Below are 68,117 nucleotides of genomic sequence, written 5' to 3'. Positions count from 1 at the left end.
CCCGAGAGTTTATTCCCCATCTGGGGCTGAGGAGGTGCACTGGGTGACCAGAGCTGGAGGTCAGGAGGTAGAGGGAGGATGGGGAATGTTTGCAATCGTGGCTTGCAATTAAAGCACGAAGGCAGGAACTGCTCGGTGCAATTTGACGTGGTCCAGCTGTGGCCAGCTGAGCTCTGTGGGTCGGCGGGGCCAGGCTCTCCCCCTGCTCCCGCAGTGGATAACCATTTCAGAAGCAGTGGTTGATGGTGGGCGGCCCAGGACGGACCTTCTTGGGTGTGTGGGTAGCACAACACGTGTGCACGCCCTATCGAAACCCCTATCAATGCTTTGACGTGGCACCTCTCCAAACAGGCGTGCCCAGCAGTGCTGGATAAGTAACAACTTTTCACCTACTCCCGGGGTTTTTAGCAGTGCCGTGGATCATTAAGCCATCAGTTTGGCAGCTTCCCAGATTTAATTCATTTTCATCTAAACTCTTTACTTTCTTTCTGCGATTCTCTCGTTTGACCGGTATGACATACCCACAAGATCAGGCTCACTGCAGCTTACAGTTGTGAACTCCAAAGGGAATTTGGTTTGGGTTTTTTTTTAACATTATAAGCTTTGTGGTTGAGTAAATGAGATGAGTTTTGTTTGGAGAAGCACAACCAAGGCAGAAATCCTTTTGCAGGGCAGGATTTGGGTTCCTTTACCAACTTAAGCACTTTCTCCCATTCATCACACCCTCTGTTTTTACACGACATTTTGGAAGCTGAGATGGGGCCTATGCTTTTTAAGCATCTCCAAAAATCCTCCCCCCAGGTTTCCCAGCCTGGAACCCAAATTCTAGCTGGCCCCATTGCTCTGGGGTGCGTGGTTGGGGTTTGGTGAGGCGATAGCAGATGGCGGTCGGTGTGCGGAGGCTCAGGGATGCGGTAGTGGGTCAGGAGCTCACGTACCACCCTTGGTGTTGAGACCGAAACCTGGCTCCCTCGCTTGGCGGCGGCCCTGCTCCCCCGCAGAGGCGTGGGGGGTTTGGAAGCTGCCTGCTTTCTCCGCGAGCGGGGGGTGGATGCTGTGCTGCTGCCGCATTTCAACTGGATGTGCCACAGGCAGGGATCGCACCCAAGCAATGCTGTTCAGTCAATACAGCTAGAACAGGTCTTTCTTTAGTCTCTTTTTCCTGTAGTTGTAGAGGTTGTGTCAGAGAGAGGGGAGGTACTGACCTATCGCAAGCGTGGTGGACCCCAGAGAGGCCCTTGGCTCCTGGAGGCCTGGACAAAGCCAGGAGAAAATGCTGGGTTTGGGTTTCACAGGGTCACAGAAAGAGGTCGGATGGAAGGGTCCCGCAGAGGTCTCAAGTCCAACCTCCTGCTTAAAGCAGGACTAGCTTCAAAGGTCAGGTTGATCAGAGCCTCTGGGGCCCCGTCAAGTTTGGAAACCCTTCAAGGATGAAGGTCCCACCACTGTGGTTCTTGTCACCATGCACAGAGGAGGTTATTTTCCTTATGTGCATCAGAGTTTCCCTTGTGGCACCTGTGCCCGTGGTCTCTTGTCCTTCTGCCATGCACTGCTGTGTCTCCCTTCTCCACAACCCTTCTCCAGGCAGTGGAAAACTGAAGTTTGGTCTCCCCGAGCCCTCTCTTCTCCAGGCTGGTGGGTCTCTGCTGAGCTTTCAGCCCCAAAGGTCCCAGGTGACAGCATGGGCAGTGTCCTGGGACAGGGACCTTGCCCTGAGGGTTTGCAATCGGTGCTGCATGCCTGCTGAAGTTGCGCTGTTCCCCTGAGAGCGGCTTAGGGGGTGACAGGGACCGACATCCGCAGTGTCGGCATGGGGAGACCGGGACAGGCGTTGCTGGGGCTGCACATCCAGGCAGAGGGCATGAGGTGGGCTGCAGGAGGTGGCGGGGCAAGGCCCAGGAGAAGCCGGGTGGGATTAGGGGAGCTTTCTGGGCATCCCCTGCCCAAACTGCAGCGGGACGGCTGCAACCATCTGCTACCCTCTGCTGGTTACTGCTCCCCGTGCACGGGCACGGCCCCGCGCCCCTCCGCCGGACCTGTCTGGACACCTGCACCCAAGTGTCGTCCAACTCCCTTTAGAGGCAGCGGAGCCGCATTGCGCCCAGCAGCACCCACCCCTCCCTGCTGCCGGCACGGGGGGCTGCCAGCCCTTGGAAAAGGGGCTGTGGGACCCAAACCTGCCTCTGAAGAGAAGAACCAGAGGGTCGGCCCGTGGCAGAGCACCCTGCAGCCTGGAGGCTGGTGGTGACGGGTTGAACCACTCTAAGGGGTCGGACCGGAGCCCTCTGAGCCCCATGGCCAGTGGTGCCGGGGGATCTTGGCAGGGGATGCCACACCGCCACCGCGCCATCCCGGCCGCGAGCGCTTTGTGGGAACGTCACCCCAGCGGCTACTGAGCCAGCCTGGGGCAGGACTTCTCCCCAGCTGAGCGCCGGCAGCCCCCGTTGCCTGCCCGTAAGGGCTCTGTGTGGACGGGACATGCGTGGGGACCGCGGGCAGCAAAGCCTTTTGCTTGCTGGCAGCCTGACGCAGTGAGTCCCGCTGGGTTTGCTGGAGGGCAGGAGCTGCGGCGCCGGCCTCCCGGGCAGCCCAGCAGGACGAGCCGCCTGCCCTGCGGGTCTGGGAACGGACAGCTGGGGAGAGAGGAGTGGAGAAAGGCTTTGTCCAAGCTCCTTTACATCCATGGCTGTGGGAACATGACCTTCCCTTGGTGGCTGGAGGCTGGAGAGGCTGTGAGCAAGGGGCTCGGAGCGGGGGTGGTTGGCAGCCCTTGGCTCTCCCCAGGGTGGTGAGGAAGGAGATTGGGCTGGCTGGTGAACCAGAAGTGCCTGTGGACATCCCAGCTTGCTGGAGCAGAGCTGGGAGCGACAGTCCCGAAACTACTCACCCCCAAATTTCCAGGGCTCAGCATCCCTGGAGCTGAGCTTTACCTGTGCGTGGGAAAACAGCCTTGGATGCTCCTCTGGAGAGGGAACTCACACATCTGCTCTGCTCCTCCCGCAAGTGCTGGGGTGCTCGGGGTGACCTCTGGGGCTGCGCTGGCCCCTCCGGCTGTGCCCGGCCCCCCACTGCCTTTGGCTGCGGGAGTGGCGAGGGCTGCAGGGGAGCCGGGGCCGCCTGACGTCACGAACCCGGGTCTCCTGGGACACCCGGGATCTCTGCCAGCGTGGCGAGGTTGGCCCCGGGGAGCACGAACCAGTTCCTGGCTCCCGCAGCCGCTGCCCTGCCCTCTTAATGAGGCATAATTAGGTTCATCTCATCAACGCTGCAGACTTGCCCCCTGGCCACGCCGGCTGCAGGCAATGCCCCCGGCAGGGACCGGGGACAATGAAGGGGCTGGGTCAAGAGGGGCTCCAGTTGGGGGGCACCGGGGGGTTTGGGGTCTGCGGAAGGATTGGGGAGGTGGGCGCCGGGGCAGCGGCCATGTGCCAGGGAGCTGCGGGCCAACCTGCGGGCTGCCCGCCCCAGACGGTGACCCCAGCGCGTCGCCGGGGGGATTTTTTTCCCCTTCCAGACCTCACTTGGGCAAAGCAACCTGCACCCTCAGCATCTCTGGGGGCACAGCCAGCCGCCCGGCAGGCTGTGACCGTCACCCCCTTTGGCAGCCTCATGGCCAGCACGAAGGCCCCAGATGTCCCCGCCGGCAGCCTGGCACGGCGCGGTGAACACCTCTGTGCCAGGCGCTGGCACAGGAACAGACGAAGCTGCGGTGGCCGGGAACGAGACGAGCGGGAAAGGAGACGGGTGTTTCGCTGCAGGGGAGGGTGGACTCAGGCGGGACCGGGCTGTGCTGTGCTGCCCCGGCCCCGCGCCGGGGGTGCGTCCCCCCCTGCACAGGTCACATGCGGCTGGGAGATGCTGGTCCTCGCTGTGGGACAGGCTGGGGGCTTCAAATCCCTGTCCCAGGGGACGGGGGGACAGGAGCTCTGTGTGCTGAGGGCTGGGCCAGCACCCTTGGGTGCAGGGCTGGGTGGGTGGTGGGTGTCAAGGGCTGTCCCCATTGCAGGGCAGCCCTGCACAGCCGTCTTGGAGTGGTGACACCAGACATCTCCCGGCTGCACGTGTCCGCCCTCCTGGGCCCCCACCCAGGGGTCCCCACAGCCCCTGCCTGGCTGGTGCTGCACCCACAGCCCCCTGCCCCAGCTGGCACTGCACCCCATAACCCCCTGCACTGGGTGGCACTGAACCCTATAGCCCCCTGTCCCAGCGGGCACTGCACCCCATAACCCTCTGCCCTGGCTGCAACTGCACCCCATCGTGCCTTCCCGGCTGGCACTGCGCCCCTCAGCCCCCCACCCCAGCCAGCGCTGCACCCTATAGCCCCTCCCTGGCTGGCACTGCACCCCACAGCCCCATCTGCAAGTGAGACTGCGCCCCGTAACCCTGTGCCTGGCTGGCGCTGCACCCCGCAGCCCCCTGTCCCCACCGGTGCGGCACCCTATAGCCCTGTGCCAGCTGGCACTGCACCCCCACCAGCTGGCACTGCACCCCGTGCCCGGGCGGCCCTGCAGAAGTCTCCAAGCCTGGCCCTGGCACCGCTGCCGTGCAGACCCATGCCCACGCCCTGCCTGTTCACACGAGCACCCTGAGGGCAGCGCCTGCCCGCAGGCACCCCAAAAGCACCTCCTGGGTGAAGCGGGGCTGCGCCGGGCCTGGCCGGGCTTCGCCTGGGCGTGAAGGGTGCCTGCACGGCAGGAGGGGCCAGGCGAGGCGGGGAGGAATGCGAGTGGGAGAGCGGCCGGGCATGTAGCGACAGCTCCTGGGGCGCGCGGCGCCGGGGATCCCACACGCTGCACGGGGCAGGGAGCAGAGCCCCGGCAACAGGGCTGGCGGGCGGCATGGGGCACCCCATCGCTCACCCCCTCTGAGGCAGCGGAGGGCAGCGAATCCCCCAGGGGCAGCACGGCTGCCGCGGGGGTCCTGGCCCTGGGGAGCTCGGCTCCGACGTGGAGGGGCTGGAAATCCCCCGGCGGGTGATGCCCATCTGCACCGACGCGAGGTGCTGAGGATCCTGGGGGGCCGAGGAGCCGCTATGACCCCTGAGAAGGTGCTGAGAGAGGGGGTGCTGGAGAAGCGGAGCGGGGGGCTGCTGCAGCTCTGGAAGAAGAAGCGGTGCCTGCTGACAGAGAAGGGGCTGCAGCTCTTCAAGCCCAAGGGCTCGCAGCGCAAGGAGCTGAGCTTTGCCCGCATGAAGGCGGTGGAGTGCGTGGAGTGGAAGGAGCGGCACATCTACTTCACGGTGGTGATGGACGACAGCCACGAGATCGACTTCCGCTGCGCCCAGGAGGACCCGGGCTGGAACGCCGAGATCACCATGGGCCTCGTCCGCTTCAAGAACCAGCAAGCGATCCAGGTCGTCCGCGCCCGGCACAGCTGCCGAGCAGGTACCAGACCCCCTGCCGCACCGTGGGTCAGGGGGCAGGAGGAGATGATGCCCCTGGCCACTGGGTCCCATCTCCGAGTGGTTCGGCTTCCCCATAGGAATCACAGAGGGGGTGCCATGGATGGGGATGGGTCTGCATGGTGGCGGTCCCGTGTACCCCTCTGCCCATCGCATCCCCCGCTGGGTTTCCCTCCCTGCATCCCTGGAGAGGGACTTTCTAACACCCTCCCTCTGTCTGGGGCGGCCCCGAGGGATATGGGGCTCTTTGCCATCTGGCACATGGGATGGTGGTGAGGACCACGGCTGGCTCTGCTCCCCAGCTCCCCTCAGGGCTGGATCCTGCCCCACGTCCCAGCGCTGGCCGGGTGGGTAACAGGCACCTTCTCCCCACAGTGGTGCAGTTCGACGCAGCCCCGGTGGGCCAGCCCACGGACGCGCAGCATCCGAAGAGCAGGATGGAGATGGCCCTCAGCTCGGCGGGCGGTGGGGAGAACGGGATCCCAGCGGGCAAGTGAGGCCACTGCTGTCTGCGGCCCGGGGATGGGGACGGTGGCCCCGGGGAGGCCAGTGCGGGTGCTGGCTCCCCCCATCCTGGGGCAGAGGCACCGCGGGAGCCGGGCTGGCACAGCTGCAGTGGTCAAGCCACATCCCCTTGGCACGACGGGGCAAAGGACACAGTCAGGGCCACCACCTGGGGCTCCAGACATGGGAGGAGGTGACATCCCTGCCTGAAGGCCCACCATCCTTCAGCTGACATGGCCAGGACCTTGGTGGACTGGTGAGGACCCCCAGGCCTCTCCTGCGGGACAGGGGATGGGATGGATGAGGTTGAGCCCGAAGGAAGCAGTGCGACAGTGAGCTCTGCCCAAATGCCAGTGACTCTGGGACAGATGGATACGGCCAGGGACGTGGCTCCCCCTGAGCCCCCACGTTGAGAAGGGGCCGGAGAGCTGCTGCTGCAGCAGGGACCCCTCCGGGCACCGTACTCAGATGGCGTGGTGACGCAGCCGTGTTGCTGCACACCGTCCTGCCCTGGGCTGTCCTCGGGCTAACGGGGGATGCTGGGGAAGGCAATGGGGACCCCAACTCCCTGTACCAAAAGTGTCTCCAAACAGGACCTTCTGCTGCTTACCCTGGTGTTGCTTTGATTTGTGGGACCCCGCAGGGTATGGGAGAGCACAAATCCTGCCCAGAGCTTCACCAGTCGTTGGCATCCCCCTAAATCTGCCAGCATCCCACAGTTGGTCTGCAAAGCCCCCTGCTGCCACCCCAAGCCTCTCTGGTCACCCATCCCATCGCGCCTGTGTCCCCAAGGATTCCCACGGTGGTTTGCGGGCAGGCGACCCGGGAGCAGCTCTGCCTGCAGCAGGCAGGGATGGCAGGCAGGGGAAGGGATGGCTCTGCCCCGACAGGCAGCGCAGACGCCAGCGCCTCGAGCCACCGTGCTCCGCAAGCCGGAGCTGAGCCCCAGCCCCGCAGGCCCTGCAGATCCTCCTGGAGATTGCCTGGCTGCGTGGGAATCGGGGAGCGCGGTGCTCCGTGCCCCCGGGCTGCGGCGGCCGGCCCCAGCCTGCGCGCTGGCCACCTCCGCCAGACCCTGCCGGGACCCACGGAATCTTGTCCCCGTGCCAGGGCAGCTCCGGGGTGGCTCTGGGGAGGGACGGCGGCAGGGCCGGAGCCCGCTCACCATGCAGGGCCAGGCTTATGCTGGCTCTTTCCAAGCAGCCTGGGAATAAGCATTTTGGTGTTTTTCCAGCCAAGGAGGCTGCTTGGCCATCCCTGGTCCTCAGAGCTTTATGTGCCAAGAAATCCCCCTGCTTGTGAGTGGAGACAAGTGCGGGGGCTGAAGCTGGGGGGACGCAGATGAAGCCGGATCCAAACCCCGCACAGACAGAGCTCTGCGTTGTCCCTGCGCTGCGGCAGGGACAGAGGCACTGAAACACGGTGGGCGCCGGGGACGGTGGGACCTGGTCCCCTGCCCCCAGGGACGTGCTCTGGGCATGGACCAGCCCCCAAACCGGGTCCCCACACACATTTCGGGAGGGAATGGGGTTGTCAGCAGTCGGAGGAAGGTGCTGGCACTCACATGGCATTTCCATGGCAAGGATCTCTGTCCTGGGGTTTCTCGTAAATCCCCAGCTCCCAGAGTCAGGGGATTCGGTGAGGCTCATTCAAAGTCCCGTAAGTGTCCTGAGCCCGTGCCACAGCAGCACCCAAGGGTGGGAGCAACCAGTGCAAAGGGTTTTCCAAAGTATTGTGAATTTCGAGCCAGTTTGGGGGGGTCTGATTCCTCATTTTCAGCTTTCCTACTCTCTCACTCACTGTAAATAGATGTTTTCTGTTTTCCAAGTGCCAGCAAGGAGCTGGGGAAGAAAATGGTCAAGATGGGGGGGTGCGTCCATAGCCAGTCCTGGCTGTGGACACGTCCATTGTGTGCTGACAGATGAGGCAGCAGAGAGGCTGCAGTACCCGTCAGCTGGGGAGAAATTTAGGCGGTTAATAGAGGGAGAGGGACAGAAAGAGCAAATCACTGTGCTGGCATTTCAGATCCAGGCATGGGGAAGGTCAAGGTTTTCCATCCCCATCCCAAGCTGCTCATCACCCTGCCAGAGCCCCTGCCTGTACCACGTATCCCCCCAGGTTTGGGAGTTTCTGCTGCGCAGACACCCCGATCTGCCAGATCCGTCCTCGGCAGGTGGATTCGCAGCCCGACCCTGGGAGCAGGGGCCGGGGGGGGAGAGCTGAGCCAGCGGGGCACGGGTGGGAGGCAGGATGGCTTCACTCACCGCCTGTGAGGGCTGAATTTTTTCATGCAGAGGAAAAGGTCACCCAGAGACTGAAAAGCAAATAAACAGGCAAGAGACTTGGCCAGACAGCGGAGCAGGGACGGGGCCGGCAGCTGGTGCATCCTCCATCTGGTGCAGGTTGCTGGCCCGGATGGGGCTCAGCGTTGATGGGTGAAGTTGGGTAACGGGGGTGATTTTACCCGAGGGAAAATCTCCTGCAGGCAGGGGCTCAGAGAGCAACTGGGTTTGCAGGGGAAAGCAAGCGTGGGGGGAGAAGGGCCCTGGGAGCCTTGCAGGAGGCCAAGCACCGTGAAAGTATTTTTAACCGACTATTTGCACAGAGTTAGGGATGCAAGGGAACTCGCGGGGCTTTTCCAGCCAGCCTGAAAAGCAGGGAGAGGACACATGGGAAGCATTTCTAATGCCCCTGGAGATGGGGAAACTGAGGCACGGCAGGGGGTTGGGAGGCATGTGGCCTTGCACCCCCCCCCAGCACGCCAGCTCCTGCTGCGAGGAGGGGCTGGCTCCTGGGGACCCCTGTGCCAGGGCCTCAAGGCAGAGCTGGGGCTGAGCCCCAAAATGGAGCGAGGTGCCCCGGAGCTGCCTGAGTTCAAAGGCAGGAGCCTGAAAAGCCGGCTCCGCTGCTCCCAGCCCCGAGGTGCCCCCGCTCCGTCGACCCTCCCCATGCCGCTCGGAGGATGCCCTGGTGCTGGGGCTCCTCCATGCAGGATGGGGGCTGCCCTGCGCCTCCACCCCTGGGGCCGGGGGCTCTGCCAGCACCCATGGGTGCTGGGGCTGGCACCCTTCAAGCAGCACCACGAGGGTGAGGTCGGGTGCAGGGGAGGTGGCAGTGGGAGCCTCAGGGCCCTTTTTTCCACCCGATGAAATCCCAGTGCCCAGCCGTGGCTTTGGGGTCAGTTTGGGGCTGGCTGGACCCCCCAGCGGCTGGCGAAGGTGATGAGGGCCACGCTGCTGAGACGGGGGTTTGCAGCACGACGGTGCCAATGCTTTTTGGCAGGTGAGACCGTGTTGTACCTCCTCCACCATCGCGTGCCCTGCGGGGAGGCTGGCAGCGCCTTGCTTCTCCTGCGAACATCAGTGTAGTTTGTGGGTGGTTTTTCCTCAGATAAAAATGAAAAGAAAAAAAACCCACAGCTGTAGCAAGCAGTACTTTTTTTTAGCTTTGGGTCAAGTGTCTGGCTTCCTTCAGATGCTCCTAAAATTATTGCATTGTTGACCATCCTTAATTATAATTCCTAAATCACTGGATTTCATTTTGGAATCCAGAACCTGCCCCAAGCAGTGCCAGGCGGGAGAGCTGCCCCGTGTCCTGCCGTATCTGCACGCCCATGCTCTGGGGGAGCAAACAGCTGGGACATCCACCCCACCGCTGCGGTGGGTTTGGCCATCTCCAGTGAAGTCCTCTTGGGTTTGCGCATAGGTAGAAATGCTGTTGTCCGTAACATAGAGCTTGGGATGCTGAGGGGGGTTCAGGCATGGATTGCAAGGATTGCACGTGTGTTAATTCCCCGTCCTCAATGTCCTGATGTTGTGTCTTGGAGAGGGTGGCCCAGGGAGGTGGAGGAGGCGGTGGGTGATGAATGTGGTTGTAAGCATCACCCACCAGCGGAGCTGGGGCTGCGAGAGCCGGTGGGAGGGAAGGGGCTCACCACCCCATCTGGCACCGCACGAAGAAACAAAAATAGAGGCCAGGCATTGCTGGAGCTGCAGAGGGCAGCAACGGAGCTGAATACCCGCCAGCGCCCGTCCGTCACCCGCTGTCCCCGAGCAGGGGTCGCCGGGCTGCCCGGGCGATGGGGGTGGCTCAGCCCAGCCTTGCAGCCAAAGGGGATGCTGAGATGTGCTGAGTGTCTCAGAGGCAGATGGGAGGGCCTGGAAATACCCTGAAAAGGTCCAAAAAGTGCATCAGGGTCCCTGCCTGGGCCTGAAATTTTGGATTATTGGGAATAGTCTTTTTTTTTCCCCTGTGAAATATTTTGCCTTAGGCTGAAAACCAGGCTGGTTTTTAGGATATTTAAACGGACATCGCTGTTGAACCGTGTCAGCCCATTAACACGGACGGAACAGCTAATATCCTCCTCTTGTTTATAAGAGTCGACAAGATCAACATTGGGAAGGTTTCATGTGTCACTTAGCAAAAACACAGAAAGCTTGAAGTCTTCAGTGGGTGGCTCAGCACCATTTTAATAATGTCATTCCGCTATCCCAAAGTAGATAATTCCTCCTTATTTAATAAAGGCTTTTCTACGTGCCAAAGGCAAGAGGCAGGGAGCGTGTGCTGTTCCTAAAGAACTTTCCATTACCTTTGAGGGACCCCTCCTCAGCTTTGGCACCTTCTGCAAACATTTCATGTCTCTCCAAAGCATTCAAGCTCAGAAAACCAACTTGTCCCACAATATTTCTAGAGGTGGTATTTCTCCCATTTTGTGAAAATTCTCCTGATTTTGCATCCAGCCCCACAGCTGCTTCCACACAGATTCACTGTCTGCAGCCGTGCAAAGTGCGACGAGCGAGTCTCATGCCCATGGATGAAGAGGCTGAACATAGGCACCACGTGCAGACGGTGTCCAGCCAGGTAGAGGTTCCCAGAGCAGGAGGCCGTGGCTGGAGAAGACAGGGCTCTCCAGCTGCAGGAGCAGCTGTGCTCGCCCTGAGAGCCCAGGACATGGAGCAGCAGATCCCAAATGGATGAGAACCCTCTGCCCCGCCGGGCGGTGGGAGACGTGGGTGTCCTGGTGGGGCTGATGCAACGGGGTGAAGATCGGCAGGGCAGAGACCTGAGCTGGGAGAGGTCTCCCAGCCCCATGGGGCATGTTTGGGGTCTGGTCCGGGGCCTCGCTGGTTCCCAGGTTGGGCTGTGATGATCATCCAAATTCAGGTCCACTTTCCATCACCACAGCTGTCCCCACTGCCAGCTCTGCTTCGATGCCTCAGGGCATCACCCAAGTTTGGTAAGACTCACAGATGCAGCAGGCTGAAGAAATCCTTTGCAGGGCTACGAAAAGCATTGATTTTTGAGAGCATCCCCGGGAGGCTGTCACCCTCTGCTGTCACAAATCCACGGAGCAGTCGGGACTAGCTGGATCCCTTCTGGCGGCTCATGAGGGGTAAGAGCTGCCGGATGATCTGCAGGAGAAACACCCAGGCAGGAACCGTTTCATCAGGACAAATAACATGGGCCCTCACGACTTCGTTGCAACGTGACACTGCAGTGCTGCAACCTTGCAATTGCTTTGCTTGTAGGAGGTGACCTCAATGTCCCCGTGTCCCTGAGCTGTTCCACAGAGGGAAAACCTTCTCCCACCCCACGGCAAGTCTGTGGGGCATCCTCTGTCCCAGCCCGGTGAGAAACCTGAGGCAGCTGGTGGGCTCCTGCCATCTGCCCCGGCATTTGGGGCTGGCTCTGAGTGTGGCAGCTGGGGGGTGGGATGGACGTGTTTGCAGGGTAAGGTCCCAAAGGACAACAGAGGCTCAGCTGTTGTTTCTAAGTCTGTCCTGGATGCCCTGGGAAGCCCGTTGTCTTTGTGAATGCCATCAGGATTGACGAAACGAGGACAGTGCTTGGAAGGGGGCAAGGACAGGATGGGTGGGATGGCTCCAGGGCCTTGAGGTGGGAAAGGGATCCCTCCAGCGCTGCTGCAAGTCTGCTTCTTCAGGGAAATAAGCTTCATGTGGGGCAACCAAACTGCTCAGAGGGGTCAGATACCTTTGAATTTGGAGGCTCAACATCTTAAGGAGCCAGGGACCATTGCGGCCCCAGTGCAGCTCTCCCGAAGCCGGAGGGCAGCCGTGGTAGTCCCTGCCATGCTTGCGGGGCTGATGCCCTATGATGAAGAAGCACCAACACCCCCCAGGGACCAGGCATGTCCAGAGGGAGAGAGAAACTTCCCACATCCATCTAAACACATGCAAGGTTGTTCACTCGTAAGAGACTGAACACAGGTGACCTGTAGGACCACTGGGACATTTAGGGACGAGCAGGCTGTCCCTGGGGACTTGGTCCTGGGTGGGTCTGGCCTCCCCACACAGCTCGCTGGGAATTTTCTGTTGGCATCCATCCCCTTGGTGGCAGCCTATGGGGAACCCTTCACTTGAATCAGTAGCTCCCAGGAACGGGGGGATACTATTTTGCTTTGAATTTGGCCTCAGCCCTGGTCTGCCCCAGGGATTTCCAGCCTGACCCCTTCCTACCTGCCAGTAGCTCAGAGGGGTGCCCACAACCTCAGGGGGTACCTAATAAAACAACCCCTCATCTTGAGGCAGCTCATTGCGATTTGCAAGCCAGGGATGGAAACCTGAAATGTCCTCATCATGTCAGCTGGAGAGGAGGGACGGGGAGGTCCTGGGCTCCCAGCAGTCCTTCTGCTGCCAGCCCCCCATGGCAGCGCCAGGGCTTTGAAACCGATGCTGAAGCCCCAAATCGAGGGACCCCACTACCCCATCCCTCGCCTGCCCTTTCCTCCTCCTCGCTCCAGGTCCCAGCAGAGGACGAAACCTGAGACTGGAGCAAATGGCATCCGAAGCAGCCCCCGTCCCCCAGGCAGCAGGAGCTGGTCGGGTCCCTGGGGCACGGCTGCGGGGAATGCACCGCCTTTGTCACAGGCTAATTTTGGCTCCTCTGTGCTCCGAAAACAATCCCAAGGCAGCTGGGAGGAAAGATGCTGGAGGCATGGCCCTGCAGGGGCTTTTGCCTTATAAAGGTCTAACGGGGCTGGTATAAAGCCTCCTCCTCGGTGGCTGGGAGCAGATCCGCTGTGCTGGCGCTTGGAGCTGGGGAAGGGGAAATGTCCTTGGAGGGGGCCCCCGAGGAGGGTGGGCGCAGAGGGGTTTCTCCTGTGCTTGCTGAGACCTGACTAGCGCAGGTCAAACAAGGATGGGACTGTCACTGCCATTGCCACTGACACCGTCACCGACCTCGCACCAGCCTGGGGGCTGCTGCATCACCCCCCACCACAGCACAGCTCCCCCCTTGGTGTCCAGGCAGGGGGGAAGGAGCCAGGGAAGGCGGCCGTGCATCCCCTGCTCTGCAGGACAGGGGGGCTGTCTTTGCTCCCCACCACGGGACCTGCACCGTGCATGCAGCTGCGTGTCCCTCCGCGACCATAATAGTCTCGGGATTAAAATACCGGGCATTGTCCCTGCTGGGCTGCACGCTGGGAATTGTTTGCTCCTAAACTTGCCCCCAAAAATATCCCAGGGAACAGGTGTTGCTCGCGGTCCTCTGCCGCATGAAGCCTCCCTCCACCGGGACACTGGGCAAGGGGCTTTGCGGGGTGCAGGGGGGCAAGACAGCAGCTTTTTTGCTGCTTTTCAGGAATTTCAAGGGGAAAACATCAGGGCTTGTGAGGCGCTGAAAGTTGTTCAAGAATCCCAACCTGTGCTGGGCAAATCTGGCTGGTCCCACTCCCCAAAGAGGGGACTGCCCCGTCTTTGGTCCCAACTGATCATCTGGCCTGATGCTGTAATGCCCCCTCTGCTGTTTTAGCCCATCACCCCTTGGCAATGTGCCCTGTCCTGGCTCCGGGCAGCTTTGCCATCCTGCTCTGGTGGCTCCAGGGAGCCCCTGGGCCAGTGCTGCCACGGGGACATCGCTCTGTGCTCGCAGCATTGCACGGCATGTGGGCACCGTCCTGCGTGGGGTCAGCGCCGCATCAGCTCTCCAGGCTGCTCGCACCCCCCACCTCCCTGCAGAGACTTTCTGAAAAAAAAACAGAAAAAAAAAAAAACAGAAAAAAAAAAGGAAAAAAAGAAAAAAAAGAAGAGAAAAAGAAAAGAAAAAGAAAAGAAAAAGAAAAGAAAAAGAAAAGAAAAAGAAAGAAAACAAAATTCTGGAAACTTTCTGCAAAGAAAAAGCACTGCAGTGTTTCGGCTCATGATTTCTGCCTCCTTGCAGACGCAGGGCTTTTCCAGTGTCTCTGATGCTGGTTTACATCAGAGAGGAGCAAGGCAGATGTGCCGTGAAGAATACACCTCATCTGCCCAGGCATTGCCATTGCACCACGGTCAGCCCAACCCGGCATGTCTGCGGGCTCACACGCGACACACGTGTGCGTAAGGCATGGGGCAGCGGGGGCCGGCCAAGCTGGGGTGATTCACATGCAAACAGCACAGGAATTCACCAAATCGCGTGGGGGTCACGGGTGCAAGAAAACATGGTTGTGCTAACGCGCACGGGCGACGTGCGTGTGTCACCCTGTGTTCGAAACCGTGCCCCAGGTGTGTGCTGCACGTCACGGGGCACTGGGGCTCGCAGCAAACGTGTGCACACGAGAGGGGATTTGTGCTATTTTTACTGACCACTTGCAGGCAGGCTGCGATTTAATACTCCCCCTCCACCACCGGCCCCCGGCAGTGCGCGGCTCTCCGGAGGCCAGGCATCACCTCCCTCCTGCACAGCCCCAAGGTAAGGTGCTGCCCTGGGGGGTTCCCCCACCCGTGACCCCCCGGGCGTGCCAGAGGGGACACGGGCATGAGCGTGAGACCACCGGTCCTTGCACGCGGTGGTGTGGCAGAGAGGAGCCCCCAGCAACAAATTTGCCTGAATTTCTCCCTGTCTGAGGTTGCTTAAACATTTTTTCTGCTCTTGGAGAGAGGATTGGTGAGACCGCAACAGGGAGAAATATCACTAAAATCTTCAGTTTGGCTTTGGAGTTGTGATTTGCTCGGTTTTCCTGAAAACTGGCAAACAGGACCGTTTCGGGGAGAATTTGTTCTTGTGTCCTAGCCTGACTGCTCACGGTCACTCGTGTGACCGGGGAGGCTGGGTTCAGGGTTGTGAGCAGCGTCTGCGGGCCATCGTGTTAGCTGGGCGCGTGTCCGTGGTATGTGTCCGGTCCCCTGGGATGGAGGAGGATGTCAGGATTGACTGGAGGTTATTTCTTTTTAAGGATTTCCATGATTTAATGGTTTAATAAGCTTTTTAAGGTTTTCACAGCTGGGGGGATGCAAACAATGCAGAATTAGCTTGTCCAGATCCTCTTGTCCCCATCAGAGAGCAAAGTCTCTTGTGGATGCTCCAGATCCATCTGGAGCCCAAAAGTCCCTGCATGGGATTGCTGGGGATGTCTTACCGGCACAGCTGAGTCCTGGCTGTCCTCCAGGAAGCCAATTTAGAAATATCTGGCCCTAAAAATGTATTGACCTTGGTAGAGGTCATCAGCCTGCGGTGCGGTGTGGTCCCACCTTCTAGGGTGCTGGGCTTTGCTCCGACGGGGAAGGAGGGAGACGCTGAGAGGCTTCACCCAGCCATTGCTCACCTCCAGAGAGCCAAAGGATTTTCTGCCTGCCCCAGAATAAATCAGGGGGCAGCAGCTGGGACCCGACCTGCTCAGTGCACCGGTGTCAGGCACGAGGAGCCGCCTTCCCTGCGTGTCCTCTGGGACATTTGTCGTGTCACCAAAAACCTCCAAAAAGGCAGCTCTGGCTGCATCTGACTGATGTGGCTTTTGGGAGAAAAAAAATTCCTATTCTTGGGGTTTTTCTTTGTAAATCCAGGTATCTGGCAGGCTCCGAGGTAGATGATTCCTGCTGGGATTGTTGGCATTTCTCCTACAAACTCCATTCCTTTGGGCCACGGCTCTGGACAGGCAGCGGGGGGCATGGGGAGGGGACAGGGACAAGTGGACGGAGCTGGGAGGTGCACTGAGATTTGCTTGGCACAGGCTCCACGCACACCTGGGGGCAGCTGTTTGAGACCAGAAGTGTTCCTTTTTCTTTCCCCCATCAGGAATCTTTAGGGTTTAAAACAGTTTCCAAATTTAGGGGGATGCAAAGAGATAGAGGCAAAAAATCCCAGCGTTGCCATTTCAGTTCTAAGGAAAAAGACTAAACCCACCACTGGAAAATGCTGTTTCTTTCTTAAGTGTGGCACCAGTTTGTTACTCCTGGTTGGAAAGAGAAAAAAAATAAATTGATTGGCATTTTCCCACACATTTTTCTGTTACTCAGATTTACACGGTGCCCCAGCTTCTTGGCAAGAGAGGGAGGTGTTAGCGCAGCGCTGGGGAAGCTAGCGAGGCAGTGCATTGTGAAGCAGCTGCCGGGGCATAGGATTACCAAGCGAATGTAAAATATGAAACTGTGAGTATTTCACTGAGGACACGGATGCTAAAGGAATCTGCTCAGCTGCTTGGCTGCGACTTGTTGCCCCTTGCTCTGGCACCCCTGAGATGGATTTTGGCTCCCCTGCCCCAGCAGTTGCCCACGGGGAGCTGTGGGATGGGACTCCCCGGGCCAACGTGGTGTGGGGGACCTCAAGGCACCCCGTTTCTTCTGCGCTCTCCGGCCACGCTCGCCTCCGGCCCCTCGCCCCTTGCTGGGGTGGGCGACGCAGCCGGCGGGGGAGCGGCTCTGCGCTTGGGGAAACCCCCGAGGAGCAGGAGGCTGAGTCCTGGAGGCAGGCTGGCTGGAGGCAGGTTGGCTGGAGGCTGGAGGCAGGTTGGAGCTTGTCCAAAATAACATTTCCTCGGAGCCAGGCGGTTCATCTTGGTGTTCCACAGCGGGACGGTGAAGCTGCAGAGTCGCTTCCCTCCGCCGACAGCACGGGGCAGCACCGGACCTCAGGAGCATCCCACCGCCGCTGCCGCTTGCTGGGTTTGGGTGGATTTGGGATTTGCTCCTTTGTTTCAGCTTCTTTCCTCTTTTTTTTTTTCGCAGGTGAACAGCGCGACGCCGCGATGCCAGAGCCGTAAGTAGGACGAGTTTTTCTTGCATTTCGCCAAATCCTCGCCTGGCCACTGGACTGCTCATGCTGGCTGAGCTTGTCCGTTTTTGGGGGCGTTCAGCTGGGAGATCAGCCCATGCTCGAGACCTCTGTGCCATTCCCCTTGCAAAAACTGTCTTTAAATAAAAATTGTTAGCCATTTGAATATCCCAATTCCAACCTTGGAGATTTCCTAGATCCTGAAATAGGGATCCGAGGTGGGCAGCACCACTTGCTTTGCCATGAGGTTCTTCGTAGCACATCGTACAACTATACCATATTCCCCGGTGTGAACAGAAGGGAGAAACCTCCCTGCAAGGCTTTCATCAAGCAGCGACATGGAGATGCCTCAGCCCTGCAAACCTGAACAGGATCCAAGCATCCTGCGTGCCAGGCCCCGGCTGCGCGGGGAGTGCGTCAGTGAGGGTGTTGTGGCCCGAGCTGTAGGGACCGAGCTGGGGCTGGCACGATGGGCACTGTGACAGCTCGTGTGCTGTGTTTGAGTGGCATTTTGGCTTTCTGAGCAGTGGCTCTGAGCACCTACTGCATTTCCAGAGCACGCCAACATCTCAGACCTGGCTCACTTGTAGGTGGCAACTATTACATAGAGAAATAAGGAAACCAACTGTAATCACATGAGATGCTTTTCTTGACTGTCACGTCTTTTTGGCTCTTATTGACCCTGATCTCTTCTCTTGTTCCTTATTGCTCCTTCTTGAATGCACACCTGCCTGCAGGGAGGTAAGTGCCGTTCCCTTCGGGACCCATCGTGATGCTACTCTGCATTTGCTGCGAGTTTGTTTTCAAAGGGTATTTTATGTTTTCCTCCCCTTTCCCCTAGAGAAAATCCAAGATCACAGCCTCACGCAAACTCTTGTTGAAGGTGAGTCCTGAGGGTTGGAAACTCCCTGGGGTTTATCTCGCTGGGGAAAAGGAGCTGTGGTTGAAGTGCGTGGTCGGTAGGACAGCAATGAGGAACAGCAGAAGTATGGGCCTTGGGGAGCAGCTCCCGTTCCCACCTCTTGTCTTCTCAAAAATCCTCACTCATGTGGGTTTTGTGGTCCATACACCAAACAAACCTCCCCTCACCTCCACTTTACTAAGGTGGGGAGAGACTCTGACGCCTTCTGCTCTAAAGCCACAAACCTCGTGTTTGTGCACCAGCAGCTCTGCAGCACAAGCTTGGGAGCTCCCCGCATTGTGGCCTTGGGAAAATCACTTACTGCCACAGCAGAGCAAACTGATGCAAAGAAAGTGCCGATGTCAGCATCCATCAGGACCACCGCCACCGCAGCCCCACGGTATCTCTGGCCCTGCTGTTCCCCCTGCCTTCAGGGTCACCACACAAAAGGTGCAGGGATTTTTTGATGTGTGTTGTAGCAGCGCAGTGATTTTGGGAGGACAGCTACAGCAGGGAGGAGGTTTGGGAGGCAGACAGGACTGTCCCATCCTACAGATGTTGCGCAAGGAGGCTCAGGGGGAACAGAAGAGCCTGCCTGTTCACACTGCTGCCATTTACTTGTGCTCGTAGAGTTTGATGCTGGCAAAAGCGAAGGAGGAGTGGGAACAGGAGATCGTGGACAAGCAGTCAGAGAAGGAAAGATACCTGTCTGAGCGGATCACACCACTGCACACCAGTGGGCTTTCCTTGAGCCAGCTCCAGGTATTTCTCAGGTCTGAGGGTGGAGTGAGCTCCTTGGGAGCATGGGAAGCATTGCTCACCACTCTCCTGTTGTGCTTGGCCCCCAGGACCTGTGCAGGGAGCTGCATGAGAAGGTTGAAATTGTGGATGAAGAGAGATACGACATTGAAGCGAAATGCAACCATAATACTCGGGAGGTAGGAAGCAGGATGGGCCCTTTGCTTCGACGTTAACTCCCTCCCAGATGGTAGCTTGGGTCTTGATGGGGGTCCATCATGGACTGGGCTGAGCTTGGATGTGGGACATGCACCAGGCTTATCTAAGGGTTGGTATTTGCTCTGCAAAGCATCATTCAGCACAAGGTTCATCCCTGCCTCAGGGAGCTCAAGCTGTCCACTGAGTCCACAGGCAACCTCCTTGCTCTTCTGGTCATCTTTTGTCGGTCTGAGAGCTCCTTCTCGTGGTATGGCTGCCATCCGAGCAGGCTGGGGCAAGGCAATGACAACAGCTCTACGCTCAGGTGGACAGTCCCTTGGTGAAGGTGGTCCTCATGGCTGCAAGAGACGTGCAGACCCCTCTGGGGCTGGGTGTTGACAAAGACCCCTGCTTCACACAGGAGCTTTTTGTGCAAGGCAGCCACGCAATGACCTCCTACTCCTCCTCCTTTCCTCAACCTGCAGATTAAAGATCTGAAAATCAAAGTGCTTGATCTCCGAGGGAAGTTCAAGCGACCCCCGCTGCGGCGAGTCCGCGTCTCCGCTGATGCCATGCTGAGGGCTCTGCTGGGCTCCAAGCACAAGGTTTCCATGGATCTGAGAGCCAACCTGAAGTCTGTCAAGAAGGAGGACACGGAGAAGGTGGGTGACTCTTCTAGAGGTCAGAGAGGGAGTGACCTCCTAGGGTTGCCCCTGCCCTTCTCCAAGGTCCCCTGTGAAGCCTGCGTGGGTTGTGCTCATCCCTTGTAAGCCTCAGAAATAGCACGGGGCAGTCCTCGTGGGCACTGCCCATTGCGGGGTGTTGTCGGACCACATGGGAGCAGTTTGACTGGGCCAGGTAACTGGTGGATGAAAATAAGTGAGATTTAGGGCTACATCCATGATGCCCCTCCCTCCCAGAGCATGTGGGGGTCTTTCAGCTGGGGCCCCCTCAGCATGTCCATTGAGCTGCCCTTGCAGAGCATTTAGTCTTTGGTCTTCTAGGGAACGAGGAGAGCTCCTATTCGGTGCAATCACGCCCAGAAAACACCCAGGAAACTCCCAGACCCAGATTAGATAAGACAGAGCAAGCCCAGCAAGCATGCTTGGCCCGAGATCAATGGCCCAGTTCACACTGGCTTTGCAGAGATGCAAGAGGGGAAAGTCTTTCTCAATACAGAGACAGAGAGGGATGCCCAAACCTGCCTGGGGTGTGCAGGCACCCCAACTGCAAAAGCTGTGCTGCTTTCCTAGTGCCTCTCCCCAAAGGGGTTTTACCCCTTGGTCCCAGCTCAGCAGGTTGGATCAGAATCTCAATTTTCAATCATTTTTCCATTTTTTTCCCCTTGTTGCTAGTAGGGCACGTTTTTCAGTCCTTTGGATAAAAACTGTGTTTACAGTCGTCAACGCCAGGTGGTGAATAGCTCTGAGTTTATTTTAGATGTCGTGAGATGATTTTGGGGCATGGCTTGTAATCTATTAATGCTTGTGGGTTGGCAGAGCAGACACCTGGGCATGCTCCCAGAGCTGCCGTCATCTCCCCTTTCTGCTCTGGAAGCGGCTGCCAGGCTCTCACTGTCAGCAATCCCAGTCCCCTCCAAAAGCTCGGAGAAGGTGGAGATGGGTTTTATGTGGGCTAGGAGGTCTATGCAGAAAGTGGTTTTGCTTGCACTTACCCGGCTGTGCTGGTGTAAATCCTGAGTAAGTTCTATGTGCTGGTTTCTTCCTCCTAAAGAAATTTTCCGGGATTTTTGTGCCTTCTAGTGCATTAACACAACTTAGCCAGGCTTTGGGGGGGTATCCACATGAATCCAGACTTCCCTGTGGAGATCAGACCGCTGTTTGCCATCTTCCCGGTCAGATCCATGTGCGGGGACACACGGCAGAGCTGGCTCCAAGGGAGGGGGTGTTTGCAACAGGGCAGCTGCCTTCCCTGTGCTGCTTGGGCTCTGTGCCACGGGGTGGGACAGCGTGGGGCTGCTGGTCGCCCCATCACACGGCCATTGCAGCCCCCGTCCCCGTCCCTCCCCGCAGGAGCGCCCTGTGGAAGTGGGCGACTGGCGCAAGAACGTGGAGGCCATGTCGGGGATGGAGGGGCGAAAGAAGATGTTCGATGCTGCCAAGTCCCCCACGGGCCAGTGAGAGGTAGGGGACCGGTCCTCCTTCCCCTGCGATGCCCCATGCTCCCTGCAGCACCCCTGATCTGTGCTTGTGGCCGGGCAAATGCAGAAACTGCCCCCACTCATTGCAGAAAAAGGCATCACATGCCCCATCGCCGACTCCACACTTGGGACGGGTGCCTGTCCTGCACGTCCCCACCATGGAGGCCCTGCCAGCAGCTGTCCTCCTCTCCCAGCTTGTCCTACCCTGCTCTCCAGGATCTGCTGCCCATGCCACACTCAGCCTGCACAGCATGGGCATCGCCGGCACTGACTTCAGGCTACTGAAAGCAGCCCGAAAAACCCTCTTCTGCCCCACTGCTCTGCTCTTTTTCTTTCCCACAGGAGCATTGGGAAGAAGAGCCTCCGCACCCCTGCTGCCTGCCTCCCTTTCCCTTGCTGCCCCTCTGTGCTCTTTACACCCTTACCCTGAGTTCACCACTGAGCTGAAGCACGTGGACGACTATGTGGGAAGGAGGTCTGAGCTTCTTTCTTTCAGCACTGCCATCAGCCCTGCTCCCGCATGGCCCCAGCACAGCGGCTCCCCGGTATCACCTGCACAGGCCATGCTGTCTCCAAGGGGCCACTGGCCATCGCTCCCCTCCCACCACTGCAGAGAGGCCTCGGAGACGGCTGATGGTCCTCCCACTCCCCCATCCTCCAGCGAGTGCAGCCTGAGATGTACCCACGTGGCTGCACGTGTATTAAAGGACAGTCTCCCGGGCAGAGCGTTGCGTGGGCTCGTCACTGTGGGAGCACTGGCCAGGGGCAGCTGCTGGTCCACAGCCCCGTGGGGAAGATACCCTGGTCCTTTCCTGTCACCCTACAACGTCCCCCATGCCGGTGCTCAGGCCAGCAGCACACCCTGGGATCAGTCTTGCTTTGGGGTCATCTCTTCCAGCCCCCTCCGGCTGCTCCCTGGTGTCCCTGGTGCCCCACCAGCTCTGCTGAGATCCCTGGCACCATGCACGGGCCACCCCTCTCCCCTCCCATGCACCGCAGCCCTCGCCAGGCTCCAATGATGCACCAGCCTCCCGAGCAGCAAGGCTTGGGTCTCAGTGCAGAGACGGCTCTCTACCAGTTCCCCCCACCCTTCCTTCTCCTCTGGTTTTGGAGAAGCCTTCAGAGCTTGCTCACCCAGGCACCAACTCTCCCACCAGCTGCTCCATCACAGGCACTGGAGCTGTGGGACTTGGGGCAGCCCCATTTCAAGGCTTAATTTGAGCAACGTTTCAGAAAAGCATGAGATGAATCCATCTTTCAGGCCAAACAGCCCATGCTTCCTCACTAGTCCTATCCTTTTCTATATCACAGCCCCAAACTGCAGCTGGTTGAGTGCAAGCAGCTGGGAACGTGCCAGCTCATCCCCAGAGCAGGGCTGGAGGGGAGAATTGGTGAGAATTCGCACAAAATTGGGTCTTCTGCCGGGTTGCATTGCAGGAGATGCTGAGGCTCAGCCCCCACAGAGTGCTCTTGGTGGCTGTAGCAGTGCCTTGTCCATGTCCCCAAGGTATCCAGAGGACTCACAGCACCCATGGTTTCAAACCTGTGCCACGCCGTGGGTGTTTTGCAGCACACCCTTTTTCCTGTGTAGTGAGCTTGTAAAGTGCAGAAAATGCTATAACCTCAGAGCAAAGTGCAGGTCCCCAGAGAGGCACCAGGGCTGGAAGGAAGCAGCATCAAAAAGTGCGTGGTCTCCAACAGAGCTCAATCTTCCCAGAAAACCATTCTGTTTCCCTAGGGACAGAAAAAGGTGGCCCCACGCGCTGGGCTCTTGCAGGAGTTTCTGCAGCAGACGCGGGTAGCTCAGTGGGCGGCAGTGCCAGCGAGGGAGAGCCATCGTAGTGAGGTGGGGTTGGGTTTGGGCTCCAAACCGGCAGGACAGCTGGATTGCCCCGGGCATCACATCCCCTTCTTTGGCCAACTCAGGGGTACTGAGCTGAACTGCTTACTTTCGTCCCTGGGCAAAGAGGGTTAGGGCAGATGGTGACTTATTTCTAGCATGGTCATTAGCACTCAGGCTGCCACAACACCCAGCAGCTCCTTCACAGAGAATTTAAGACTCAATATGAAAACTCCTCCCAAAATTAGGGTTAGGTCAGAGGTGGCCGTCAGCTGGAAAGTACACATGCGCTCCCTTAGCAAGCACAGATGCTCAGTCTTTGTCTTTCCACCCGACCCTCCATCCCCATCAGCATCCCGCTAACTGGGGCTAAGACCACTCCCTGCATGACTGGAGCAGTTGCACAGCACACAGAGCCTTTTCCACCCATTTTTTCCTTTCCAAGCTTAATTAGGCAGAGCAGCCGCAGCCCAGCACGGCACCAGGACTCGCTGACCACTTGTCCTCATCCTGCACACCTCGGGGCGGGCTCCCGGCGTGCACAGCCCTGGGAAGGGGCTCTGCTCAAGGAGGTGATCAGAGATCATGCGTGGCAAGATCCCAGGATGCTGCCACAGCCCAACCTGCCCCACCACTGGAGGCAAAAGGTTTCGGCTACGATCTCGCCCCTCCGAGCTCGCTGCCTGAGCGGGACCCATGCCGAGGCAGCGTCCTGGGATCTCGCCGCGCACGCTATCCCCGGAGGGAACTCACACACTCGGCAGCGATCCTGGCAGAGGAAGAAAGGTGTGTAGGGAGAGGTAATAACTGTTACCTGACCAACTGGTATAGCTGGAAAATGCAAGAGAGGTTTCATGGAAACAAAGCCTTCTTCAGACCTGGAACAGAAGAAGAAAATGGTAAGCCAAGTCTGAGTTGAGAACAGTTGCTCTGGGCTTAGTGCAATTATGCTAATTTTGTAATTAAAAAAGAAAAAAAAAGAGGTGGCGTTTGTGGGGTGGGGAGGGATGGTAGTGAGATGAAAGGCAATATGGGTGATGGGTGCTGTGGGACCAGGCTCTGGTCGATGCTCGACAGCCAGCCTGTGCCCATGCCCAGCTCATCGTCAGATCCTGTGCACCAAGGCACCCAAAATTGCTGCAGAGCAAAACCTGAGGGCTCGCCAGCACATCTCTGCAGCCAGCCGGGGTGTACCCAGCAAGGTCCCAGAGCCCACATGCGCTCATTGTAGGCCAGAGATGACTTTGCATGGCTGCCTTGTGTTTTAGACTGAGGGGGGGAAAGAAAATCCCAACCCTAAAACTTCGCTCTGCAAGTTGCCCTACTTTTTCAAAGCGCGATGCTCCGCAGTCACCGTGTCCTGCTTTCATCCTTCTCTGGTGGAAAACCACATGAATCGGTCATGCGAAAACAAAGTTTTATGGATTTCAGTTTTATTAGAAACATGGAAAAACCCCATCGCTTTACAGGGATTGAATCTTGAGGGGAAAATGCAGCTGTCTGCTCTGAGCGCAAGGCTCTCCTGGTTGGATCGGGGGATTGGGAGCCATGTCTTCTCCTCCGCCTTTGCTCTGGAGCTGGTTCTGTGGCTCTGGGCCAGCTGGGAGCTCAGATCTCCCCTTGGTGAAAGGGGCAGGTTGGGCCTTTCATCCCAGGATGCGCCTGGCTTCCCTTGCACCAGGCCAGCTCTGCAGTCCCACTGTTGCTTCCCTCCTAGGTGACAATAATCTCAATTTCTTATTGTATTTATTTCCAGAAGAACTGCATGAGTCAGTCCTGTCTCCTTGAACCGAGCAGAGCCCTGTCCCTACTGTCCTCCAGGTTGCTCCATTGAGGCGAAGAGCCCCCAAAGCAAAACAAAGCAAAGCAAGGCAAAGCAAAGCGTTGGAAGCTTGAAATTGCAGAAATTGCAAATTAAATTGGACAGTAGAAAAAAAATATTAATCAACCCAATGATTTTCTACTGGAAAGCTTTTGCTGGCAAAAATGCAATGAGGGAGATGCAAAGGGCTTGGCCTGCTGTGGCCTTTCAAAAATATCCCTCCTAGTTGGCTGTAAAATGGTCCCTTCCTTTCCTAGGATGCTCTGCAACCTCCTTGCTAATTGGTCATGCCTGGAGACATATGAACTGTGCCCAAATATTGCCGTAGCATATTTGCAGCTCAGTGGGTGGCTGGACCTGCAAAGGGAGGAAGGGGAGGAGGATTAGTGGCAATGGGCAACCCCAGGGTGGGAAGGGTAAGGGTTTATCCCACAGCCTCTGAAGACGCCTGCAGCACCCTGCCCTGCGCGGGGGTTAGCACCAGGCTGCAGTCCCTGGTGTAAAGGTTAAACATTTCCCCCCCGTGGGTCCCCGTGGCCTCCGCAGTGCTGCAGGTGCAGGATCAAACCCCGCGGCTGCAGCTGCGCAGGAGGCGGCCTGGGGGCAACTGCGCCACATCGGCAGGGTTATAGCATAACCACCCATCACCCTGGGGGTCATCGCTGTGGGTCCTGTGTCCCCCCTGCAGTATAAAATGGGAAGAAATGGGTTTCTTCACCCCCATTTTCCCCTCCTGCAGCCCTCCAGGCTCATGTCCTGCAACCCCAGGGAGGAACAGGGTTGGGTTGGGGTACAGCACTTGGTGTGAGCGGGGTACGTCCATCTTGTCCATCTTCGTTCGCTGTGGCCTGAGCCCTCTCACTGCTCACATCAGAGGGGATTTCTCATTAATTGCAACTAATTTAATGTCCTACGAGGGATGCAGTCTGCCATACAGCTGCTGGCAATGAGTCACACTTATCCTATCCATGACCTCAAAAGCTTCCATTGACACCACTTTTGGGGAATGTCCATGGTTCTTCATCGTTAGACCTGGGGCATCACAGGAGGTGGCATCTAATGAGGAGGCCAATCTGCAGAGGAGAATGGGAACCTGAAGGACATTATAGCATCTGTGGGGCACCAGGGTGGCATTTCTGAACCAAGATTTGTCTAAACTATTTCTTTTTTTTAAAAAAGTTAAATTATAAATGATAAAAGCCCTCTGCTAGCTAGCTGCAAGGCAGTTTGGACAATGGTTATTCCTTTCCTATAGAAAACAGAAAACTCTGTGGTCAGGTTTTGTTCAGTTTCTGAGCAAATGCACACCAATCTCAGACACTTTCTGGCTTTCTTCGCACAGCAGAGGTACCTCTGTACTATCAGCTTCTAGCACATTGCACACGTCTTTCCAAAAGCTGAAGGGACTGTAGCTGGGGAAGGACAGCCCTGGAGCACCCCAGTGCCTGCAGAGCACGAGCACAGGGATGCAGGGAGACCTCCGTGTGCACAGGGGAGCGGAGCTTTTTAAAGCATTTGCTGGTGGGACCTTTGTGAGCTGTTGCACTGCTGCAGTGGTGGGATGGCAGCTGAGCAAGGGTGAAAAATCCCTTTTCCTGGCCATCGAGCCCCATGCCCCAGCCCAGTGGGGAAGCCTGGGCAGATGATGCTGCTGACTCTGCTCCACCACCGGCAGCACAGCAGGGATGAGCCTGTGGAGCCAAGGGAGGAGCCGAGCCGTGGCCGATGCTGGGGGACCGGCACGGACAAAAAGGGTGGAGGTGGAGGTGGAGGGTTCACCGCTGGGCCCTGGGGTGAGGTTGAGGAATGCCCTAATTACAGCACAGTTGTGGAAACTGGAAGCTCTCCACTGCCCTGTAGCCAAAGAAACAGGCTCTGCATCGGGATGAGACACAGGACACTGTTCCCAAGGGAAAAAAAAAAAAAACCCTCTGCTGATACTGGTCTAGCTCCTTAGTGGGTATAAATGGGTGTCTTCTGCTGATCTGCATCAGATGAAGATCTGGCCTCCCTGAGCGGCTCAGGCAGATGCAGGTCTGCTGGCAGAGCCCTCCTGCGAAGCAGCTGGAAAGCCACCCCTGGGCAAAGCGGGTACCCAGAGAGAAGGGTGGTTTTACACCAGAGCCTTACCTGCACGCAGCAGAGTCCCCTGTCACAGCTCCCTCGGCCAAGAGCACGTAGCTGTCCTCTCCTTGTTGTAGATCTGGGACAGCAGATACGGCAGCCTGGTGCATAGAGTGGATCTGGATGAAAGTCAGACTCGTTCCCCTGAGCATCCCCTCCCCACACGGACTCATGCCCGTGCCTAATTTCATCACCTTCAGCTTTGCGGACCTCCAGTTTGGTCTGGGCTTCAGTGATGAGCTCAGGGTGGCCAAAATAGCTTTTGTAAAGCGAAGTCCGGTCTCACAAAGCGACTGGCGTTTGCTGAAGGCATCAATGAGCTTGTAGATAAGGGCAACCTGCTAGATAAGAGTTTTCCTGGATTTCCAGAAGTGAAGACCTTTACGTCAGCCACGGCTAAGAGGGAAAGTCCAAATAGAGGTAAACAATCAATTAGCAGATAGGAAACTATGGTGAGATAACAAACTCTCCTGATAATTCTAGCATATTTGGCATAGCAGAGATGAAGACTGATGATGCACACGTTCAGAAGGATCATGCAGGACTTGGGGTATGGAGATAAAATGGCAGGGAATGTAAAGTATAAAGTGACACACAGAGGGAAAAATCCAGCATGACTTCATATATAAGATGACGGGCTCTGAGCTGGCCGTTACCTGCTTGGGAGTGGTAGCTTGGGATTACGGTGAACATGAAAAAACATGAGGAACATCAGGGAAAACATGAGCTAAATGCTCCGTGGCAGCAAAAAATCTCAAACCATGACAGAACAATGCTCTGTGCTGCCAAACAGCTCAGCAGGACCTCATCCGAATTAAAGGAGAGGAGGAAGCTTTTCCAGCAGTGGGGAATAGACCTGGGGATCTCCTTGCTGAAGGGTGGTTTTTATATTAACAGTTTTCCTGGGTTTGAGGGAAATTGGGCAAATCCATGGAGGAGAAAACCACGGAGGGGTCTTAAATAAAAAGGAAACCATGTTCAGCTCGAAAGGTCTCTGAGCCGAAAATAAAGACTGGGGGAGAGTGAGGGGCGAGTGTCATTGAGGCTTGTCTTCTGCTTAAGTGCCTGTCTAGAATTTCTTCATCTTAATAATAAGAGGAATCACAAACTGTGAGGTTTTATATTCCTTTGCCGTGTACATCCTAGCTGGGGCTGTTCTTTCACTATGTTCAGTCTAATCCTTTTTAAGATCCTGTTAAGTCCTGTGCTTCAGTGATATCCTTTGGCAATGAGTTTTGCAAGTAAAGTACTCACTGTGCATTAATCAGAAAGGTTTATTGCTTTATAGTATCTTGCTGATGCTGAACTGCTATATATAGTTCATCAGCAATTAGCAGGACGCTTGCAAGGTTATTTAAGTAATTTTTTTTTTCCTTATGCGACAACTCAATTTTCTGTGTGTATGAAAACACTTGAAAGGCAACTGGTTGCTGCAAGAAGAAAGAAAAACAGAGAACAAGCCCTGCTTGGAGTGGATGGCTCATTTGACAGGGCTATCTTTTAGAAATGGGATTTTAATCAGGAACCTTTGATTAAAATAGTTCCTTTGGTTGCTCAGGTCCCGGGCACACCCCTGTGGTCTGCAGGCATGCGTGGCAAGCCCAGCCTTATAACCAGTCCCTTGGGCTGGCGGAGAGATGGACCTCACCAGGGTCAGAGACCAAATTTGTACTCAAGGGGTCCTGGATGAATTTTTCTGCAGGCATCCACTGTGATAGCTGCCCAGCTGCCCCAGCAGTAGGAGCACTGGGGTCCTGGCCACACTGGGCACTGGGGCTGGCCCTAGGTAAAAACCAGGCTTGGACCCAGCTCTGCTGTGTCTGGGTGCCCCCGTCACCCCGATAAGACCGTCCCCCCTTGCCTTCGCACCTGCCCTTTGAAGGAGAGCGTCGCCCTGTGTGAGCATAGGGGTGGGCTCTCGGGACCAGCCCGGGGGGACAAGCGGTTTGATGGACTGGGTCCGGGCATGGGATGAGCCTGGGCACACAGCTCCCCTCTGGCACAGGGCTTCAGCACTGAAAAATTGGACACCCCCATGCTTCAGCCACTTCCTCTGAGACTTCGTGAGTGCTCGCTACTGCAGCAAAGCTCATAACGACGGGGAGGCCGTGACGGCTCAATCCAAGATGTCCAGAAAAGGATGAAAGGAGCAGGGCACCCTCCCATGCTCTTTGGAAAGGGCTGGACTGCACCCAGACGGAGGTGTTTTAATGACTGTTTTGGATCCCTGGGAGCCAGCCTCCTCCCACTCAGCCCAAGGTAATTCACCTCCTCCACCAGTGCTGGAGGAGTTGTTGACTGGTGGAGAGCGGCTGGTAAAACAGGTTCTCTGCAGGGAGTTGTCTCTGAAACCCTGGGAGACCTGGATGGATTGAGCCCCGAGCGTGGGTCTCTGCTCGAACCCTGGCACAGCAGGCAGCAAGGAGTGATTTGCTTTTGCGTGGCACTCCTGGGCAGGGCGTCTTTTGCACGGCGCCGCTAGTAGACAAATTACAGCCTTGCCTCTGTCAAGGTAGATAAGAAACCATGTGATGCAGCGTGGTGGTAAACGGGTTGCAGGCAGGGTAAAGGTGCACAGGGAAATAACCTTGCAGGGAGTTCCTCCCTCCTCCGGGAGCAGAGTCTCCGGGCAGTGCAGATCTCCGTGGGTCCGTCAGCACCTTGGCCTTGATGCCTGCACAAGTTTTGGGGGCTCTCTGAAACTCACGGAAAGCAGGAATGTCTTTTAGCAGAAGGAACTGGTCTGATCTCTCCAGGTAGGTGCTGTGGTTTAATGCTTAACCCTTTCCACCGGCGGGAAGGAGGGGGTGAGCCTCGGCCAAGGGGTGTTGGGGAGGATGGGAAGAGGGGACAGCGGCCGTGGGGAGTGTCACTTGCAGAGGTGGTGCCAGCCCCAGCGAGTGCTTGGCACTGCTGGAGTTTCTCATGGGTGGGCAAGATCAGAGGCAGATTTCTTTCTGCTGCCTGGGGAAGATGAGTGCTGCATAGGAAAATGGCTCTGGAAATGCATCCTTGCCCCGTGTTGGATATATTTTTGGTCTAGTTCGTCTTTCTTTGGGGTAGGGTCTGGCTGGTTGGGCTGCACCTCCAGTCTTGCTCCAGAGCCGGCTGTGGGGTTTTTTTCACTCGCCCCGTATCCGTACAACCCCTGGGTGTGTGTCCCGGCTCCGCTGTGCAGAGGTTGCAGCCTCAGCCCATCCAGCGCTGAGCAAGCCCTGATTCATCAGCAGCTGCTGAATGTTCCCCACAGCCCCGCGGCACTGGCCGCTCCGCTCGGTCTTTCCTAAAAGGTGTCCGATGGGAGCCGGGGCAGGGGAGGCTCCTGGGCATCACGGGGTGAGTCAGGGGCTCAGACAAAGCCTGGGTGATGCGGGGATCGCTCCTGACCTCCCGCAGACCTCGGGGCAAGCACCGCTGGCCTTGGCTATGCAGATGGGGTGACGGTGACTCAAATGCAGCTGTGCTCTCCCACAAAATGAAGCAGAAATCCTAGTTTGAGTGGATGTGATGGCTCCGAGACTTAACTGCAAATCCCAGAACTCTGGGTAAGACACCCACCATGGCCAGCCCAGAAATGGGAATGAGGAGAGACCCTGTTGCTCGGAGGCTGGCAGCTCACACCCTGCCTCCATGACGGCCGGGATGGATCCAGAGGGCATCCCAGCCCCATCCAGATCCACCTCCTCTGCCCCATGGACCTGCCCGAATGCAAGCCCGGTGGGGTCCTGCACCCAGGTTGTTTCACAACCCAGGAAGGCAGTTTCTTCTCTCTCATTAGATGAGACAGCATTCACTGAAACAGCATAAATGTCAGATATCTCAGCACTAATGATTAACAGGGCAGGAGACGACAAGGGGGGGGAGACTCGCCAATCTTTTCTTATTCATCTCTTTGAGGTTAAAAAAGGTAAGATGGTGAAAAACAAATCCCTCTTTGAAAAGAGGAGGGGAAGAGTGGCAAAGCAAATCCATAGCCTAATGGGTGGATTACTTAATTACAAATAACGAGAAACTGCATGTTGATAATGCTAGGTTACGCACTGCCTCTGCAGGAGCGGAGCAAATTCAAGGCAGGAAAATCTCATTTTCATTTCGAAGGAGCCTGTGCATGCAAAAACAAAGCAGCAACTGGCCCTCATGTGGCTTTAAACTGGCGTTAGCACTCCATGCTGTCACTGCTTGAGGGACAAGAGCACTTAGCAGAGGCACCTGCATGCATACGTCCCCACGTGCTAACTTTGCCGGGTGGGAATGCGTGTGTGCAGTGATTGCTGCAGCACGTCTCACCAGGAGATCACGCCGTGCTGTGCAAATAAAGCCGTGCTGCCTTCCCAGTGCAGCTAAGCTGTGTACAAATATTGACATGGTCAGGCCCACGGAGGCGAGTACAGCCGCAAGGAGCTGAATGGGGAGGTGTCCCCCGGGGGGGTGAGAGCTGGCTGGGGATGCTCATGGCTCCCTGGGGCAGGTCCCAGCCTTCTCCATCCCTGTCTCTCCCGATACCAAGCATGGCATCAGGGACCACCCTGGAGCCCCCCAGCAGTGGGTCCGATTGCTGCTGAGGTGTGAAGGCTGCTGGGGGGAGCAGGGGGCGATGGGGATGGAGGCAGCAGGAGGAAAGGGCAGCACACGTTGACCTGTCCCCCACCAGGTGCTGAGCTCTCAGCCAGGACCTGTCCCCCTTTTGCTCTCCGTTCTGCTCTGCTGCCCCTCTCGCGCTCCCCCGCCTCCCTCCACCAGGAAGAACAGAAGCTGCGAATATTTGCGGGGGGTAATGTGGTTTAATTTATGACCCAGCTTTCATTACACAGTAACTCGTAAACCACGCTGCGAGTCACCGTGTCCGCAATGATGTTAGCGATACCACAGGCCCTGACCTGCTCTGACTTTCACATTCTTAAAAGTCAAATTCAAAGTAAACCCTGAGTCTGGATGAAACTGGAGTGCCAGCTCCAGAGCTGGGACACTGAGAGGGGACGGACCCTGTGCAGGGAGGGCTCTGCCCCGTCGGGCTGTTGGGGGTGCGGGGAGCTCCACCGGGACCCCTGCGTGTGTTTGCAGCTGATTGAGGACTAGTGCTGTAGGCAGATGAACACTGTTGTGAAAAGCTCAATCCAGCCAGTAAAAATATTTTCCAACACGGTTCATGCACCGGCGTAGAGGCCGGGCAGGTTTTGCACAGAGAAGAAAGGAAAGCTGGTGTTGTCCCAATGAGTTTTTATTCAGGTTGGCGTTTTATCCAAAAAAATATTTACTTGGCTTGTGCAATATAAAGTCTTTGAAGATGACTCTTTAAAGATGATTACAAACCTTGTCTTTCTGGTACAATCTGTGATCACAAACAATTCCCAGGCCCAGCCACACGCAGGGAGTAAGAGGAGCTCCTCCTGTCCCTGTTTCCAGGCAGAGCTTGTCAGCAGTACCTTCGGCCTCTGAGGCTTTTTGCTCAATAAAAATTAAAATGCCATTGCCACAACTCGTGCTGGGGCTAAAATCTTCTGCCACTAGCGGTTACCCTTCCAGTTTATGTGGTTGAGATCTATGTGGTGACTCTAGGGTCCTGGTCTTGCTGACTTACAGGTTAAATATCCTTGCCCGGGAAGGTTTGCTTAATATAGGGATTCCTTTTAAATGAGTGCTCCCTCCAACAGAAGAAATTGGGAGTTGTAAAGCCAAGTGCTTGTGTTGGGAAACGCCTGTATCAGCTGGGTGGAGCGAGGGTGCTTTGCAACACCTGGCTCCCGTTGGTGTCCTCTGCTCCAGCCCCATGCAGCAGCTGGGGAAGGCAACCTCTGCCAGCCCCTCATCCCTTGCCCGAGGGCATTTTGGTCTCCTTTCTTGTCTGGCACCAGGGCTGCAAGCTCCCTGTGCAGGGCACAGCCTCACTATGACGTTATGTTTCATTGCAAACAGCCTGGCCAGGCAGAGGACCCTTGAGGATGAAGAAGAGCAGCAAAGAGAGCGCCGGCGAAGGCACCGGAGCCTGCTGTCCTCCACATCGACGGATGAAGAACTTCCTAGCCCTGTGAAAGACACCAGTCCCGCTTCCAGCAGGTGCGTGAGGTCCTGCTAGCATCAGTCTTACTCATGACACTGACGGCTTGCAGCTGGCTGCCTTGTTTTTCTCAACCCTGAGCCAAAACTACTGCCGTTGGTGGGAGTCTCTTCTGGATGAGAGTGGGCTGAGCTGTGGGAAGAGCAGGGGTCCAACGGGCCCTTAGGCAGGATGGGCTTCACAGGAGGAGTAGAAGAGGAGGGGTATATCTCTGGTGGGTTCAATCATGGGCCTAAACATGTCCCATGGCACAGGGAGCTGGTGCGCCAGGGTGAGGGGCAGTGCCGAGGTTGAGCTCAGGTGGGTGCTGGCCATGCCCTAGTGGCATCTTGAGCAGATAAGAACAGACAGGCACCCATCTCTGCAGGGAAGGTGCGCTGAGCATGCAGCACCTGACTGGCTGTCCTCCTGCTCCTATGAACCTTGCAGTGATGTTTTATGACCTGTGCTGAAATGGGGAGGTGACCCAAGGGCTTTCCAGTGGTGTTCCCAAAGCCCCTTGCTGCAGGGAGCTGGGATTCAGAGGTGCCCTGAAATCAGACTGCCCTTACACAACCTGACCCACTCTCTAAATTGATCCTGGAAATATCCGATATTTAGATGTCTTATGTCCGTAGTGAGACTCATGCTCTATAGGTGTTTCTCTCTGCAGACGTGATGGAGTTAGGATGCCTGGGTTGCATATGGGTTGGACATGGCTAATGTGAACAAGCTAGGTAGGACACGTCCCCCTTCCCTGGTGCTAGCACAGGCTGGTTCACGTGGTGATTGAATTCAGAAGGAGGGCAAGTATTATCCCATATCCTTCCCAAGACCTGGAGACCATGTAGATAGAGTCTGTGTGGCCCTGGACAAATGTCCTATCTGCCTCTACCCAAATCTGGTGCCTATGGCAAGGGTCTTTTCCAACCTTAACAATTCTATGATTCTATGTTTGCCTGTGGGAAGGAGGGGAAAATGACTGTTTTGCAGAAGGTGTTGGGACTGTGGTTGAGCCCTGCCATAGCAGACTGTCTTACAACCAACACTTTAAACTTAAAGATAGTGGTATTTTTTCCTGATCCACCAAAGAGCCATGGACGCACATCTCACCCAGCAGCAGACCCAGCACACTGCTCTGAGCCCACAGCTCCTTGGCGCAGGGCTTGGTGGATGCTGATGTCCTGGGATGAGGCTGCAGAAATGCTCAATCTCTGCCACAAAAAGGAAAAAAAAAACAACAAACTTTTAATCCAAACTTGTCCTCAGAGAGCCTAGCTGGGATGATGGGGATGAGTGTGGCTGCAAGTCCTGGTCTGCAGGGATGACTCCAGAGACATTGGTGGGATTTTTATGCCCCTCCCGAGCCTTTCACCTAGGTTAACCTCTCCTGCAGCATAAAAGTCAGCCCTCTGGCCCTGGGGTGCTGAGATTTGCCCCCTGTTTTGTCTCTGTCTCTAGACATCAATCTCTGGTGAAATCAGTGTCCTCGGAGGATGAGGAAGAGCGTAAGCTCTCGGAGGTGCTGAAGACGCAAGAAAAGAGACGGACAAGGTCCGCGATGGCTGTCTCTGAAAAGCTGAGGCAGGAGAAGGAGCAGCAGGAGCCAGGGATGGGAGCGAAGTGTGTGGAGGCAGGGATGCAGCCGTGTGTGGGGCAGGAGAGCATCCAGGCTGGAGAGCGGGGTCAGGATGCGGCCAAGGGTAGAGGGGACCCACCAAGAGACCAGCACCCGGAGCCAGCCTCGGAGAGGAAGACAGTGGTGAGGGGACGTCTCCAGGATAAAGAGGGACAAGGTCTGGGGACGCCTCGGGAGGAGCAGAGGAAGGAGGTGGGGGAGCCACAGCAGCGGGCATCGCCGGAGCTGGGGGGCTGCCGGATCCGTGAAGTGAAGATCCTGACCAGGCAGGGAAGCCGCAGCACGGAGGAGAAGACAGCCTTGGTGGTGACCTCATCTCTGGACCAGCAGGTGAGCAGGAATGGACAAGGCACCGATCCTTGGGGTGTGAAGTCCTGGGTGCTGGGAGGACAACAGAGAGAGGGAGAGCCCAAAAGTACCAGGAGGGAAATGGGACCCCTGGGCTTTTGGGGAAGGTTTTTCTGAGAGCTGCAAACCATGAAGTGTTAGACAGGGTCCCACCACCTCCTTTCCCTCCCTTGCGTGTACTATTCTGATCACCTTCTCTGGCAAGCCCCTACTGATTTCCATCATGGTTTCACTGAAGAGGTGTTTGGGGCTTTGCGCATCCAAGTGAGACAGCCAAGGTGTGGAGGATTTCAGTCTCAGACTCCTGCCTCCAGACTGGTTCCCACCCTGGCTGCTCTGCTCCCTGCACCTCAGCCTTCTCTGCAGACTTTGCAGGGATGCATCAGATGTCTGGTTTTTTTCTCAGCAACCATCCAGAAATCCCTCAAAGGAGGTAACACAGCTGTCTCCCACCCAAGATGAACCTGCAGAAAAGTCAGACACTTCTTCAACTCAGGTCACCTACAGCAGCTCCATCAGACGAACCAGCCCAAGAACTGTCTCCTTTCGGGTAAGAGCCAAAGCAAGTGGGAGAAAGACCCCCATTTAGGCAGCAGAAGATGGTGACAGGGAAGGGTTGTTTTGGTCCCCAGGTTATGTTGGCAGAGCCTGTTCCCAAAAGTGCAGTCAAAATCCACCCTTGATCTGGGCATTGTGATTCTGCTTCAGTCTTTCCTCTATTTTCCTTCTTCATGTCTGTCCGAAGGCCTGTGATGATGAACATACCCGTGTTCATATGCTTTGTGCTGGCATGGAAACTTGTGGGAAGTGATGAGAGAACAGGGAGCTCATTGTACTCAGATTTCCCAAAGAGTCACAGGAATGACTATGCACCCTCCGGCATTTCTAGTCTTCTCTAAGAGCACAGGACAAAAATAAAATCCGTCCTCCTTCTTGTCCCTTGTTACATCCCTGAGAATATCTTCAGTTTTAGCCCCTCAAAAAAGATCTCTGGAATAAAGCGCTTGGAGAGGCTGGGAAAACCAAGAGCTGTTGAGATCCTCCCTGCAGTGATTTCGGGCTGACTGGCTAGGCTTAATTGACTTTCATGGTGCTTTATTTGGAATAAAACTGTTAACACTACAAAATGTCTTTAGTCTGGAGAGAGATGAGACAAGCGCTGGTGTGGGTGAAAATGGAGCTTGCTTGAAAATGGGGGAGATGAGTCTGAGACAGTTTCTCCCATGTTTATCTTCGATAACCAAAGATGGCTCCAGTATGTCCTCTCCTTGTGTCTTCCAGATGATCTCAAGAAAACAGAAAGAAGAAAGCCAAAGCCCTCTCACAAGGAGGTCAGCACCTCTCTTCATGTTACTTTCGTCTTGCTGGGCAGGAATTGTCATCCTTTGTTTTCTAAGGGAGGAGGAGGAGGTGATGGGACCTGGTACCAGCTAGTGAGTGCCCTGGCACAGGTCTGCTGAACATTGGTCCCTGGGGTGTCTGGCTGACCGGGCAGCGATGCTTAGCAGAGGACAGGACAATGTCCAACGTACAGCTCGCATCTGTACAAGATCCCCCCAGCTGGCCCCTGCTGTCTCTTGGCTGATGCAGTTTCTCATCGGTGCTTGTGTCTGCACAGGAGTGGTTAAGCGTTGAGTGGTGCAGCACCACAACAGGGTCCCATCCTTAGAGATATCAAAACCCACTATACAGGTCCATGAGCAACCTGATCTGGCTTTGGTGGCCAGATCAAGTGATCCTCCACATCCCCATGGAAAGGTTTGGACAGGTGGCTTAAAACCTCTTGAGGAACCGAGGGCTCAGGTCTGAATGCAGGGAGTCGATGGGATGCCCTCTCCCACCTCTGACTGCAGGGCAGAGGAGTGGGGCTTTATGGGCACCTGGGCTCGCACCTGGGCATACTATAGGCAAGCTCATACTGATATTGGTGAAGATGCAGTTCAGACCTGGCAGTGGTGAAGACAGGGTAAAGTGAGGAGCTCAGAGCTATTTTTCAATGTTCAGTGTGGCCCTAGTAAGATGGAGAGACCGAGATCTCGGTCACCAGCAGGGAATGAGCTGCCTTGGTTCACTTGGCAGATGGATGCAGGAGAAGTGCCTGTGTCGGTTAGGATCTTCTCCTGCCAAGGGGAGTCCCCCAGGACCATGGGCTAAGTCCCAGGAGGTCCTGATGGGGCTGTGTTCAACTCTCTCCCCTCTTCACCAGCGCGAGTCTGAGGATCCCAGGTAGCAGCACCACCATTGGGGAGAAGCTGGAAAAGTACAACTCGGCCGTGCAGGTACCAAAAACCCTTGGCATAGCTGGGCTGGCATGGGAGGGATGTGTGGGAAGAGGGAGAGGGGTGGCCTGGAGCTGAACAGGGAAGGGAGAGAGGGACTGAGCTGCACCGAACACCCACCGCTAATGGGGTTGAAGAAGATTGTCCCAGGCAGAAAAAGGGACCAGCCTCAGGGTTTTAGGAGCAGGGAGGTGATATCCCTTGGAGAGAGTCATGGGGATGCTGCATGGGGATGCTGCATGGTCCCGCTGGGATGAGCAGCGGGGCAAGCCCATGAGCTGGTGATGGGCAGGGAGGGAGCAGACCCCAATGGGCTTGGGACCCGAACCAGAAGCAGGACTTCGCTTTTTACCACTTGGGCTGCAGCATGGCCCCTGCTGACGCCCCTCTCTCCTCCCAGCGCTCAGAGGTGGCAAAAACATCCCTGACTCTTCAGAGGAGCCTCTTGCTGTCCTCAGACGGGGTGGCCAGCAAGCGCAACTTCTTCGAGGCAAGCGTTCCCAGCAAGGCTGAGCCGCTCGCTGTCAGGAAGGTAAGGGCAGGAGCTGACCCGAGCGAGGACCTTCCAGCAGGGTCCTGTGCCAGGGCAGGCACCAGCTCTTTGGACAAATCTTCCCCTGTTTGGATGCCAATGCACTGCCTGGCAGGCCGCTGCCTGGATGCAGTTTGGTGGGAGTTTGGTGCTTGTTGAGTGGTGCCGGGCAGGGCTGGGCTCGGGCACCGACTGCCACCGAAACTGTGCTCTGGTGGTGTGTGGGTTCGTGCTGATGCGCTGGTATTTGAGGAGCTGGGATGGAGCCAAGGTGCAGGCTGGTCTCTGCCTGTTGCAGGTTTGCTCAGTCTCCCCGTGCCTTGGGGACTGTCCTGGGTTACGTTCGTGCAGTGGGAGAGCTGGTGTTGTAACCCTGGTGTCCCTCTTTGTGCCACAGGACAACCTGAAGGTCCCAGGATCAGTGACATCCCGCATTAATCTGTGGATCAGCCGAGCTCAGGAGCCTGCCAAGGAGGAAAAGAGCAAGGTACTGGCTTGTGCCAAAACCTTGGGCTAGAGCCCTGAGACCAGGCAGCCTGGCAGGACATGTCCCTGCATCTGGGGTGGTGGGGCTTGAAGGGTTGATGAATCCTTGGCTGATCCCATTAAAAGGTTTGAGAGGAGCTTAGCCAGGGTCAAAGGTTTGGGTGCTGCAGGGCCACCACGGCGAGATGTGGGGCTCTACTTGTTGCTGTGCCCTGATCTTGATCCCAAAGTGCTCGAGGCAGCTGCTGCCAGCCCTCGGTGGGGTGAGGAGGAAGCAGGCACCAGCTGGGTGCATGTCCCACGAGACATACAGGGGGACCCGACCCTGCCACCATGAGAGAGATCACCCCAGCATGATCCCATCTTTGCCAGTGTCTGGAGGACTACCTCTGAGCTGGCAGCCACTGGGAGATGGCCATATGCTCGGTCCTTTGGCACTGGGCTCTGCAGGGCTTGGAGACCTGTGTGTGCACTGAGAGGTCCTGCTGCGTGTGGGGTCTGGAGCGATCTGCATCCCTGTGTGTATCCCAGCCCCCCAAAGCAGGACGTCTTGTAGCTGTGGGGGCAAAGTGCCCAGCTAAGGGGACTTAGAGCTCATCGCTTTGCCACTGTGGCTGCTGCAGAGATATGGATGCAAGGGAGACGGACAGGAGAGCCTTTGCTCAGGGTAGTTTCCTGTGCTTGGAAAGGAGAGGTTCAGCAGCTCCTGGGTAGGTATCACTGTTTACAGCAATAAGGTGTTTTGCCACTACTCGTAGCAGAGTCTTCTGCAGCCGCCTGGGTACAGGACCAGGAGGGGCAGCTCCAGCCCAGCCCTGCAGCCCGGGCAGGCAAGCCCAGGCACCCCCAGCGCTGAGCTGCAGAGACTAGCACTGCCCAAACCTGTCTGTACCGGGAGGCTGTGCTGGCTCTGTATGCCAGGAAAGGGTTTGCTCCTGGGGTCACTCTTGGGTAAAGCTTGCAGCTCCTTTATCAGTTTTTCCTATAATAACGCCTGCTGCCATCCGTCTCTGTGGGCTGGAGCTGCACTTGGTTTTGAGAGTCTACCAGGCGCAGAATTGCAAAGCCGGCTGGTTTTACCTGGGTCATGTATACTTCAAGGTTTGGTTAAAGTCAGACCAAGGCAACACTGCACATGATGCATGGGGAAAACCCTGTGCCACTTACGACTCTCCTGTTTGCAGGACATCAGGAAAGTAAACAGCCTGCCAAACCGTGATGTCTGGGTAAAGCTGACTGGAGACACCCCTGGAGACACCAAGGTAGGCATGGAGCTGCTCTGAAAACTGGTGCGTCCTCTGAGCTAGGGGCAGAGGTGGGACCTGCCCGCTGGTGCATCTCCCACAGGGCAGGCATGGGACAACCACGCTACGGGGGGGAGAGGGGTCGTGTGGGACATCCAGGACCCTCTGACTTGGGGGAGTGTGCAGGAGGGGACAACTGGAGGCATCTGTACGAGTGAGAAGGGGTCTGGTCTGGGAGAGGAAGGGAAGCGGCATGTGGTGGGATTCAGGGGATGCCTGCCTGCCCCATTCCCTGTATAGGACAACTATGGTCCTGGTTAAAGTAGATGCCTTTGCGGGGTTTGCAGCCTCAGGCCGGCCTCAGTGTTTCTCACTTTCTTTTCCAGTTGTAATAATATCAGTTGTAATAATATCAGATGATCTGGGAAAAACTGTCTTGCTCTGAAGATCAAAGCCCAGCCCTACCCAACTGTCCAGCAGCCCACCGCCACGAGAGTCCCCCTGCGCCATGTGTGGACCCCAGGTCGCCGGGGTCTTCTGCCTGGAGGATGGGAAGGAAGAAGACTGGAAGATTATCCCTGCGCTCCCAGTCCTCACTCGCTGCCTGTCTGGGAGCGCCCAGGCCTGGAGGCTCCTTGCAAATGCTGAAGGCAGATTCTTGCCTCGTTTCCCCACAACATTTTGGTGTTTTGCTCCTAATTTCTGCCTGTGCCCCATAACTGCGCTTGCAAAGGGGATCAACCCATACGTCTCCCTTGCAGCTGGATGATGTCACTGGAGCAAGAAGCTGCCTGGCCAAGGGAGTTTCACTGCATGTCCATGGATCATGTCCGTCCCTGCTGCCTGGCTCGTGTGGGTGAGGTGGGGCAGGCAGATGTCAGCCCCCCTCCCAGGCTGTCACTGCTGGAGGGACCCAATCAAAGGCAAATGGTGTTTGCAATGTCACACGTGCGCCAGCGTAGCTTGGAGATGCCTCATGGAGGAAGGGTGGACCTGATGGCCCTGGTGCTTCCCTCCAGCACGCAGCTGAGCCAAAGACAGAGACTTGGCCTTCTCCACCCTGCCCTTACCGTCCCCTGCCCCCTGCAAGCAGCGACCCCTGTCACTTAGTGATACAGCAAGGTTGGGCTGGCCACGGCCCTATTTTTGGGGTTGCATGGAACTGAGTGCCCTGTGCGGGCCCTTCTGCAAACCCCATTTCCCTCTTGCCCTTCGCCCTTCGCCCTTTGCCCGTGGCTATGCAGACCCCTGGTCCTGCTCTCCCCAGGCTGCTGAGCCCGCCCAGCAGGGAAGCGGGGTGCTCTCTCGAGGCCGGCTTTAGGGTGCCATGGGCAGCCCATAAAATGATGCTCAAATCCTTGTGCTGGGGCCATTCAACGGGCTAGGGCTGTGCCTTGAGCAACTACTGCGGTGTCCAAATTCGGTGTGGGACTCTACTGCTGCCCCTGGATCTGATCTTGCTTGTTGGGCTTTGGAAAGGACTTGGTTTTCTCTGTGCCTTTTTTTTTTTCTAATAAAAGCTGCTCTTTCTAAGACGCTCCCAGTCACCTGCTCCTGGGCTGGGACTGGGAACGGTTTGTTTGCCTTCTTCTGGCAAGAGGGAAAAAGGCAAAAACCTGAGACAAATAAAAGCAGCCCGAGACTCTTCCCTTCTCATTACAGCCTCTTGGACCTGGTGCAGTGTCTGAGCGAGCCCGGGTCGGGGGCTGTGGTGGAGGGTCCAGTCCTCCGCTAATGGCAGCGTTGCCTTATCAGTGTCCCCGGCCCTAGAAAGTGACAGCTGGCTGGCTTGTGTCAGCCCCTTGGGCACTTGCGTATCTCAGTCCAGAGGGTTTAAAATAGCAAATCTCTGAGGCTACACAATAGCTTGGGCTTATATGGGCTCCTGGGGGGGAAGGGGGAGCGGTGGAGGGGGCCGGGACCGTGGCTGCCGAAATAGCAGCTCACAAGTGTTGCATTCCTCGCTGGGCGCCGGGCACATTCCTCGCGGCGCTGCCCGCCCCGGGGTGGGCGCTGGAGCCCCCTTAAAGCCTCCTGCATCCAAAGAGCATTTCCCAGACAGCCGCCGGCTTCTCCTCAGCTCCCTGGGATCTCACTGGTGCCCTGCGGCAGAGGTAAGGCTGGGGCAGTGGGGTGCCCACCCACAGTGTAGGATGCTCGGTGGAAGGGCTGTTGTTAAAGACCTAGAAGGGGTTTGGCTCAGGGTTAATGGTCCTCCCCAGCTGCTTGCACCGGGATGTATTTTTGCCATGAAGGCATTCCCATGGATAAAGCATCAGGAGCCTCTCCAGGGGGTTGTGTTTGCAACTTGCCCAGTGCCTTTTGAACCACCCCGATGTGTGCCAAGGTGCCCGAGAAGGATTTTGGCTGCCCTGGTGCCGGGCGAATCTCATAGATCCCTGTTCCCTGTGTTTCTGGAGGGGACAAGAGGGATGCGATGCCCGTGGGGGAGTCAGGCCAGCCTGGCCCTGGCTCGCTGGCAGCCTGTGGGGTGGGTTAGAGGTGGGATGCTGCCGTGCATGGTCTGACCCTGCCAAGCAGGAAGGGAGCAGCGATGTGACCCATGCTGGAGCAAATGCTGGGAAATGAGAGCTCCATGTCTGGATAGCCTGGAGGAAAGCAGAGACTGCGAATCGTGGAGGATTAACTCACCCCCAGAGGTGTGACCAGCCAGCCCTGAGCTAATGGAGAGGGGGATTTTAAGGAGCGGGAGGGATATCTGGAGTATTTAAGCCACAACAAACGATAGGAGATGTTTTTTTTCAGTCAATATGTGCAATGTTTCCTCTTTACTCTGTAATAACTCTGCTGGGTTCTCCTAATTCTTTCAAAACAAGATTTCAAAGCTTTATAAGAAAGGTTTATCTGTTTCTGTGCAGAGGATGGATAAGTATTTCCTAGAGCCACTTTCTGATGTAATGTTAGTTTTTCTTGTGTACTCCCTTAACAATCCTTTTGTTGCTGTTGCTCAGCAAATGCTCTGTGGGATCTAGTGATGTATGAGAGAGGAGGTGAAAGGAAATGTAAAAATAAGCTTTCACAACTGCGTGCTTGCACTGTCGTGGCCAGGAGGGAGTCTCTGCTCTTGTGAAAGGACAACATGAAGTCTTGGGTGCTCAGAGGCCACGTAAATGATTTGGCCAAACTCTGGGAGTAGTAGGACCATGACAAGCCTGGAGGAAAAGTAGGGCCAGGAATTGATGTTCAAGGGAGAGCAGAGATCGAGGGGGTGGTTCTGGAGGGGGGTGCTTAGGGCCAAACCCCAGATGCATCAGAGGGAAGGGAATGATGATGGCAGAAGCAGGCGGTGAACCCGAGGCTGACGGGGCTGAGTTCTGACTTCATTTGTCTCCAAAATCACCTTCTGACTCATTGCCCAGAAGTGAGATTTGACAACCCCCCGGGAACCACAGGTATGCAGAGGCACCCCTCCTGTAATGCATCTTTCCCATGCTTGCGGATTCCAGTCCTGGATTCAGCATCTTGAATAAGCGATCCTGAAGCCTGTCCTACCCATCCCGGGTAATAAATACTCAACAGATGTAGCCAGGACCAGTTGTTCCCAGACACCCGGCAGGAGGAGAAGTGAAGTGGCGCTGCTCTGGGAACAGGTGGTTTAGCACATGGAAGTTATTTCTAGAGCTGCCTTGTGTTGTCCTGCTGCATCTCAGCTTTGCTGAGGTCTGGCACGAACGTGAGCGGTGGACAGGCTGTGCAGGGGCTTGGGCTGATGCTCAGGGCTTCTCCGGGATGCCCAGGGCTGGGGCTGATCATGGGGTGGTCTGTGCAGACCTCGTGGTGGAGCATTGGGTGGAAGCTAGATGAGGTGGGGCGATGAGTAAAGTCCTCCTGACCCTGGCTGGGAGGGAGATGAGTGTGCTGGGAAGATGATCATGGCTGTTTCTGCAGAGTTATTAGTCCTATTGCTAAATCAGGCTGTGAACTATTCCTTTTAGCTAATGTCAGTCTCAGGGCCAAGACCAGGAGACAAATGCTCCTGCTGAGCCCAGATCGCCCCTTTCCAGAGCACTCTCTGCACTTGGAGGGCTGGGCTGGGAGGTCTCATTGAGATCTCGTGCTGTGGCTTGTGCAGGGCTATAAATTCGAGATAACGGGATGTCCCTGCAAGTTTCTATATCCCAGCCAAGCTAAGAATAGTCAGGAAACAAAACAATCTGAACGTTATAATTGGGTTATTTTCCTGTGTCCTGAGCGAACACAGCACCCTGAGACGGCCGCGGCCAGGGGAGCTGCGTGTCCTGGACATGGCTCCTGACAGCAGTTATCAGTGTTGCATGAGGCTGTGTCTAATCTCCTGCCTCCCATTTGGTGCGAGCTGTGATCCTGGGACAGGAGGGGAGGGGGGAGCCTTATCTCTGCTGAGATAATGCTGTCACAGCCCGGCTGGGGACAGCTCGAAGCTCCAAGTGCTTTGCAGAGACACAGCATCTCTGTGCCCATGTCTCAGGCGCTGGAGGACAGGCTGTGCTTGTCCTTATCTCAGCTTCTAACCCTTGCTTTTTCCAATCTGCCTTGAATTCTGCTAGATAACCAGGCATGTCGGACTCTGAAGAGGTCATCGAAGAATATGAGCAGTAAGTGGTGTGTTTTTAAACACCCTTTCTTTCTCCTTATTCCCACTTTCCCACAGGGCTGCAGTATTGCTTAGAGGTGCCTTTCGGGGGGAACCAGCTCTCATCATTACCCCAGCACCCAGCATTACATTCCCCCACCCCATGCCCATCTGCACCGCTGCTGTGGTAGTGCTGAGACCCCCAGAAGCGGGGAGTTTTGTGTCAGGAGCTGTATCAGCACGTATGTGGCAAAGGACAGTCCCTGCATTAAAAATGCTGCAGTCTAAATTAGTGAGATAGAGCTGGGAAAAGCTGATGTCATCAGTCTGTTGCTGCTGGGGTCCTACTGCCACATGCAGAGCATCACTCCCCAAGGCCCAAATTTGAGGGCAACTCTTGCTGGGGAGGGCTGCTGGGCCATGAGGCACACTGGAGAGAAGGGGCTCAATATCTGCGATGCACGGTTACAGGGATCAGTCCAAACACAGCTCCTACTTCTCATCCACCAGCAGAAAAAGCAGATCTGAATCCTTCTCTTACGTTAAAATGCCACGGCAGACTTGCATGTCTCAGCAATCAGTCTGACCCCTGTGCCCAATGTCCCCTGGGCACACCGAGGACTGTGCGTCTCCCCCAAGGTCAGGAAAGGACTTTGGGGCAAAGGTGGGATGTGACATGCCTGATTCTAGGATTACAGGCCATGGTCACTCGATCTTCTCAAGCTGCAAAATGGTGTTGTGCTCTGACCACTGTCGAAGTGTCAGTTGAGCACTTCAGCTCCTGCTATCCGCAGCCTGCAGGGTGATCTGGGTCCTGTTCCATCCCCACTGCCACCTTACAGCAGCCAGCCCGGCACTCATTGCCCATTGCTATGAAAAAGGGGAGCCAGCCTTGAGGAAATTTCAAATTCCCCTTTGGCCTCACTAATGGCACACACGTGCCCCGTTGCAGCAGATTGCTGTAACTGCAAATCTGTGTTGTGCTTTGCAGGGAGCAGGAAGGTAAGAGGACATGGAGCATCTGCAGCTGTCCTGAGGCTGAAGCTAAGAAATGATCAGAGCAACTTCAATAACCTGCGTCTTCTTTCTCTTCCCTCTCTCCCGTGCGCACGTGTGCTCTGTGAAGAGGAGTACGTGGAAGAAGGTAGGTGTTTCACCAGCGGTTGCAAGGACCAAGAGACCAGGGCTGTTGGTTCAGTGTTTTGCTTGGGTGGGTTGTGGTGGTAAGCTCCTTGACTGCAATGGGCAAATCATGTCCAGGAAAGGCAGATGAGACCATGTTCTAGATCTCTCCACCTGAAACATCAGTAGGATCAAAACCAATCTGAATTTTCCCAGGAACTCTTTTGTCAGTGATCCGTTGACTCAAAACAGGGGTGGAAATGCTGGACTCAGACATTGGCAGAGGTGTGAGCCCAATAACTCAATGGGAGCTGGAGCCTCAGCTGAATGTAGATTAACGCTGCTGAAGCACAAACCTCCAGCTGCCTCAGTCCGATGAAGAAGCAAACCCCATGGTGCACGCAGCCACTCTGGGACACAGCTGGGCATTGTATTTGGGGCTGGGTTTGGGAGCTGGGTTTTGCTGCTCCTTTTGCTGCTTCAGGGCACTGCCAGGCAGCCCGGGCTGCTGCACGGCAAAACCTCCTGAATGTTAAAAGCAAAGAGAGGCACAAGGGGCAAACCACTGCAGTGCTAGAGCCCTCATCTCATGCACGCCATAGCTACACTCCGCAGCTTTATGGCGCCCGACTAACCTCTGCACTTATTCCTTTCCCTCCTCCCTGGCTCAGAAGAGGAAGAATGGATAGAGGAAGAAGACGGTAGTTATTGCACCTTTCTTTATTTCATCTCTCCACTGCTGCTGTGAATATGTCGTGGGTCGGTGTGTCTTTTGTCTCTCCCTGGTTGGGAAATGGTTTTCTTTCATTCTTCCACTTCTTTCTCTTGCTTCTTGCACTCCCCCCTTCCTGCCCCGTTGTGCTGTGTGTATCTGCTCCTGTGTCTGTGGCTTCTCTCTTACATCTGTCAACCAAATGCACTCATGGTTTGCTATCTTCTTTTTTCTTTCCTTCTTGCTGTGGGACCACAAATCTTCCCGGGACCTGTGGGCCCCAGCATTGCTCTAACTCCAATGGAGGACTCTTGTGGGGATACTGCTCCCTCCAGTGGAAAAATGCTCCAACAGTGTCATAAATAAGATTGTGAAGGTGCCGAAGGCACGTTCTCTAATGCCAGCCAGTCTTGTTCTTCACTGGTTGGAGGAGAGCAATAGAAATCACTACCCCCAGCCTGGGGTATAAGAGCACGATACCACGAGAGGGAATGAGGGACAAACCAGGAGGTATAAATCCTTTAATTTTTTTCCCTGCCCAAGCACAGAGAGCAGCCCTTGGGTAAAGTTTAGAGCAAAGCCCTTTGCTTTCTGAGCCGCTGCTTCTTTCTCTTGCGGCTACATCTCCCCTGGGTCTCTCTTTCAGCTGGCTCCATGCCGCCGTTGTCCTGATACTGGGGTCCATAGGGAGCCAGCAGGAGCGGCGGCTATTGGGCTCATGCTGCTTGTTATTCCACAGGTCAGGAAGAACAGGTAGAGGAGGCAGAGGAGGAGACCGAAGAAACTAAGGCAGAAGGTGCGTGGTGGCTTCACCAGTGAGCTCCCATGGCTTGGCTGGAGCCATGCTCTGCTTCGGTGGGGTGCCGAGCAGGGTCTGGGATGTCCCAGCGTGGCCTGTGCCAGCAGGCCAGTAGCACAGAGGGGCAGATCTCCCCCGTATCTGTGGTTTCCAGTAAGGAGGTGTCAAAAGTGAGCTGCCCTTTCCTGATCTACCAAGTGCCTTGGCCCTGCAAGCATGAGTATAATGGTGTTTTCTGCTGATTGCTGATCAAAGAGTTTGTGTCCAGCACTCTGAAATAATGCCAAAAATGAGTTAAGTCTGTTCCACCAAGAGGTCCCCATAGCCTTAGAGGGGGGATTTCCAGAGCTGGGGTCATGCTCTGACATGTCTCACCACCCAAAGAGCACGGAGAGTTCATGAGACCTCTTTGGAGCAGACTTGGGTGCCTGATGTCCCCATGCTGTCACGGCTGGTAGTATCCCAGCCGTGCTCCCTGAATTAGGGTGCCAGGACCCCTCTGTGCTGGGGGGATGTGGCTGCCCTCACCCACTGATGCTCATATTCTCCCCATTGCTTTTGAAACAGAACAAGAAGATGAAACGAAAGCGCCAGGAGAAGGTAAAGCAGGAATGGAGGAGAGGCAGTTTGGGCCATTTCAGTCCTGATCCCAATCCCCCAAGACACTGACCCCACTGGGGTTTTGTGTTGAATTCATTTGCTGCTGGAGAGAGGGAACCTGCAGTAAATGGGGCAGAGCTGCCCTGGCCTCGTCCTCTGCCAGGGCTGGGGCAGCAGGAGGCTGCAGGAGGGGTGGCTTTGTGCTGCCTGGGTAAGAAATCACCCAAAATACAGAAGGAGAGGGCAATACCACTGCTTTCTCAGCCTGAGCAAAGCCTGTCTGGGTTCCTTCTGGAGAGGACCTGGGGCTCTCCTGGTCTGTCCGTGGGTGAGGAATGTCCATGACGGAACTGCTCTCTCCCCATTCATCCTGGAGGGATGGAGCTGGGTTTTGCAGTGGGGATGGATAAGCACGGGGCAGAGGGGAACAGCCTGGCTGAACCACCCTGATGTGTCTGCGGGCACGGTGCACAGAAGGGCTGGCTTCTGGGAGCCATAGCATCGTGTTTTCCACAGGTGGAGAGGGGGACAGAGAGCAGGAGCCTGGGGAAGGTGAAGTATCCATCCTCGTTCCTCTCTGGGGTGGGAGTGGTTGTCCCTTTGCCTGTATAAGGAAGTAGAAAACGCCTTTCTGCTCAGCCAGGAGCATCAACGTGTGTCTCGGGTTTTAGCATACAGATGGACACCTCACTGCATGCCTCTTTGCTGGAGGATGATGCACAGTGCAGGCTGTGCTGCTGGGGCAGAGGGGTAGCCCAGTTCAGTGTTGCGGGTTTTGGGTCAAGGTGTGAAAGCAAATGCCTCTGTGACACTAATGTTGCCTTTCTCTCCTCCTCCTGGGGACCTGCAGGTGAATCGAAGCCAAAACCCAAGTAAGTTGTCGGTGCATTTTCTCAGGTGCGAGGTCTGAACTAGGAGCTGTGCCAGGGCAGAGGCTCCGTGTGATGGGCTTAACACCATGATCCATAGAGGGCATGGGACAGTGAGGCCTCAAAAGCATGAAAGCAGGGTGTGGACAGGGACATGGAGAGAAAAAGGGAGAGAAACAGGCAGATAAACATAGAATATGAAGAGGATGCTAGGAATGAAGTCTCGAAGCATTTTGGGTGCTCCTTGGAGGAGGCCCAGCTGCCCTGTGGCCCTGCAGCTGGAAAAAGTCTGTGTGCACCCCAGCCTGGGGTACGTGGTCCATGGCACAGCCAGGGTCTTGCTTCTCCAGTATGCCCCTGGCCATGGCTGGCATGAGGCAGGCATTTGCATGAGTGCCAGCATCCCTGGGACAGGAACACCTGCCTGAAGGAGCGAGGCCGTGAACCATTGCCAGGAAACTGCAAGTCCTCATGGCCCCTGGGATGCTGCGGTCTGGGAGGCAGATCTGTCCTCAGCCGTGATCTCTTCATCCCTTTGTGTCTTTATGTGCATGTGAGCATCTCCTGCCCTCCCTCAAGCCCACAGAGGATGAGAAGATGGTTTCCAGCTCCCAGTGCCAGGTCACACTGGAGCACACAGTTCCTCTGTGCTCTTTTGGGTGAGCAGTGGGGTGGCTGCCAGCCCCAGGGTGCCTGGCAAAGGGTCATGGCCAAGTTGCCTGCAGCTAGCAGAGTTATTCCAGCCATGCCTTGGAGTGCTTCCCGGGAATGCCAGAGGTCTTCCTCTGAGGCTGTCCAGCTGGCAACCTCCAGCAAGCAGCATTACATTTCCCTGTCCTCAAAATATGCTCATTCTGCCTCCCTGGGGACTGCAAGGCTCAGAGAGGAGGGCTGGGTAGATCAGTGCGTGAATGAAAGGCACCGTCCTGTCCCAGGTATCCGCTGCAGGCTCACCATCCTCCTGCTCACCTTCGATTACAGGGTCTTCATGCCAAACCTCGTGCCTCCCAAAATCCCAGATGGCGAGAGACTGGATTTTGATGTGAGTAATGCACCCAAAGTCAACCCCCATGAGGTGCTCCCCTCGCATTGCTCCTCCACACCGTGCCCAGCAGCTCTGCAGCTCCTGAAGGGCTTCACTTGTGAGTGTAGCCATCGCTGCTGTTTCCATCCGGTGCAGGACATCCATCGCAAACGCATGGAGAAGGACCTGAATGAACTGCAGGCCCTCATCGAAGCCCACTTTGAGAGCAGGAAGAAGGAGGAAGAGGAGCTCATCTCCCTCAAGGACAGGATTGTATGTCTGCAGCCCTCCCCCTCTATGGCTATTGCGACCCTCTCCCCTGTGGGCAAACAGCCACAATCCTTTCCCCACAGTCCCGACTGCAAGACCTGAGACATCCCATGTCTCTGCAAGACAGAGCCTGAGATTTGAGCCAGATTTTGTACCCCGTTGCCTGGGAAGCCCCTAGTCTGGCTGCTGCAAGGCTGCGGTGCCTAACAGAGATGGACCTTCCCCTGTGGGCTCTGGTCCATGTGCTCTCCTGGGAAACATGGGAGCAGCAGATGTGCCCCTGGGGCTCTCAGGGCTTTTGAGGGATTTTTGAGGGGCAGGGAGGATGCAGATGCCCTGGGGCATCCAAGCCAATGTCCTTTCCTCCTGCAGGAACAGCGGCGAGCGGAGAGGGCAGAGCAGCAGCGGATTCGCAGCGAGAGGGAGAAGGAGCGCCAAGCCCGCATGGCTGTGAGTCTCCCTCCAGGGCTGGGGGGCTTGGGCTGGTCTTGGGTAGCACAAACCCAGCCATGGAGCCCATGGGAGCATGAGCTGCGTGTTGCATGCAAGTCAGTCCTTGAAGTCTCCGTCCATCTGCTCCTGACCCACTTCTGACCCTGGCAGGAAGAAAGAGCTCGCAAAGAGGAAGAGGAGGCCCGGAAGAAGGCTGAAGAGGAAGCACGGAAGAAGAAAGCTTTCTCCAACATGCTGCATTTTGGAGGCTACATGCAGAAGGTGTGATCCTACCCCAGGCAGTTACAATGAAGCCGCTGGTGCTCCTGGGAAGGGCTTGACCATGGGCTGGCCCCACAGCACCATGCACATTCTCAGTGCTGGTAGACTGGTTTCTACAAGCAGAAGAAGACAGGCCACCACAGTTGGGTCACAGCAGTGGTCAGAGGGCCAAAGTGAGCTGAGTGCTCTGCTTTGCACATGCTGGCCGGGGGGGTCCAGCCTTGCCTCAGGGACAGGGATGGGGGAGCGGGGGGTGTCTTGTCCACTGTTGCCAGAAGTTCCTTGAGGACCTCATGTTCTTCTGGAGTCCCAAAAGCAGAGGGTGTTGGGGGCAGAGCTGGGGATAGATGGAGAGCAAAAGCTGGGCAGATTTCCTTTCCTCTGACGGACTGATGGTTTCCTCAGTCAGAGAAAAAAGGTGGGAAGAAGCAAACAGAGCGGGAAAAGAAGAAGAAGATCCTCAGCGAACGGCGGAAGCCCCTGAACATCGACCACCTCAATGAAGACAAGCTGAGGTGAGCATGGGCTGCAGGAGGGATGTCCAGGACAGGGGCTCTGCTTTGGGTCCCACCTCCTGGGGCAGGATCCTGGGCCAAGGTGGGCTGCCTGGGGCTTGCAGCCCAGACAAGAGGGTGATGGCACAGCTGGGAGATGGGCTGTGACATCCCACCGGGAACATGGGCCCCGTGGCTCTGCCGGGCCACCACTGCCAGGCTGCTGCTGACAGCGCTGGCCATCAGAGGGAGCCACGCTCACACGCGTGGGACATCCGTGTCCCCCTGTCTCCCAGCATCCCACCCATGCGTTCGGTCCCTGCGTGGGACTGGCCAGCGCATCCCCGGCTGGCACGGAGCCTGCAGACCCATCCTGGGGGAGCAGGCGAGATGGTGGCACCACTGCCCTGTCCCCTGCAGTGAGCTCCCTGTGAGCCACATCCCTTTTCTGCACTGACACCAGCCGGCTCTTCCCACAGGGACAAGGCCAAGGAGCTATGGCAAACCATCCGCGATCTGGAGGCTGAGAAATTTGACCTGCAGGAAAAGTTCAAGCGGCAGAAATACGAGGTGAGCCACGAGGTCCCCCGTGAGCTTGCTGACCCTCTGTGTGCCTGGCTGCTCCTTCTGCTCCCCGTCTGGGAGATGAGTTGGGTTGTCTGGCTGACGGTGCTGAAGCAGAGATGAGCCAGGATCAGACCAACCCTCCCAGCAGTTGTTGGCCACCCTGGCAAGGCTGAGCACAAAGCTATGAAATGTTGAAGGATGTGGCAGCTGGTGAAAGGGGCTGTGTGGTGGCCCTGTGACCTCCTAGCTCCTGGGGATGTGTGCTTTGCACCGCAACAGGCTTCCCGCTGTGCTGCACATCAAACCCTGTGCTAAACCCCACGCAAGAACCCCTGGAGAGAGCAGTGATGCACCTTCGCCCCAACCCTTGTCCCCAGCCAGGCATGGGGCATCCTGCTGGGCCTCACCATCCACCTGTGTTTCTCTTGCAGATCAACGTCCTCCGAAATCGTGTTAGTGACCACCAGAAAGTGTAAGTTGCTGAGCATCCTTCCTTGACGCCTCCTGCCCTCCAGCTCCCTGCTCCCCTGGCCCCAGTTCCCTCCCTGTGTATCTCCTGGCTCTCTTGCACCCTCGCAGAGCCACCTCCTGTCCTTCCCACTCCTGCGCCTGGTCCCACTGGTACCCGGTGTTCATGGATGTGCAGGTCTGGCCCAGGGACCTCGGTCCATGCTGATCTGCTCCCGTTGACAGACCCCCATTGCCTCCCACCTCCACCAGCTTCCCCCTGCCCCAGAGACCCCGGCTGGGGATGGACCCCGGGGAGACCCCACCTCTGCACATGGAGCCTTGTGTCCTGTGGGGTCCTGCCAGCCTCCAGCCACCCCCATCCCTGCAGTGGCTCTGCCCAGCATCTCAGAGAAGGTGCTGGAGATCCCAGCTTGTGTAGGAGGGGAAATTCCACAGGCTTTGGGAGCTGTGCAGCCCCACAAGGACAGGGGAGCCTGTCGCTGTGCCCATGTCCCCTGCACAGGACTGGGGGACCCTTTGTAGGAGGGTGGAGGTGGGTGTTTAACCCCCACCCTCAGGAGCACCATGCTGCTCTCGCATCCCCATCCCACCCTGCTGTCTCACGAGAGGTGCTCAGCCTGTCCTGTGTGACAGTCAGCAGCATCCCCCCCGCTTACACCAAATCTCTCTTCTCTTCTGCCCCAACACGGCCCGTTACTGCAGCAAAGGGTGAGTACGGGTGTTTCCCCGAGTGCTGTGTGTCTCCCACTGCACGTGTGCTGCATGGACACCGGGGCTGACATCAGGCTAGCAGCAGGGCTGAGGACTGGTAGCCAGGGCTGGGCTGGTGACTCTTGGGACAATGTGCCAGAAATGCCCTTCACTGCCCACCCGAGCCTCCTCCTCCTCCTCTCTGCTGGGCCATGCCCAGAGCAGTGCCTGTTCCCCTGATGTTGGTTAAGGAGAGCAATGTGCTGGGTCCTGGCTAACAGCTTCACAGCTTCTGGTTCCTTGGAGAAGGATCCTGCAGCTGTCCTTATTCCTCCAGCCAAGATCCAACTCCTCCATTTCATCTCTGAAGGATCCTTGGGAGGGAGGAACGTGGGAAGGGAATTGGGGCTCCTTAGACGCACTTGGCAAAATGCATGAGCTTGTTCCCATAGAGTCCCAAAACACACAGACTGAGTGAGATCCCAAGCTTTTACCTGGGGCCACTGAAGACCTTCTTCCCCACAGGGCAGTGAGCATCAGCTGCAGATGGCTTGGTCCTCTTTGCAGGGCCTCCGATGGCACCCACCTTCTCCCTTCTTTCACGGTCACTAACACCTTTTTGCACGTGCTTTCCTGCTTCCCTTCCAGGTCAAAGGCTGCCCGTGGGAAGACCATGGTGGGCGGACGGTGGAAATAGATGACTCAGAAGGCAAAGGAGGCTCAGCCACAGAGGGGTGTATTGCCTTTTGGTCGACCAGCTGGCTTCCCCACGTCATGGAGCCTGCACCACGCGCCCACCGCCCTCCCACTGCATGGAGCAAAGACCTTGCTTTAGGCACAGCGCTGTCTGGGTGGGCAGATGCTTCGCAAGGCGCCGCTTCTCATCGCCACACCCCCAGCTGATGTTGTGTCTGTAAATAAAGAGAACGGTGAGGGGGTGCGGGTGTTGTCTCCATCCTGAAGTTCTGAGTCCAGAGGAAACAGGCACAGGACAGTCCCAGCATAGCTTGGCTGAGCCAGCGCAGTTGCACACCCACTCCCTGGGGTGCAAGAGGATGCAGCAGCCATCCAGGACCTCCTGAATAACGTGTCCCCTTGCTTCACAGCATCTCACATCTGCAGTTCTTGGGAGGTTTTGTAACAGACCTCAGTGGTCTGACCTGCTTTTCCTGCTGCAGTTTGGGGCAATCCTAGTTATGGCCACCTTAGTTCCTGCTTGTCCTGTACCATAGCCCCCCTCACTCCTCTCTGTGCCAGGGTTGGCCCTGTGGGACAGCATGGATAGAAGCACTGCTTCCAAGCCCCTTGGTCCAAGGATTAGTCACGAACCCTGCTTCCAGGCCATTTTCATTCCTATTTCCACCTCTTCCTAAAGGGCTCAGACCAGCTGTGTTTGCCTCCTCTGTGTGTTTCTGACAGCATGCAATGAAGACTTGAGATGAGTCAGTGTAGAGAGACCATTTATCTGAGTGTAGAGAGACCATTTATCTGTCCTTTCAGGGGTGAAGATCTCTTTCACCTAGCTGTAGGCATCTCCGTAGCACGCTCCCACATGCAATGCCTATGAGGACACATCAGCTGCATAATCCTGAGCGTTCCTGGTCCATGGATCTGGACTGTCAGCCAGGAGAAGACACTGGGCTTGCATGACCGTTTCCTGGGGCAAGCTGTCCCATGCTATTGTTAAACTGCATCCGTGAGGCATTTCCCAGAGCAGTGGGGAGGGATTGGTGCACAGGATCTTCAAAGCCTTCTTGTTCCTTAGCAAGACATTTTGTCTCCCCTCTTGATGGGGCTGCCTGTCCTCCCCCTCCCAGACTCAGTGATATGGGAGCATCCTGCAGGTTTCTCCCTTGTGCTGTCTGTTGGATGACAACTTATTTTGCCTACTTCAATATGTGCCATCAGGTTTTGGGGAGCAAGGCTCTGGGAAGCCTCAGCTTCAGTGAGGCAGTAAATGGAGGGCAACCAGCCCCCTATCACCCACCTCCTCAAAAATGAGGTGTGGAGGGATGAGCCTGATCCCTTATTGGGACAAAAGGGGAGAGCTGGGGAGGGTGGCAGCGCTGGGACATGAAATCCCTGGCGGTTGGCTGAGTGAAGGTCCAGCAAGTTACATTTCCAGCCTGACCGATGTACGGCCCCAGGGGCATGGCTTGGGGCAGAAAAGTATATCTGGCTTAGAAAAAAATATCCCCTTCACCCAGGCTCTGAAGGTCCATCCTCAAAACCTTTCTGGCAGGCAAAGGCAGGGCCCTGCCAGCGCTGGTGCCCGGTGCAGTGCAGAGGCGCTGCAGCCGTTCTGCCCGTCCCCTGGGGCTGGCAGCGCCCAGGGTGGGGGTACAGAGGCACTCCCTGCTTCCCACAGCGCTGCCTGTCTCGGCAGCGCGCTGGCCCCCCGCCAGCCTGGCTCCGTGTGCGCCGGGGCCGAAACCTGCGCGCTCCCTCCCCGCCCAGCACCTCCCTCCCTGCACCCAGTGCTCGGTGGCACAGCTGTGCCAGAACAGCTGAATCAGCGCCCAGCCCTGCCACCAGCCCTCCCCTGCTCCATCTCCCACCAGTGTCTGTGGCTTTCCACTGTGAGCGGGCTGCTGCCGTGCTTGGGCATGGCAGAGCGTGGTGCAGGACGCAGGAATCCTGTGGGACGTGGCAGAGTGCTCTGGGGTCTTCTTTGGGGTCTTACAGGGTGCTGGCATCATCCCAAGTGTTGCATGGGCTGCGTGATGATTGCAGTGGTGCAGTCTGTTGTGCCAAGGTTTGCTGGAGCGCAGTGCAGGGCACTGTACGCTGGTGAGCAGCTCTGATGTGCAGGTGTGCTGTCCCCATCCTGCCATGCATAGCACATGTTTTGCAAGCGGATGAGCCTTAGGTTAGCGCAGCGGGCCAGGGACTGGCCATGCTGCTCTGCACTGCAGAGCTTTTGGAGTGTCGTGCAGGGTGCTAACAGCCTCACGGTGCCATGTCGTTGTGGAGATCTGCAGTGTACTGGTGTCCTGCAGCACTGCTGTGTGGTCTCAATGTCCCCATGGGCAGCAGGAACTCTGGATGCCAGATCAATGTACCAGCATCCTCTGGAGCATGGTATGAGGGGTAGAGAGCTCTGCCCTTCCCTAGCAGGTCATCCCTTCTTTTCCCAGGAGCTATGAGGTGTAGCATCCTTCAGCATGTTGCAGAGGAACAGCATCTTCTGGAGCAAACATCCTCAATGCTGTGGTCCTTTGAGGAGCAGTCCCTTGTGCAGCACCGCTCTGGAGCACAGCACGTGAAAAGAGTGTCCGCTCAAATGCAGTACTGGTGTCTCAGCCACAGCACTGGACAGGGATTGGGTTGTGTCCCACACAGCCCGTGCAGTGGGGGATGTCAGAGTCCTTTTGGCTGCTCTATGGAGACGTTGGCAGGTGCTGCGGTGAGGTGTGCGTGCTGGTGGGTGCAATGCAGGGCTCATGTGCTACAGCATGGTGCGGCACAGAAGGCCTCCGCCCTCCCCAAAGTGGTGCCAATGTCCGGGCCAGAGTTCAAAGCTCCAGAAGCTGCTGCCAGCCCGGGGTGCAAAGCCGCCTCCTCTGGCATTCAGCACGAGTGTCCCAACACTACTGCATGAGCCCAGACTGCAGCAGACCTGTACCCAGGTCTCACAAGCATGTCCACCTCATGGTCTGTTGATGCGAACCCATGCCAGGGTGCTCCCCAGGGTACCAGTGTCCCCGCATGCTAGAATGGATGCAAAAGAGGATGCATTTGTTACCCAGAAGGTGCTGGTAAAATGTTGAGCTGATGTTTTGGGCTGTGATTGTGCTAAACCAGAGCTGTGCGTCAGGCACACTCAAAACCCCAGACTGCTCCCAGAGTCAAAGCCAGGCTGAAGTACAGATATTGTAGAGCCTGGTCTTGCCACTACGACTGCAGACAGAAACAGCCTGCTCATGTCTTTGATCAGATCACATTAGACAGGCATGCTCCGGACAGCACAGGAGATTCTGTGATTGCTGTCCTGGGGCCACCTGGCCCATGCACGTCCCAAGGAGCCAGGGTCATGCATGTGCCCAGGCTACCAGCATTATGGTCCATGATGTAGCTGCAGTGGTCCACGAGGACCTGTGGGACATTGGAGCAGCAGCTCTTGAAGCTGAAATGCTGCCAGGGCCCAGTGTGTCCCACCAGATGGGGATGTGGAGCCTCTCATTGGCTCCATCAGCTGGGGCACGTGGTGAAGGATCCCCTCAGCCCCACGTTGGAGACGTTGGAGCGTTGCTTCCCTCCATCAGGCACAACACTAAGTTTGAGGTGCCCCATGGGCTATGGAGTGTGAGCAACAGCAGCGGGCGGAGGGGAGACCGGCAGGGCCAGGGAAGGGGGTGTTGGGGTGTGTGTCAGGAGGACACAGCACGCCCAAGGCGCCAGACAAGCACAGTCGGTGTGGGCTGGTCTGCACCTCCTGCTTTGCTCCCTGGGTGAGGCAGTGCCCATGCTCCCCAGTGCAGGACGGGGCACTTGAGTCCTCTGGGGCTGGGGAGAGGGTGCCAGCACCAGCAGGATAACACACACACCAACTCCCGTGCCGACAGCGGATCCTGGCTGGCACACAGGGTCCCCACTGCCCAGGCACAGCCCAGCATGGGGTATATTTTTTCCAGTGATGTCCCGGGTGTTCAAATGTGGCCCAGCTCTGTGGAACATGGAGCAGATGGTATTGGATGCCATTGCTGTGGTGAGTGGGCATTGCTCATTCTTCAGTGTGGTGTGGGGTTCACTGCTTTCACCATCCGTGAACCTTAGACTCTGGGGTACGAGGTGGCCACATCGCACTGATCCACGGCGCCGCTGTCCCCAGAAGTACAGGGGTGCCCAGCCTTGAGTTCAAGCCAAGCCCAAATGCCAACAAAAAACTGCAGAAAATGAAGCAGTGCAACCTCTGATTTTTGCAGGTCAGGTCTAAAAACAGACTATATTTTTAAGAAAATTTTGAAACACCTTTGAGCTCTCATCTCCAGAGTCCCAATCCATGTGTTGCTGTGAGATGGCCCTCCTCAGCACACTCCCCTGCAGGGCAGGTCCATTTGTTCATGCAAGCATCTGACGTTTGCAAGTTTTTTATGATTATTTTTAAATGCCTTATAAAACTTTGTTTCATTTATTATCTTAGCCCTGTAAATCACTGCTTGTAGTAGCTAACTCACAGGTATCAATTAATCGCCTTTAATTGGTTAAAGTCACCCATGGTTTATGCTGATTCCACAGATGTGTTAAATCATCAATAAAGTCTTTAATGCACCGCACGCACAGTTTAGCATCTACGCAATGACCCACGTCCATAAGACAAGTCCCGCTGACAAAGCAGGCAACAATGCTCTGGGATGGAAAGAAAGAGGCTTTAGCTGTTGTCTGGAAGCAGCATTTTATTGGCACTTAGTGGAAGGAAAATAAGCTTCCTGGTGATGTCTGAATCATTGCTTTTGCATGTGCTCTCATGCCCAGGTTTCAGCTGAAGTCCTAGGTGAAAACTATGCTCTTTGGTGCAGGGCAGCAACCACTGGCAGGAGCGCTGAGATGCTGAGACCTAACAGGAGCTGGGATCAGCCCTTTGCCCAGCGTTGGATCCCTCAGGTACATGACTGGTAAAGGGGGTGCTGCACCATATACCCTGACCTGGAGTGGTGCTGAGCATCAAAGCTGCTGTGACGGTTTGCAGGAGCATCTCTGGCAGTCACCGGCAGTGCCCAGGTCAGGGGATGGCACAGATCTCAGGGACGTTTGGAGCACTGGAGGGAATCGGTCCTGCTCTTGCACCCCACCACCAGCCTCAGCTGCACAGATCCTGACCCATCTCCCCTCCCAGAGGGCACATGGAGACCAAACTCAACTGTGCTTAGCTGGTGCACGAAGCTCTGCAGCAGACAGCGAGCTGTGAGACAAAAGCTGAAGCTTTTAGCAGTGTCTCCCATGGTATCATCCCTGGGTCAACACCTAGGAGGCAGGTCTCAGAGCCCCACATTTGCATCTGTGAGGCCAGTTATCTTCAGAACATTCCTGTCTCTGCTACTCTGCTGCTGACACCGTCCCGCTCCCCGCAGAGGAAGGGGGCTGTGTGCTCCCTTGCATGCAAATGCACACACATACGCACACGCAGAGTCCCAGACACACGTGCACATGCACACATACGCAGACACAGTCACAGGTACTCGTATGCACACGCACGCTCAGAGCCTGCTGTGCTGGATCCTGCAACGCACCTCCAGAGGAAGGCGAAACAGCAGCAGGGGTGCAGGGGAGCTGTGCCCATGGTGGCCCCGAGGCAGTCCTGGTGGATGGGCTGTCCCAGGACACAGGCGCCCAATGGCAGGGGATGCATTTTAGGGGATCGGGGATCATTCATTTATGGTCTCCTGAGTTTGTGCTCTGAACAGGAGGGCTGTGGTGGCAGCGGGGAGCTGGAGCAGAGGAGCCTGAGTGCACTGGATGAGCCTCATCGGAGAAGCAGGTAGGGTGGTGTGAAGGGGATGTGGATGCAATGCTGAGTTTTAATTTTATCGTCTCAGACGGCAGAGCTTAGGTCCTAAGTCTGTTGATGGTCAAAGACCCAGTCATGAGCATGTTCAAAGAGAGATGTGATTTTGTTCACAAAGCACCATCACCTTGGCCAAGAGCAAGCTCCTGCACCCTGTGTTCTCCGCATGAACCCAGCACACTGTATGTGTCCTGTTCCAGACAAGCCCCAGTTTGGGCCTGTTGGAAATTGAAAGAGATGGAAATGCCTGCTGAAGTGTGAACTCTCAGGCTTTGCCTTCAGACCTGGCATGACCCACGCCTGGGAAAATCCTCATTACACAGCAATTCTCTTTTGATGTCTTCCTGCGTGAAATAAATATGCAAGAAGCTGGTCTGCTGCAGATTATTTAAGTGCACTGCCAGACCCAGGATTGCCTGAGGGTGCCTGACCCCTACCCTGAGATGCCACCATACCTGCCTAATCCCTGCCTGCCGTTTGCCACCAGCCCACGTGCTGCGGCTGCTGGGGTTCATGCTGATGAAGCCTGATGCTTCTGAGCAGCTCAGCACCTGCACAAAGATGATGGGTTTTTTTGCCCAGATTGCCTCCACGACTGAAATTTAAACAGAAGGCAATACACCCCTTATCTAACAGCTCAGAGGTTACAGCCCTTGCTGGTGAGGTGGAAGATTTAAGCTCCTATCTCCTCGGCTTGATATGAGTATGGCTTTGAGCTCTGGTTTTTAACCCCAGCTGAGCTGCAGCATTCAGTACTCTCCTTATATGACGTTGGTTTATAATTCCAGTGCTACACACTACAACTGATGTGTTAGATTGTGGCACAGTGCAATATTGAAATTACTGTATTGACAGTGCTCTCCTGGTTTCGGAAGCGTTGTGAGCCGCTCGCACCTTTTATCTGCACCTGTAAACAAACACAGTTGTGCCTTCTCAGAGCAATAAATCTAACTTTGATATCATGACAAAGATGGAACACTTTGATCCAGGGAAAGGCTTTGATCTTTTGCTGTGAACCAGATGCTGTTGATTACCTGTAAAAATAGAGCAATTATTGTAACTTTTCAGGTGGTGTTGCAGTGCTATACTATGACCTGTCAGGGTATTAGCTGTGTGCCACGCCACACCTTAAAATAAAATGGACCGAATATGAAATTCAGCTAAGTTATGCAATTCTCAAATTCTGCTGGTTTTTTGACCAACATATTTTGGAAAGGGAACATTTGGCTTTCAGAGGTTTTACACCTCAGTGTTTTTGTCCAGACCGGTGTTTCAAACACTTTGAAATAATTACAAGCAGAATCATACTGGCAAAGACTAAGCAGTATTTCTGGGTGCTGGAAGAGGTGCCCAAGGGCCCCGTCAGGAGGACAGGTCTCCTCCCTTGGGCTGAGCATCTCGTTGATCTCCCCATCACCCTCCTCACTGCCCAAAGCACATCTTCCATGGCTGCCAAGTTGGGTTGGCTGTACCAAGGGCTCCATGGTGGAGCAGCCACAGTGTGGAGGAGATCGCTGGGCTCCAGATCCCTCCATAGGATCCCCGGACACCATCAGTTCCAGCCAGGGCTCAGCTTGCTGCTCCTCCAGCCGCACGGAGTAAATCAGGCACCATAGGTCCAGATTCATCCCAGCTCACAGCAATGCTTAGCAGACATACTCACGGCCTGATTTCAGTTCCAGGTGTCTCCCAGCAGTGGGCAGAGATAAATATCTCCAGTGGGTGATTCAGTGTTGTGCGACCTGGCAGGGCAAAGCCAGGAGGATGGGGTCCTGGCTGGAAGGAGCACACTGTGGCAGGATGGGAACGAGCTCCTGGTTATTTGCTTGATGGGGCAATTAGTCCCATAAGCTCCTGAGCCCTGTGATTAACTGCAGCTGTCCAAACATCGTCATTGCGAGGGACGAGTAGCTAAAGGATTCTGGAAATTGTTGGCATTTCTTGGCGGCTGTAGAAAAATCCCAATTGCAGCTTGCAGGCCCCTTAGGCTAAGGGCAGGACAACCTGCCGGCACGCAAACCGATAAACAACTCATAAGGAAGCACGTCTTTTTCGGGAAGAAGGAAAAATGACGCAGAAGTCCCCAAAGCTTCTGCCTGCGAACCAGGTGAGGAATCGAGGGGGAGCAATCACTGCCTGCTGCAAGTCCCAGCCATGGGAGGCTCCATGTGGACGGGGTACAGCATAAATAGCAGTTGTGAATGTTTCACAAAGACGTGGACTCTCATGGGCACAAAACTCCTCCATGGATTTTTTTTCCAGACCCCAGTGTGCTGAAACGGAGATTTTGGAAATCTGTCCTTGTGCTCTGTGGAAAAGCATTTGGCCCGTAACACCTTCCTCACAGATGTGAGGGTTACAGCTACAGAAAGACGTTGCTTTAAGGCATCTGAATCCTTTGGTGGAAGTTGCAGTTTTGAATCAGGCTTTCTAATGCATTAGATGAAACAGAGGAGCAGCAAGTGCTTCATCCCGGGGTCCTCAGCAGCCTGCACGCTGGGTGGGATGGATGCCTATGCTACAGCAGGGAGGTTGTACATTGATATACTAGCATCCCTGGGACTGAGGTGTTGTGAGATGGGGGCTGGCATCCCTGAAGTGTGTCCTGGGATTTGGTGTCTCCCTTGGGAAACCACCTACCCTTTAGCAAGCCCCACATTGCACTTCCTCCCCAGCAGCCCCCCACGACCTTTGGGCTGAAATTTGGTGACGATCTGGGGAAACCCAGTTTATATCGGTCCATCATTTAGAGGTTCTGCCTCAGAGGCACACCAGGGGTGTTTCCTAGTGGAAATATACACAGCTAGGTAGGATTTTCCAAGGCAAAATTCTTGGCCTGAAATATCTAAATTCTTTCATAGGGCTGGGTCTTGGAGTTCATTTACCCATAGAAAAAAATGACGTTCTCACCTCTGCTTTGCTTAAGTAAATGTGACCCACATTCCCCAAAAGCCAAGGACCTGCAAGAGAAGTCACATTCTTGCGGCAGCGTAATAATTCGCCCAAAGCGAGGAATAAGAGAGCTGGGACTTCAACACAGCTCCTCAAGCTGGAGACACAACTCCAAGGCCAGGTTGATAGCACCCAAGGTTACATTCAGGAAAGCTATTTCTCCACTAACAGACCCTGGCACAGTGTGTTCTGTCTGAATTAATGGTCTTGGAAAAAGGCTGTTTGCAAATAAAGTCTTCCCAAGCAGAGTAGGAAACCTCATTTTGCGGAGGTTTGCAGAGGGACTGTTAGCTCAGCAGTTTCAATTCACGCCGAGTGTGTGTGCAAATTAAAAGGAGGAAGCCACTCAGTTGGTTTTGGGGCATTCCTGTCGAGGTGTTGCTCTTTTGAAGTCGGTGGGGCTTCTCCTGGGCTGGGTCCATCCGTGCCGCTCACACCCCTGGAATGAGGCCGGGGATTGGTGTGACCAGTCGGGCCAGTAAACAGACCTTCCTCCAAAATGAGTTTTTACTGAAATCTGCAAAGAGCTGTTGCAAGCGGGTTGACTCACATGGTTTCTCAGCTCTTAGTCATGAGCTTCTTCTCTGGACAGTTAATTAGTTTGTTCTTGTGGAGTGCTTTGAAGATGCAAAGCAGACTGGGAAAGTGAAGTGTTATTAGCTCATTATCTGCAATCTTTTTTTTTGTGACAGAGCAATGAAGTCCAGGCTCAGCCTAAGAAGCTTAACAGCACTAAAAAATGAATTGTCCACACGCCCAGTTCTGTCCTTATTTCAGTACAGCTCTTTGCCAAAGCTCAGTGCTTCTTTAGACTAAAGCTCTTTAACACCAGCCAGGCAGAACAGGATGGCTTAGCATCACTACACAGGTGACACTGCACTAATTGGCAGTGACTCTAAGATTTAGCCTTACCCCGACAGAATACCTGAAAATTTGGAATTTAGACCATTAATTTAAATCTTCTTCCTACTCATTTCCACTTGGATGTGAAAGAGGAGAAAGAGGCCGATGGATTTTTTATGATTTATACCCTGAGAAGAGTGTATTAGGGGTCAAGTTCAGCATCTGAGAACCTGAAATCTTTATAGAGAGGAGTAAAATTAAATAGCCCGGAAGGTTATGAATGAGATGAATTAGCATCTGTCTGCACAAAGCAGCTCATGTGTGTCTGGTTACGTTCAAAGAGAAGAAGTAATATTAAAAGTATTATTTTTACGTCTGTGAAGGACATGCTGGCCAGACAGCTGCCATGCCCTGTGGAGTATAGTGGATATAACAGCTCTGTCTACATAGCTGGTCACTAGTTGTGTATCTGGCAATTTGGGGATCTTGACAGAGGCATTTCAAAAGCTGGTGTGTGCAGTGATGTGGTCTGCTGCAAGGAAATGTGTCTTCATAATTGGGTGCTTGACCTCTTTTGGCCCCGTGGCCCCATTGCGATCGCCTCACATGCAAAACTGAGCCTCTTCTTATTAAATTCAAGACCATCCCTGAGCATAAATATCCATCTGTTTCTTAGGGAAAGATTGCATATGGACTGCCCTGATCGCCCTGCAGACCTCCAGCCTGAGTCTCCACCGTGACCTGAACATCCAGAGATATCGCAAGCTCCAAGTCTGTGGGAAAAGGCCAGGCTGAGCAACAGCTTCATCCCTCAGGCACGTGTGTGCACCTGCACACACACACACCTGAGAAAAGATCTTCCATGACACAAATGTAAACTAAATACCTAACTGCTTTCACTGGGCTCTCACTTCCAAACTTCAGGTTTCACCTGATAGCATCTCCCCTTGCTGAGCAACCAGACTTCCAGCACTCACCTTTGCAAAAGTCCGTGATGTGTCTTGTTTCTTTGTGTTGCTGGACACAAATGATGAATTTGTGATATCCCTGTTTGGGGAATAAGATGTCTCATTTTCATTGCCTTTGCAGGCTGCTGGCACCAGTCATACAATTTCCAACCCTCATTTCACTGTTGGGTAAGAGCATCACCAGAAACGGTAAGGCTGGACAACCAGATGAAGCTTTCTTTGCTACCCATCCTTTCTTTGCATTGCTTTGTGTCCAATCAGATACAGTGAAAGCAACCACAAATTGCAAAGAAAATCCAGTTAGAAGGGTTTCCATCCAAGGATGAGAAAAATGAACCAAGTTATGGACATGAGTCATAGAGCCAACTATTTCCAGTGAAGTCTTCTTAATCCTAACCATAAAGATCGTTACCCTCCAGCACATGGGCGGTGCTGAGCATATCAAGCTTTTCTCTGCAGACTTTTGCTTGGAAATAAAGGAAAATGAACATCCAAGATAGCTCAGTGACTCCAGGAGTTGGGTTTTTCAGGGGAACAGAAATGGTGCGAGTAGTGATGGCAAGACACGAACTAGGAACACCCCCACAGTGGGTGCCCCGCAGGTGCCAGCACAAGGTTGCAGGAGCATTGCAAAGCTTCTGCCTGGTTTTACCCTCTTTGTTGGTCTGGCACTAGTTTCACTCTCATGCCAGAAAGACACAAGAAACGTGTTGCTTACCATCCCGCCCTGCCAGGGCAGAGCTAGTCTGACATCCTAGAAAGAAGATTGTCACATTGCAATATAGTATTATAGTGGCTGTTTTGGGGTATGTGCACTGACAACAGATAAAGGGTGAGGTTCAGGCCACCTAGCTATGTCTGAGCACCGCTTATCTTAATCTGGACTTTCTTAATCAGCAGTGGAAATAGAAAATTATTAATCTGCCTCTCCTTCTGCCTCTGTCTGACGATGGGGTGAACCACATGCTGCGCAGACTATTTCTCTCCACTAGCTATGAAGGGAACCCAGAGCGACTGTCTCGCACTTCAGTGTCTAATTTTAAGCTGCCCAGGTGAGGGTGGATTGATCCTAAGTGATTTCTCCTAACAGGGAATGAGCAATAAAGGCCAGAGTGGTCGGGAAAGTTTTTTAGATGTGGTTGTTTAGTTCAGTTTATGGAGAGCTGGTGTTTGGCAGCTTAAAAAAAGAAAAATGCAAGCAAGCTGTGCTGCAAGCCCTGCAAAGCCGTGTGACTGAGAAGGCAGGTAGTTGTGGGCAAATGATAGCTGTCCATAGCTAGAGAAGAGGGGAAGCGATGGTAGATCCTCTCCTTCCACACCGCCATCAGTCTGGCTCAGGGTACCCGTCACAGCACCACCACTGCTGTCACTGCTGGCAAACTTGTGCTGAACAAATTATACGTGGAGGTGCCCATGATGGCTTTAAAAACATGTGAGCATCTGAATCCTCTGAATTCCCTCATCCCTTTTGAAAATCCCAGGGTCCCATTACAGAATTTCAGGTTCGCACCTTGGAACAGAGGGCGATGCAAAATCACCACTGGCTTTGGACAGCCCTTCCCTGGTGAGTGAAATTTAAGGCGCTGAATGTATAGTCTGGTTTGAGTCGGTGCCAAGGTCTGTCTGAAGCCGATAGCCTGGTTGCTCTGCAGTATGCTGAAAGTCTGGGTTCAGACGTAAAGGCTCAGATTTTGGGCTCTCTCCCAGGGACACAGCACGAGCTCTGTGCTGGAGGCAGATTCCTGATCAGTGATGTGTGTCCTGGGTGCTGAGCCCTTGTAGCAGCCAGCAGGCATCTGGGGGTAGCTCAGAGCACCTGACGTTATGTGAGGAGTTTTGTGCAGGATTTCTGGGAAGGAAGAGGCACAGCAAACGCCCCAGGACTCTCGACCTGCTGTGCCTGCAGGGTGTTGTGAAGCCAGCTCAGCACCAAAGCAGGCCACATGTTAATGGCCTGCGACCCTCTCAAAAACCAGCAGAACAAACACCCAAGGGCCAAAATATGCATCTGTAAACAAGATAAACTCACTCCTCGCTGGACCTAAGATGTCGAAGGAGAAAGTGAGGATTACACATCGCACCCCGGACAGAGCCTTAGAGAGAGACTGTCATGGTGCCAGCATTGGTGTCTGCTTGTACCGAGCTCCTCTGCTTTCTGTGGTCCCAAAGGAGGACGACAGGGTGGTGACAACAGTCTGGGCTGGGGACACTCATGTTTCTGGTCGTTCTGGGAAGGAGGAGCAGCCCAGTGGCACATCCGTAAGCATGGGTAGAAACAGCCACAGTGCTCTCACACGGGGATTGCCCCTGCAGCCTCTTGCCAAATGAAACCTAAAGACACCAACTATTTTGGCTTGGCTCCTCCTCAGGCTTTGGCCTCAGGTTGTGCCACACTGGTGCTCCTGCGGTGAGCAGTCCGGCTTTGCACTGGAGGGTATGGAGGTGCCGCCCTTGAGCTGCTCCCAGGAAGGCTGCATTCCCCATTGGATAGCTTATGGAAGGTGCCTGCAGCTCTGCTGCTGCTGGATGATGCTCACAACCCTGTCCTTAGCACAGCCATGGGGCTGCGTGACATTGCACATGTTGTCCCCCCACCATGGCTCACTCCTGGATGGAGGTGAGGATGGTCCATCCCTTTGCCAAACACCAGACGTGTGGACCAAAGCCCCAGCCATGGTTTCTGGGGATTGCACAGCCCATTCGTGCTGGCGCTTTCCCCTGCAGGGACGTGGTCCATGGCAGGAGGGAGGTGGCAAGGACACAGCTTAGAAGAGAGTCATCGAGAAGGTATTCCCACATACCGTGGTCTCGGGTCTTTCAGCACTGGGCTCTGTTTGACCCTTCGCAGGGCAAAGCTGAGCAGTTAGCTACCTGCCCATGAGTAATGGTGACTGCTCATCCCATTCCCTTCCTGCCCGCTGGAGACCTGCCAGTCGCTGTCAGTCTTTCCCTGGTATGCTTCGATTGCGGGAGGAAAAACTCCTCCATCCATTCTTGTTATCCCACCAGCTGCCACGCTGGCTAATTGGGCACATGGCTTCATCCCTGTTTTAATTGGAGCTTTGCAGGCTGCAGCACCCAGGAGCAGGGATGGGTTCCTGGGTTCCTGGGGCTGCCCATGGTACGAACCACCCTCTCGTGCTCTGCCTTTTCTTGGGTGCTTCCTCCTGTTCAAAGCAAGGTGGGGCTCTGACTCACCTGCATCTGGGTCCCACCGCGCGGCAGGACTCACCGTGGCTCCGCTGGCTTTCCCACGGTGGCTGAGCCCTGCAGTGATGTTGCTGCTTTACCCAGGAGCTTGCGGCAGGCAGGCTCCAGGGGCAGAAAGGCAATGGGTGTGGATTTTGCTCCGTGTACCAAGGAGTCATCTCTTCAAATAGCATAAACACTTGCCTGAGCCATCTCCTTCCTCTCCCCTTCCCCCTGGCTCTTTAACCCTCTGCTTCTCCGCATCCCGCAGGAAATAATTTCTACATTGCTTGTGGGTTACCCTTGGAAAAAAAAATATTTGGGATAGGCACAGCCAGTTTCTCATTGCACAGACAAAAACGACAGGAGCCATTTAGGAGGTGTGCTGCTGCCTGGGAAATCCAGAGTCTCGCTGTGATCCTGCCAACGGCCTCGCTGTGATACTAAAGCAGCGCCTTTCCCCCTCCTGGCTATTTGTCCCCCCCGAAAGGAAACAAGAATTGGTTTTCATCATGGGTAAAACATGCCAAAGAAAAGCTCAGGGTGGAACTCAAAGGCACTCAGATAATCTCCATTTTTTTTCCTTTACGTTTTTTGAGTATTTCTTTCAGCCCTGCTGAGGAAAGACTGATTTTCCTGTTCTGCCAGGGGAGATCCTTGTTGATTGAAGCAGGAGTTACCTGTACCGTGAGATAAAGAGGCTTCCTGGGGAAAGAATAGAAAACACGAGGAAGAAAGCAATAAGATGCACAAAGCAAATCTCTCCTTCATTGTACAGCACTCGGTCTGGGTCATCTTTCAGACTGAAACTTGTCCTCAGGACTCAAAAGCAGTTACAGTTATTGCCTGAGCTCAAATCTGTTAGGTAAGATCCTGCAGCGCACTTGTAAGGCTTTCTGCTGAAAGAAGTGCCAGGGAAAGGAGGGAGGAACTCTGGTTCTCTGGGAAAGTATTTGGGTTTTGCAGTGCCAGGAACTTCCAATAGCTTTATCACTTTTGAAAATTTCTACCTGCTTTTTTTCCCATTGCGTTACCTTGGGAAGCCAGGCACGCCTGTGCAACGAGGGGGTTACTCGCTGCTGCACCGGCTGGGGGGATTTCAGCTGGGCAGCACAGGGGCGATTTGCTGCTGCGCCAGATGGGGGGATTTTAACTGCTTCGCTCCTCATTTGCAGAAACGCAGGCAACTCTGCAGGCAGAAGGTCAAGGGAGAAACCAGGCTTGGGAAGGTCTCCTGCAAGCTCTGTGCATGAGTACAACAGTGTCAAGCTCTGGAGCCACTGCAGAAACAGTGCTCAGATCTGGCCACCTCTCAGCTTTGGGACATCTGAGATCTCATCTGAGACCTGGAATATTGTCCAAAGTGTTAATCGGGACCAGATCTGCTACCTAAAAATTACTGCCAGCAATCCCACCTACCCAATGCAATCCCTTTGTACCCTGTGAAGATTCCTGCAGTACTCTTGTGCTGAAACGCTCTCTCACTCATCATCAGCTGCTGGGCTGGGGAGGCTGGGA

The 68,117-nt window shown here is 55.5% G+C and overlaps 4 protein-coding genes across 4 annotated transcripts; all 4 read left to right on the top strand.

Annotated features, from left to right (window-relative positions):
• Positions 1 to 5,032: 5,032 nt before the first annotated feature.
• On the top strand, positions 5,033 to 6,117 carry PHLDA3 (pleckstrin homology like domain family A member 3; the record flags this gene model as incomplete). The annotated part of the gene is made up of 2 exons (XM_082329909.1): positions 5,033 to 5,384; positions 5,777 to 6,117. The coding sequence occupies 2 exons, from the start codon at positions 5,033 to 5,035 to the stop codon at positions 5,896 to 5,898; spliced, it is 474 nt and encodes a 157-aa protein (XP_082186035.1). The 3' UTR covers positions 5,899 to 6,117.
• An 8,436-nt stretch (positions 6,118 to 14,553) lies between these two features.
• On the top strand, positions 14,554 to 21,345 carry TNNI1 (troponin I1, slow skeletal type). Its single transcript, XM_082330006.1, has 8 exons — positions 14,554 to 14,593; positions 16,846 to 16,880; positions 17,733 to 17,774; positions 18,423 to 18,554; positions 18,641 to 18,730; positions 19,214 to 19,390; positions 20,762 to 20,872; positions 21,232 to 21,345. Exons 4-7 carry the CDS (start codon positions 18,429 to 18,431, stop codon positions 20,867 to 20,869), a joined length of 501 nt encoding a protein of 166 aa, XP_082186132.1. The 5' UTR covers positions 14,554 to 14,593; positions 16,846 to 16,880; positions 17,733 to 17,774; positions 18,423 to 18,428; the 3' UTR covers positions 20,870 to 20,872; positions 21,232 to 21,345.
• Positions 21,346 to 29,117: 7,772 nt separating this feature from the next.
• Positions 29,118 to 39,629, top strand: LAD1 (ladinin 1; the record flags this gene model as incomplete). The annotated part of the gene is made up of 11 exons (XM_082329936.1): positions 29,118 to 29,187; positions 29,333 to 29,431; positions 32,589 to 32,729; positions 34,171 to 34,678; positions 35,103 to 35,246; positions 35,978 to 36,027; positions 36,903 to 36,975; positions 37,376 to 37,507; positions 37,905 to 37,994; positions 39,178 to 39,255; positions 39,624 to 39,629. The coding sequence occupies exons 2-11, from the start codon at positions 29,394 to 29,396 to the stop codon at positions 39,627 to 39,629; spliced, it is 1,260 nt and encodes a 419-aa protein (XP_082186062.1). The 5' UTR covers positions 29,118 to 29,187; positions 29,333 to 29,393.
• A 4,165-nt stretch (positions 39,630 to 43,794) lies between these two features.
• Positions 43,795 to 52,839, top strand: TNNT2 (troponin T2, cardiac type; the record flags this gene model as incomplete). The annotated part of the gene is made up of 16 exons (XM_082330067.1): positions 43,795 to 43,832; positions 44,802 to 44,812; positions 44,937 to 44,954; positions 45,604 to 45,633; positions 46,384 to 46,440; positions 47,011 to 47,043; positions 47,560 to 47,595; positions 47,894 to 47,915; positions 48,894 to 48,954; positions 49,093 to 49,209; positions 49,579 to 49,656; positions 49,810 to 49,920; positions 50,326 to 50,435; positions 50,894 to 50,984; positions 51,413 to 51,453; positions 52,791 to 52,839. 16 exons carry the CDS (start codon positions 43,795 to 43,797, stop codon positions 52,837 to 52,839), a joined length of 903 nt encoding a protein of 300 aa, XP_082186193.1.
• Positions 52,840 to 68,117: the final 15,278 nt, after the last annotated feature.

This window comes from Platalea leucorodia (assembly GCF_965183815.1).
Source record: "Platalea leucorodia genome assembly, chromosome: 19".
NCBI lineage: Eukaryota > Metazoa > Chordata > Aves > Pelecaniformes > Threskiornithidae > Platalea > Platalea leucorodia.
The sequence above is the reverse complement of the archived record's forward strand: the minus strand, read 5'-3'. Positions and strand labels throughout refer to the sequence as shown.

Coding starts and splice junctions, on each gene's coding strand:
- TNNI1 (XM_082330006.1), top strand. CDS start 18,429: ATGCTGGCAAAAGCGAAGGAGGAGTGGGAACAGGAGATCGTGGACAAG. Junction 18,555..18,640: donor TTTCCTTGAGCCAGCTCCAG/GTATTTCTCAGG, acceptor CTTGGCCCCCAG/GACCTGTGCAGGGAGCTGCA. Junction 19,391..20,761: donor AGAAGGAGGACACGGAGAAG/GTGGGTGACTCT, acceptor CCCTCCCCGCAG/GAGCGCCCTGTGGAAGTGGG.